The following is a 72,089-nucleotide window of genomic DNA, read 5'->3' on the forward strand; positions in this document are numbered from 1 at the left end:
TAACCAAGTCACAGAGCAACCTCAGAGAAGTGCTCAAGACCCCAAATTTCTCTCTGACCTGGACTTCCGAATACAGCATTATTCTACCCTGCGGAAAACATAAAGTCCTTCCCAGGACCTCAGCACCCCTGGACGGTATATGAAGGTATTTGGCAAAATCTCCCTTTTGGCAGTAGAGGGTTTGGGTTGTGGCCAGTTTGGGCATGATAATGCTGTTGAGTCACCCTGCCAGGGGATCAAAGGAGAGAAGCCCAAGAAGTATGCCCTCCCTGTACTCAGCTAACAGCTGGAGGAGTAAGAGCAAGAGTGGGCGGTTAAGTCTGCCGTTTTTCCATAGACCCACACAAGCTTGTCTTCCCTGTTGTTGTCTGTTGGCATCTCCTTTCTGAGATGGTGGCCGTGGCATGGACACATAGAACTTGCGTTATAACTTGGGGGTGCAGTTGCTGCTTCTACTTTTGTCCCCAACCTTCCAGATGCATATCTAAGTCTCTAGTTTGGAACAGGGAGGCCAGAAGAGTCAGGATAACAGGACCTGAGTGAAAAGAACAGGAAGGCCCCACATTACACCTCCATTTCCACTCTTCTCCATCTGCAGTCCTCTGGTGTTAGAATTGAGGTGTGGAATTCCAGGCACCTAGTCAGCTGGCAGCTTTCTGAAACCCAAAGTTCTCACCTCTTCTCCTGCTCCTTCTTCACATCTCTCCCCTTCTTCCCCCATTTAAAAGTGGTTCATAGAAACTCTTCCAGATCTAAGGAACTAATTGTGAAATACCTTTGTGATTACAGTTTATACATTTAATTAGAAGCTGGGAATTAAGCTCCCAAATACCACAAAATGAAAGCTTGAGATTCTCCCAACAAAACCCCAGCTTTCCATGAATGTGGGCTGACTCATCCATCTGTCTTCCACTGCCCCCACCCGCCTTCTCCCCAGCCCTTGCCTTTCATGCTGAAGTCATCCACTTTCTTCACCTGGATTTGGAAAACTGCTGAGGTCTGGTTCGGCCTCATTCCAAAGTTGTCCATCAAAAGCGAGGGCGTGGAAAGTAACTGCCTGTTGCAGGGAACACAGGAGAAGGGCACACCCATTGAGTTTAGGAACCTCAGAAAGACTGTGAATAATTCATTTCTACTAACGAGAACAGACTAAAAATGCACAATTAAATATGGAGCAGAAGGAGTATCTTTTCTTGTGATTTGATTTTAAACGTATCTGGATGGCTGGGTGATATTGAAATACGTGACTTATTTCCTTCCATGGGTTGGGATAAAATGGTTCTAATTTTCTTGCTGTTTTCTGGCGTTAGAGCCCTGTGAAAAAATGTTTCTTCTCTTGCTTTTGGTGGGAATTGGATGTTTGTTGATGTAGCATATATTTAAAATATTTTGGCTTTGGAAAACTGCACTGATAGCCTTTTCCCTCTAGGCAAAATTAATCTTATCTTCCTCTAGCTCGTACAGCATGGGGCTCTAATATAGCACTCTCATATCCTACTTTTTCTATAGTGACATGTTTCTGTTTGTCTCCTACATCAGATCTACAGATCTGTGTGGGGAAAAGTATGTCTTATGCATCTTTGTGTTTACCTGAGTCTAGTCTAGTACCTGACATATGATAGGCATTCCATACATGTTAAGTTGAATTAAATTCTGAAAGATCATGGGGAGAGGGAAGACTGTGAGTGATAGCAGATGCCCCAAGGTTCAACTGAAGACAGTTGCTGTACAAATGGACAACCTCCTGCCTCTCTCTGCCTGAGGGCGTTCTCTCGCCATGGATGTGAGCTTGGGAGCACACAGGTTAGGCTGCAAGTGCCAGGGATTTATTGCCGGAGGAACAACTCTTGGCCAAGGAAGGACAGGCCTGGCTGCGTAAATACCCCAGCTTCCTTGCCCTCATTCTGAGGAACGTTCTACACAGTCTCTTAGAGGGTTCCTGCAGCAGGAAGCCCTAGTCGCCCACAGCTTCTTAACACACTCTTTATTGTCTTTCCTCCTTTCCCTGATTCACGTTCCTTCACTGGGATCAACAGCCAAAGAAGCTACTTCACCCAAATCCTTGTCTTAGAGAAGTGCTACAGGGGAACCCAAATAAAGACCCTCAAAGATTTTAAAAAAGCATTAGGAATGATGACTAGGCTGTCAGTGAGAACAAGGATCAATAAATAGAGCCTGTCTGTCATCTCTGCTCTTCTAATAAAGGACCTGGAGAGGTGTGTAAGCAAGGAAACAGCATTCTGTGCATGAGCCTGAGGCACTGTGAGACTTTTGAATAGGGGGAGAGTGAAATTCTACTTCTGGCCAGGAAATAGAGCTGACGCCTTATAGAAAGGTTCAAAGTGGAGAAGTCAAAGTGCAAACTTAGATCAATTGGTGAAGGAACTCACTGAGGACCAGAACCAGCCTATGTTTCAGACAGACCAAATGACCAGATGTCCTGGAAGAAAGGTCTTCCAGACCCACAGTCACAGCAATCTTCAGGAGAGGGGTAAGGAAGAGGCATGGAGCCCTCGTACAGGAATATCTAAAACCTGGGTTGGTGGGGGCGCAGTTGGGCCATATCTGGGTAGGATCCAAGAGTGGAGGGCAGAGCGCTGGAGAGGAGCTGGGCTCTACTGCCAAGGCAGTCAATTAGGAACATGGGCTTGGGTCTCAAGCCCCAGTGATCTAGAACATGTCTGGTCTTAGCCGTTTTATATTCATTTCTTAATAAAAGTGTGTTTATGTGTGTGTTACTTGTCTCAACTGAAACACAGGGAAAAATGCTAGATGAAACTAGTCCTCTTCTACATGTCTGTCAACACAAATAAAGTCTTAGCACATCCTTAGTCTTAGTGACTGGGCATGGCAGTCTCCCAGAGCCAGGCGGCCTGTGATAAAGGGAGAGGAGAAGACCAGCAGGCAGATGCAAGGATCTGCTATGTGCATACGTGTCCCTTCCTGAACTGGCTTTATTTGGCTAGGAGATCTATTCCTGGGATCAATTTTAAGGTATTCTGTGTTAGGTGCTGTAACGAAAGCACTGTTTTGAAAACACAGATTTGAAAAATAATGGAAAATCCTTCCCTGGGTTTGACAACTACTGGCAAAGAGATTTCTTTTGAAAATGAAGTCAGGTCCCTCATAAGACAAAAATAAAAGAAAACAAATTATCCACCAATTTTAGCCTGCAGGAGTAGCTGGAAGGTATTGGAAAATCTCAGCTCTAACTCACCAGCTCTGGGACCTTGGGGAAGTTGCTTCACCATTTGCCTGTTTCCTCCCCATGAAACAGTGGGGTCGCCAAGCTATCTTGAATGGTGCCTACAGTTCTGTGATCGAAGGTGAGATGGTGGGGTCCAGAGAGGCTGGATTCAGGGGCTGGCCAGGCTGGGGCCTGCTGGTGTGCTCAGGTTCTGCAGGCTGGGGCTTGGATTCAGCACATTTGGTTGACTTGGCCTCCATGGAGATGAAGGTGTGAAAACCTTTCTGAAAATCCTTTTAATTGAAACTATTTGGGGTCCTTTTCTCTAATCTGACTGTGGAGCCACAAGACAATTCCATTTTTTCAACATTTTTTGAGCACCTGTTGTGCTCTTGGCACTAGGGCCACACAAATATTTATAATACACACCTGCCTTTGAAGGAAAGCAGACATTTTTCTCGTGCTGATTTTTAGGGGATTTAAAAAAATGGGAGTTGCTGGATAGGGCTGTTGTTTATGTAGCAAATGGCATTGTTTTAGGAATCTAATAGCTCTTTCACTGTGACCCATAATTATAGTAAGGCTTACATTTGCATAATGCTTTGAAACTTGTAAAGAGATTTTGCGTGTTTAATTGCATTTGATCTCCACAACAATCCTGTGAGGTACATTGCCAGAGTATTGTTATCCTTACTTAATAGAGGAAGGAACTGAGGCACGGAGAGGTCAGTGACTTGCCCAAGGTCAATAACTAGCAAGTGGTGAAACCAAATTTGCAACTCTGATCTTGTGACTCTTCTAATTCAGAAGTCTCGTTACCATTCTGCCTCCTTTAGAAAAGAATGAGGAGTTGCACTGTGACGCACTGAGTAGAGCTTGTCTTGATTACCTCAGATTCCTCCCTGTACCCCAGGCCCCCATCCCCCAGCACAATGTCTGGTACACATCAGGCAATACTGTATGCTTATTGGTTGAAATTAAAGCCCTTCAATGAGAGAGAATAAAGAAATGACCACCTTCACACCTTCTCACCTTCACATTACCAGACTTTAAAGATTCTGATAACTCATTCTACTTTCTTGCTCACCACCCTGCACAGAATTGCCCATGAATATTTGTATGAAACACTTCATTTCCCAGCAGTCTAGGGCATTCCTGGGTAGATGGTAGCCTGAAAGAACATACTAATGCATTCACAGAGCTCTTCATTCACATTGTAGCTTAGCTTATCTTCAGTCCTATGACAACTTTGAGGAGTCCCATAGAGAATTTGGACTTTGTGCCCATTCCAGAGACCAGCCAAGTAGACAATTTTAACAACCTCCCTGTCAATGTCATAAAGGCAGGGAATGGGGTAGGGGTTGCTGTTAAGACTGTCTTTTCACAATTACCACTATGAAGAGAAGCCAGGTACTTGTCCTAAAGTTCAGGGCTCCAGAAAATGCTTCTCTTGTTCCTGTCTTCTGGAATTATCATCCTCAGCAGAGGAGAATTTATTTTAGGCTAAAATAAGCACCTATTTCAGTCTGAAACCACAGTCACTCAACTTCAGGAAATCTGGATAACTTCAGGCAGGTGACAGTTGATGGTGTTTTCCCTTTTGTATAAGATGAATTTTAATTTTTCTCTAAGGTCAACAGGCATGACGCTGAAATCCTTCAGTGGGTGCCCACTGACCTGAGCTGTCCAACTTGTATTCAGCAAGTACAAAATCTATTTCAGATGAGTTTCTGTTCCCATTCTGTCCTGTCAGCAGGGAAGAAAGGGGACAATTATTTGGTGATAATTACTCTGATGGCAGTAATCTCTGGCAGCTGCTAGAGAAGAGACATAATTGCCTCCTACCACCCCCTAACCTTTTAGAATAGAACTCTGAAAGCTTGATAAGAGGGGCTGAAGATGTGTGAACAACCTCGAAATAACTTTCTATCCACTTCCATCACCCAGGCTTTAATTAAGCACAATTCATACCTCTTCAGAAGCTGGAGATGATGCATGTTAAAGAGCTCTGTAAAGGGGAAGGGCATACAAATGGCGTACGTTACTATATATTGTTCACTTCCTCTTATCCAAGTCAGGAGCCTTTCAGGGCTGCTGCCTGGGAGCCTGCTTTTTCTTCCTATGGGGAGAGGGAGGAATTGGAGAAGAACTGAATTTTCTTTGGGAAATTTTGGGAGAAGATTTTGAAGTGGAAGATAAGTGAGTACATATGGAGGATAAAATTTGGGTAATGACCATGACTTTCAATCTTATGCCTTAAAGTTCTTTTGTTCCTCATGTAAATGAACGCCTCAAAAAGTAAGAAGCCAACTTTGGCCTTTCTGAAAGGGAATTTTCAGTCTTTTTCCAGTTTTCTGTGAAGCTGAGCTGTCTTTCTCACTGGAGGATTTGGAAGTAGAAAGATGCTAATTTTATTGTAATTTGTCTGGCTGTTCTCAGAGAGGCGGGGCAAAATGGGGCAAAGAAGCGCAGTTGGAGGCGGGCTGTTCGTGACATAGATTTAGCTGGTCTCCTTTCACATTATAAATATATATGCCTATTTTTATATGTTGCACACACTTTGGGTATATTTTAAAAATCTGATAGAAATCTTTTGGTGTGGCCATTCTTCTGCTCAGTTTAAACTATTTCATCGAATACTCTAATCATAAATTGTCTGAAATTTTCAGAAGCTCACAGGGCCTTAAGAACACATTTGAATTTGTTCAGTAAAAGCCAGAGACTGGTGTCCGTTGTTAACCCCTCTCTACTTTTCCTCATCCCCACCTCAGGCCTGAACCTGCACACATCACACTAGTCACAGTTCCTGTAGAAGTAGTAAAATACCCCTCCCTTTCCCTCCTCTTCCTTCATCCCATGCTTCCATTTCACTGTGTTGCACCATCTCTTATCATTGCACTTTCCAGCACATCCATGTTATGAAATGGCTGCTGGTTGAAGGTTAATGAGTGTGGCCATAAAGAGTAAGGACAAGACAAGCTTACCTCCCAGGCCTTGTGAGCCCTACAACACAATTGTAGGCTTCTCATAGGGGCCATGTGGATCCATGGGTACGTTGACGTGTGAATTGATTGTTCCTGCCTCAAGAGTCCACAAATGAGTTGGGACCATTAATTTATCTGAGTAGGAGTATTGTCAGGGGATCTCTGAACAAAGCTGCCATTCCCCTGCCCTGGTGAGTAATGCCACAAAAAGCACTATCCCTTTATTGTTGTTTCATGACTGTGACAGAATGAATCTGCCTCCCTCTGATTACCCTCAGAAGGAACCTGTGAATAACCCCTTGAGTTTCTGGTGTTCTAAAATAGCCCTTCGCAAAATCTAGTGAGTGCCTGGATCCCCTGCAGACCTTGTTAAAATGCAGATCTTGTTAAAATGAGAGTTCTGATTCTCTAGCTCTGGGGTGGGACCTGAGACTCTGCATTTCTAACAAGCTCCCAGTGATGTCAACCTTTCTGGTCCATGGGCCACACTTTGAGTAGCTCTGTGAAATGAGATGCAGCTTTGGGTGGGTCCCCTGTCTGGGACCTACATTAAATCCTTTGGTGGCCCACCCTTAGCCCTGGATGTAGAAATTGGGCCTCCTTCAAATACTTCAGGAAACTGAGAACTGTTGTTGAATTTTAAAAATCATTTTGTTGACTATTTAAAATACAGTTATTTGTAGACCATATTTCAGAAAAGTGTCTTATTGTGTATTTTTGCTAGTCAGTACATTTAAGCATATGATTTGCTGTTAATAACACTGATCATCTTCACCTTGTTAGTGTTGCTAATATGTGTGCTCTCAGTCCACAGAACAAGTTGTCTTATCTGGAAAACATATCTGGGATGATTAACAATTATGTTCCTTTGGTACTGACAATGAGCCCACAAGTGGGTCTGGAGCAAGCATCAGTCTGTGGCCTGTGGTCTTTTTCAGCTTCAATCCACATGTCACTTGGGGTCTGATTATCCAACGGTCATATCTCTGTCTCTTCCCTCTAAGGGATGGGTGACTTACAAGTAATTTTCCTCCCTCCCCCCAAATGATTCCAATTTCCAATGTGTGTGTGTGTGTGTGTCTGGGTCTGGGTCTGTGTATGTGTGAGGGTGGGGTTTCCACACCACTAAGCAATTCTTAGACACCAGCAGGGTGTCCTACAATTCAATTCAATTATGACACTATCTACTTGAAGATAGATAGCATCAGACCCCAGAGGTTAAGGTCTCAGTACCACAAGACTGCCCCCACCGGCTTCGGACACCAGTTGCAAGCTTTCACCAGCTATAGATTGGGGGTTCCAGTGACCCCCACTGAGGTTTGATTAATTTCCTGGAGCAGCTCAGAAAACTCAGAGGAACATGCAGATGGAAGAGATGCATAGGGCAAGGTATGAGGAAGGGCACGGAACTTCCATGTTCTCTAAGCTCTCTACTTTCTCCAAATCTTCACCTGTTCACCAGCCTGGAAGCTCTCTGCACAACAGGCTTTTGGGTTTTTATGGAGGCTTCATTACATAGGCGTGATTGATTAAATCATTGGCCATTGATGATTGAACTCAATCTCCAGTCCTTCTCCTTTCTCTGGAGGTCAGGGGGGTGGGACTGAAAGTTCCAACCCTCTAATCACATGGTTAGTCTTCCTAGCAACCAGCCCCCATCCTTAGGTGAGGTCTAAAAAGTCATGTCATTAACATGAAAAGAGATGTCTTTATAGCTCTCCTCACTTAGGAAATTCCAAGGGTTTTAGGAGCTCTGTGCCAGGAACAATGGAAGAAGACTAAATATGTATTTCTTTACAATATCACACGTCCATAGATTGAATCTGTACCCATGTGTGAGGATCACCTTCTACCAGCTTCAATTTTAAGTAGAAGAAAGCAGGTTCATTATTTACCTTATTCCCATAGCTTAAGAGGAAAACATGGTGAATTTTCCTTTTCCTTCCTTCTTTCTCAGAATCAGGGAGGATAGACCCCAGAGTGTAGGTCTCTGGAGGAAGGACTCCCCCAACCCTTCCTCTACCCATTTCCTCCCCAGCTCTCTTCCTTTGCCTCCTTTCCCAAGCCCTTCGCAGGTCAAGAGAGGTCCCGCGGGGCTGCTGGGGAGGTGGAGAAAAAAATTGCCAAAACTCCAGGCAGCCTCTGGAGCTTGTGGTCTGTGGTAAGTAGGAGGGTAAAGGCGAGGTGGTTGGGGAGTGAGGGAGGATCCAGGCTGTCATTTCCACAGCTTTCTAGGAGGGTGGTCACCTCAGGCTGGAGGTCTGTGGGCAGGGAAGTCCTGAGCTGACACTCCATGAGTGGGCTTGGAAAGAAGGTATATGAGGGTCTAATGTGGTGGGAGCTCTTGACACGAGTGAGGCACTGCTGCCACCCTTCACACTTACCTGTTGGAGTCCTCATTACAACAGCTCTGAGAAGCTGGTCCTCATAGCTCCATTTTATAGGGAGGAATCCACAGCCAAGAGAACAGTTGGTGCCACTGAACTGGTAAGTAGCAGAGCCAGTATTTGAACCGAGGTCCGTCTCACTCCAAATCCCTTGAAATCCCACCCTGCAAAGCAGGGCATTATGGGAACTAGTAAGACCTTTTGTAAAGTAAGGCAGATGAATGGGGTGGCAGGCAGGCTGAGGCTGAGATGCCAAAATTGGTTTTGTTTACAGTTTACATTTTTTTAAAATCCACCATATCTTAACACACATGTTGGTGGTTGAGAGATTAGTTTTTGCAGAAAACTTAAGTGCCGTTTTAGAATTCTTTTTCTACTCTGCAGAATTGGATTTCTAAATGCTACCTTTTCTGCAGCTGGTTTCAGTAGTACCTTCTGGGTGTGCAAGGGGACAATGGTGTGAATCGCACATCCCTCAGTGCTGGGGGCCAGGGGCTCCCATAGGATATTTTAAAGAAGATCATAGAAGTCAGCTCAGCTTCTCTGTGGCCAAACCACAAAATTTTAAGGTTTCCTTAAAGTCCCAGAATCCCAAAGGGTGTGGGCCCTCCCTGTGAAAGAATGCTGAGCTGTGTAAAATCCTAGAGGGAGGAACCAAATACCTTGCGGGTATAGACACATTTATCTACTTAAGGAAGTTTGGACGTGAGTTGAATTCCTTTAATGTTCATATGGAATTGGAGTTTGTAGGTGTAGAAGTTATCTATGCCAGTTTGGGTCGGACTTCACTGTGCTTAGGTATCACCTCGGAATCTTGTTAAAATGCAGATACTCGTTTCTGGGGGTGGAGTCTGGGGTGGGGCCAATATCCTCCATTTCCCAAGCTCCCTGGTGAAGCTGAGACTGCTGGTCCATGGACTACACTTTGAATAGCAAGGATCTAATGCTATGCCTCCCCTCATTGTCCTTGTTCCCCTTTTCTAAGCCCAGTGCCGGATCACTTCCTTGGTGATAATTTTATTTAGGGAGGCAGGGGAGACACGAAGAAGGGAGCATGAGGAATCTTCTGTGTAGATCTGGAAGAATCTCTGCTGCAGCATATTTTAGATGTGAAAAGCTGTCAGGACAACATAACAATGTGGCAGTGGTTTGTAGTCAAATAAGCCTCGGAAGCTTGGGTTGAAAAATTCAACAGGTTTCTTTACTTCATGATTTCTCAGAGCCTTTAATCGACTAATGTGTATTATGACTCTCATAGGGGAATTTTTCTCAAATTCATTTGGCCAAAGAATACTTTTTTTGAGAACTGTCTTAAGAGCGTAATGTTCACTGAGACCAGCTGTTTCAGACATTGACACAGGTGGCCATATGAGAGAAGGTGCTCTTCCCTGAAATACTATGTAAATTCGAAATTCCTCTCATTCTCCATAGGGTAAGAGTAACTGTAAACTAAATCGAACTTTAGAAATCAGAATGACTTGAGCTGTGGGATGGATTGACTGTGTTCCATGCGTGTAGAGTGCTGGGCAAATGACTTTGGAGGAGGAGAACTGATATAAATGGATGAGGAAGGTATTAGGAAAATGGAAATATTTTAGACTTACAGGGATATAGGGCAGGAAGGAGTCACCTAGAAAATGCTTGTAGGTGGGGAGCAGTTAGTTAGAGTGCTCAGTCCATGAGGCTAGCAAGTGTTGAGTGTGGAGAAACCCAGGAAGCAGGAGGTGGGCAAATTCAGGCAATTGTCATTCCTTTTGGATGCCCTGTGACTGATCACCTCTCTTTTTTGGGGGAAATTGCCAACCTGATCAGGCAGAGCCTTCTTTCCTGGAGAAGCTGAACATGTCAGACCCAGGTTTTCTCAGCCTACTTTGGAACTAGGTTCTGGGCATGTTGACCTGGCTCCGTCAATCAGAAGTGGCGTCCTAGACTTTGACTCAGAGCAAAAACAGGCACCTGGTGGACCCCATTCTGGTGAGGGTGGGACATCAATGACACTATGTTTAGTTTCTAGAGGCAACATGGGCTGTGGTTCCATAGCCAGCATCCAGTGTCCAGTGCTGGCTATGTACATAGTACCAGTCACAGTGTCTGTGCCCAGTAGTGATGGGAGCAGTGCCTCACTGGACCAGCCCTGTAGCCTGATTTGGAGCATTGTTCTTGGTAGAAAGCCTGTGACCTTGTTCCTATTTGCTTTTTGTAACTGCTTTTTCTGCTTAAATGAACAAGAGTTGGTTTCTGTTGCCTGCAGCTTTGAATCCTGACAGACACAGGATGAATAAAACCTCTCAACTCAGCTTCAGATAGCCCCAGGGAACATTTTCAGTCTTGAATTGTAGGGTGGACTCTAGGGTTTAGAAGGAAGGTCTGTGTGGCCTGAAGGTCAAGGTCAAGGGCACCCTTGGGAGCCATGGCGAGCCACCTCAGGTGACAAGGGAAGTGAAGAAATTAGTATTACTGAGTTAGCACTCACAAAGTGCCAGCTAGATGCTCTTATCTATATTTTTCTTATAATCTTGTGAAATCGATATTGTTATCCTCATTTTGCAGAAGGGGAAGCTGAGACATAGGAAGCATAATTAATTGTCCAAACGGTAAGTGTTTGGAGGCAACATTCCTGCCAACGTCTGTCTGGGTCCAATTATTGCTACATCAGGCTGCCTCTCAGTGGTCTGGTCCATAGTTATTTGCAGAGTGCCCTCCATGTGTCAGACACGGTGATACTCCCAGGTGATCCTTTCTTCGTGGAGGTTAAGATGTGGTGGAGGAGATACACAATAACACATAACTACAAACCAGGGAGGTGAGCTACATGAGAATATGTCATGGGGAAACCTGACCTAGATGTAGATGTGTGGAGGGGAATGGTTCCCTGAAGGGTTCCCTTTGAGCGGGGCTTCAAGGGCTGAGTAGGAGGGAACCAGGCTGAATGGGGAAAGGGAGCGGGGCTTTCCTGGCGGGGGGAACTAAGTACAAACCAGACATATCCCATGCTCTGTTCCTACCTGAGATGTCGCCTGCTGTAGCAAACTGGTTTTGCAGAGCAAACGGTCATCTGATCTATTAAAGAGAGATACAAGAGAGCAATGAAAGAAAAAGGGTCAGAGTTTCAAAGTCCTAGTAGAAGATGGAAGAACAGCCTTGTTCTTGGGGAAAATGGTCCTGGAACCACCTGTCTGTACAAGGCCTGTCTTGTTCTAGCTTGGAAATGAGCACCCACCTGATTTCCGAACAGAGAATATAAAGCAGAGCAGAACTCAGCCCCCCACAACAGTGCCAAGCTTTTTGCTGGCTGCTGCAGGCAGGCAGGCACCAGACAGTGAGGGAAGAGAGGGTGGCATGGCTTTCTACATGGGCTTAGGACAGATAGAGTCAGACGAACCGGGCTGCTGCCTTTTATTTCTCTGGACACTCTCCTTTTTCTCTCCTGGTTTCCTTGGAGATGCTCCTTGTCAAGGGAGCAGAATGATATCAGAAATATTATTCCCACTTTTATTTATTTCAAAAATTTTTTGAGTAAAATTCTAAGTATAAGGTACAAATGGACTTTTTTTTTTCTTTTTGCTGAGGAAGATTGGCCCTGAGCTAACCTCTGTGCCTGTCTTCCTCTATTGTATATGTGGGACGCCTGCCACAGTGTGGCTTGATAAGTGGTGTGTAGGTCTGTGCCCAGGATCCGGACCCACAAACTCTGGGCTGCTGAAGTGGAGTGCACAAACTTAACCACTATGCTACCGGATTGGCTCCCAAATGGATGTTTTTTAAAAGCCCAAATCCTCAATCTCCGTCTATTAAAATCCTGTGTTAAGCCCCAGCTTCAAAATCACCCATCTAGGAAGATTTCCTTGATTCTGCCAAACAGAAGTGATGTCTCACCCTTGGAACCTCCCAGTGCCCTGCAGGGCACCATTCTTGGGGCACAGACCATGTCTGCTTTGTATGGTAGTTAGTTGGGTCCACGTCTTATCTTCCCAGCGCCGTTGCAAGTTTGATGAGTAGAGGAACTATGTATCATCTAGCATTGTAATGACCAAAGTGTTTTGTGCATAGGAGATACTCTCTCTGAAAAAATTTGCAAGCAGAAAGGAAACTGAAAGTCAGTTTTCAGTGAGAGCTCTCTTTTATTTTGTCACCCATCTGAGTGTCTATTAAAGTACAGAGTACATTATAGAGAGAGCTAAAAAAAGAAATGAAAAGATAGGGCTTGGTACATATGCCTTGCTTTTCAGTGTGCAATAATCAAAGAATGGAGCCCCTTATTTAGGCCTTTCAATACGCCGCTGGAGTACAATGTGGAATAGGAAATCTGGATTCAAGTTCTGGTCCTGCTACTTGCTTGCTATTTGAGCTCAGGCAAGTCATTTAACCTCTGTGAACTTTAATTTTCTCATTTCTAGTGTATGGGAAATGCTATATCTAACTTGTGGGATTTTAGAGAGAACTAAAGAAATAGCGTAGCGGTGCTCTCCGCCCTCACCCTCAGGATAATTCCGGTGGTGGAGCCTAACAGAATGGATGGAAGGACCCTGGCATCCTCTCTCCTCTTCTCGCAGCCTGAGAGAGGAAACAGGAGTCAGCCAAGTGCTTGGTACGCTGCAGTTTCCAGTCTGGAGCTCTATACTTTGCTTCAAAGCAAGTGTGTCTCTCGTTCATGATGTGCATTTGTGAATTAAAGGGCAGGACAAATTGTCTGTTTTCCAGTCATTTTCACAGCAATTGGTTGGTGTCATAAATTACTGTAAATCACTTGTCCTCTCAACATGGGACCTTCCTTGTGTGGGAGGAGGACACTAATCCCCCTTGGAAAGGGCTGGCCCTAGAGGCCCAGCGCCTCTCAGGAGATGGGATTTGTTAATAAGGGCAGTACCCAGACCCACAAGTGTTGGGGGACAAACTCAGGCCATGGCCTCACCGTGGGAAACTGCCCACTTGACTTGGATTTGGAGTAAAGGAGCTTGTGCAGCAGGTCCAAGGAGGGGCCGCCAGGGTGCTCTCCCCTAGACGGACGTTCTGCTCCATGCATGGATCCAGGCTTCCCACCCTCTCCCTGGGGCGCTGGGGATCAGAGAATTCCAGGCATGCTGGGAAGAGCTCAGTGATCCAGCTTTGAGAACAGTTTCAGCTCAGTCTGAGGATTGGGTAAGTTCTTGGTTTTGGAGCAGATGCTTTTAGGTGGGTGGGAGAAAAGCGAAGCAACCAAGATGCAAAGTCTGGCTTCCATTGGTCAGGGTCAGCCTGGGCTGTGGTGTTAAGGGGGTTTCACAGTCACTGTTGTTTCCGTTGCTCTGGCAACCAGAGGAGAAATACACTACGCCCAGTGCAGGTGCACTGGGGTCGAGTGGGCCGTTTCCTCCAAGCAGTTCTGGACAGCCTAGAGTCAGTGAACTTGGGCTTCTCCCAGGATGGCTAGCTGAAAGTTTGGGGTGTGGAGACCAAAGTATGGAAACGCAGAATTCAGGGGGCTTTGACTATAGGGGCTGTGGGCAGTGCACAGTGGTGCCCTCCCTCTCAGCACAGGACAGCTGGACCCGGGGCTTGAAAGTGTTGCCAGGACCTCTTGCCTCTCCCTGCTTAGCCTTCCTGGCTCTGGCAGCTGCAGCCCCAGCAGTTGCGTTCTGGATCCCACTGAGGAAGCTCAGTGCTGGGTCAGACCCAGGACTTGCAGCTCCGCCCTGGAGCTCTGATGAGAAGCCAAGGAGGGTGTCAGAGCTCTCTCACTCTGGTGCCCACCCTTGCTGAGCCTGTGGAACCTCACAGAGCCACCATGCTATGCACACCTCCAGGGGCTGTCCCTCCGTAAGGGGCTCAGGGTGACAGGCTCTGGGGTCAAGCAGACACAGGTTCAGGTCTCTATCCCTTTCCTTATCTTTGAAGTGGAAATAGTCAAACCTACTGCAAGGACTTGTGAGGAGGAAGTTTCTGTGAGAGTACCCAAGGACACACCTGGCACATAGTTGGTGCTCAGTAAACGGGGCCTTTCCCCTTGCCTAATGGCCAGAATTCAAGAAACCGCCATTTCGGATGCATTTGTACCTCCCTGAACTCACTGCTAGGTCTACTCTTTTACCACAAGTTTCAGGACCAAAGGCCTCCAGGCAACCAATCCATCAGCAAATCCTGCAGCTGTCTCCTCTCGACATACCCAGAAACTCTTCTCTCCTACCACCTCCGCTGTTTCTACCTCGTCCCAGCACCATCACCTCTTGCCTGGATTGCTGTAGTTGCCTCTGAACTGGGCTCCCCTCTTCTGTCCCTGACCACTCAATCTCTTCCCACCCGGCAGCCCAAGTGATCTTTCTACACCGTTAGATGGCACCTCTCCTCTGTTCAGAATTCAGAACTTGCCAGAGTCTGCCAATCTCATTCTGAGCCTACCCCATCAGGGCCCCCTCCTCAAGGACCTTGCTTCCTGCTCCTCCCTCCTTGTTCCTTCTACTCCAGCCACATTGGCCTTCTTGCTGCTCCTGCTAGCATGCTCCCACCCCAGGACATTTGCACTTGCTTTCCCCTCTGCCTAGTGTATTCTTCCCTCAGATATCCTTATGGCTCATGCCTTGCTTCCCTCAGCTCTCTGCTCGCCTGTCTCCTCCTCAATGAGGGCTTTCATAATGGCCTAAACATCATTCCTAATCTCCATCACTTTCTATCTCCCTGCTTACTTTTTCTTTGTATCTCTTGTCATAACTTGAAATATACACTTATGTGTTTATTTTTTTGTCTCCTCCTACCAGAATGTCAGCTCCACAGGGCGGGGAATTTCGTTCCTTCCCTCCTGAATCTCTAGTGCCTAGAACAGTGCTTGGCATATAGTATGCTCTAAATGGATATAAATTAAATGGATGAATGTATGAATGAATGGGATGGAGGAAAGGATATATACATATATATTTAAATAATCTGCATGAAGTGGAAGTTTTCATATATTTAGTGATCTTTTTCTTTAAAATCTTTCTATAGGGATATTTTCTTTGGAGAGATTTTTTTTTTTTTTTTGGCACCACCAATGTGGGAGCACATGCCAGTACAGCCCTGCTATATTTGAGGTCCCCATTGTCGCCCCACCTCAGATGATGATGAGAACACTCTCAGAGTGGTGGCCTGGGTGCAGGGTTCGTGTGGGGTCCCTGCAGACTGTTTCTGGGGCACTGGTATTTTACATGCGGGAGCCCTATTCAGAGCTGTAGTTATATTTGCTGATGATGGGTGACCGAGGCGGGGCTGTGGGGGGAAGGGATGGGGACATAGAGGATATTGGAACAGGCAGGAAGATGGAAGGGAAGTAATTGAAATAATTTCCTCCAACAAGCCCCCCCATGGGTATGAAAATTAGTATCTGCCCGTAGCGAGGTAAATTAGAGGCCCCTACTGGGGCGAGGGAAATGTCTCCAATTAGGACACACTCACGTGGTTTGGCAGCTTCCAGCTAGATGCCAATGGCCCCTGGCCACCCTCTGGTTCTTCCTACACTCCCTCATATTTTTCATTAAGACTTGAGGTAGAGAGAAGGGTGAGAATCGCTTAACTTGAGAACACTGTGAGGAAAGGAGCAAAATGAAAACCCTGCCAATGGCAGGAGAGCTGCAAACTTTAATCTTCTCAAACAAAATAGACTCAGAGTTGCATCTGGAATTGTGTGTGCCTGGCAAACCTAAGGTGGAACCCCTTCGAAAAACATCGGACAGGAATCGCTTCCCCATGAAATGTGAAAAGAAGCTCCCACCCAATTATTAAGCGGCTGCATAAGAGGAAAGGAAAAGTTTGTGCAGCTAACACAACATGAGGCTTGCCAAAATCATCCTGCCCTAATTCTCTTGTCAGCAGAGCCGCTTTTCCGAAGAGCAAGTAACTCGTGATTTGGTTGCTTGATTCTGCCTGCCACTCCTGCTGTACACCCCCTACCCTGCCTAGGACCCCTGCCCAGAGCTCACCCTCTCTCCGTATTTTCACTGGTAGGGTATTCTTTGGGGCTGGAAACCTCAGAAATTCCGTTGAGAGCACAATGATCTACACTCAGGATATGAATGGCCACGAATGTCATCTTGCTTATCTCGCTCTATGCAACACCCAGCAGCTGCTGGCGCTTAACGAGGAGGCGGCACAGGGCTCTGAGAATCGTCCTGTGTGTGCTTTGTTCGTGCATTTTGCAGCTGATTTAAGAGCAAGAAAGGAACAAAACCGATCTGATGTCTTTACTCCAGAGATCATCCACATCCTTCCGAGGGCAGGAAGAGCAGGTGACTGGGACACTGGACATTTGGCAAGCTGGTGGCTTTCCTGCGTTGGCATGCTTTACTGGGGTTTTCATGAAAAGATAATGACCTTTACAGAAAACAATGACCTTTGCGGAGATCTCTAAACCCTGGCAACTCAGCAGCAAGCTCAATTCCAAAAGCATTCCTCTTGTCTTTCCCAACAGAGTTGAACAACTGGAAAGAAAGGAAGGAACTTTTTAAAAAAATCACCCAGGTTTTTGGCAAACCTTAGGCGCTCTTTCCCCCACCCTGTAATTAAGGCAGAAGTAAACAGTAAGAGAATATCAAATTGCAGCTTGCTTCAGTAATAGGTGCCCAGGTGGAGCTGCAGCTTGTGCAGACCTGTGCCTTGAGACAGAAGGGCAGCCTCTCTGGGGAGCACTCTAACAGGTCCCCAGATCTGACACATCAAGATTAAGTCCTGAAGATTTGGAGCTGAGTGACAAGAAAGGGTGAGTCATCTGGGGCATTGTTTGAAAAAAGAAAAAGTTTCTTCTCCTTCAAAGATGCCCTCTCCCCACCAGCTCTGAACTCCATCTCATTTTGGGAGGTCATCTCCTGGATGGTACTGCCTCACCTTGAAGAGGCTGGTGGGTCCAAGGAACCCAAAGGACTCCCTGCTGGTCAAAGTGTGTGTGAGGACTCTCCATCAGCCTGGCATGGTCTGTGTCCTGCTTCTGCCGCTCACCAGCTGAGTGACCCCAGACAAGTTGCTCGCCTTCTCTAAGTTTCAGTTTCCTCAGCTCTAAAAAGAAAATAATACTTACCTTATAGGGTGCCTGTGAGGCTAAAATGAAACCGTGTGAAGTTCCTGGCCTGTAAGAACCACCCAACCATTGACTTTGCATGTATCAATAGTTCATTTCTTTTTATCGTTGAGTGGTACTCCATTGTATGGCTTTACCATAATTTGTTTACCCATTCATCTATTGATTCGACCTTTGGTAGCTCCCAGTTTTTCGCTATTTGCAAATAAAGCTGCTACTTTTTGCGTACAAGTCTTGTATGGACATAGTTTCCCTTTTCTGTTGGGTGAATACTTAGGAGTAGAGTGCTAGATCATATGGTAGGTGTATGTATAATTTTTTAAGAACCTGTCACACTATTTTCTGAAGTGATTGCACCATTTTATATTCCCAACAGCAGTGTACGAGAGTTGCAGTTGCTCCATATTTTTGTCAACACTTAGTATGGTCAGTCTTTCTAATTTTATCGATTCTAATAGGTGTGTAGTGGTAAGTGATTCACATTTACTTTGGGTTGTAGTGAAGATATTTAGGTGAGTGTTCTGGGCAGCTATATCATTCATTCATTGCCTTGTGCACAGGCCTCAAAGCTTGAATATTATCTAAAGACAAACCATCATGAAATTTAATCCTTGGTGCACAGTTGATTGCATCTGACTCAGAAGATTAAGTGAATTTCAAGCAGCAGCAGCCTAATGATTCAGCACTGTAGACCCCTTAATTTTCTTCCCATCTTTCCTACTAAAGCCAAATAATTGCCATCATTTCATTACTTCACTTATGAAGCCCACGATGATCCCTGATCCATATCACCTTTAGCTCTTATTACTAATACTAACAAATATCGTAAGATTGGCAGCTCTATGAATTTTGCCCCTGTCTTTACAATAATGAGGTTAGTGAGGATGTTCACTCCTTTTTTGGATCCAAAAGAGAGGACCCACAAGGAGAAATTTAATTCTAACCTTAGTTCTAGGAATAGCTTTGTTTTTCCTGAACAAATTGTTTGTGTTCACCTGATGGATGCTGTGAATCGTGGGTGTTCCTTTCTTTATACTGGTAGCCAGAGACTCGGAGCCAAATCTTCCTTCTGCTCCATAGCGAGGAGGTGAGACTGTGTGTTGTACATTTTGCAAACTAAGCCATGCCCAGCTCCAGCTTATTTTCCTATTTGGTTTTCTATTTGCTTTACTTTCCTTACTAGTTAAAAGATTTTAAATTTAGATGATTATATATTTTAAAAATATATGTTTATAATCAGAATTCAAAAGGCATAAATTGTCTTCTCTCACTCCTGCCCCAAAGCCACCTGGTTCCCTTCCCCAGGGGCAACTGCTGTTACCGATGTGTTGCGTGTCTCTGCAGAGATAATCCCTGTGAATCTCAGCATCTTTGTGGGGTGTGCAGCACGTATCTGTCAGCAGTTTGTTGAACAAGTTGGAGTCCAACTTGGTGCACACAGAAAGGAACTTTGTTTCTGCTCATCACCAACTCTTGAAATTCACTATATTCTTTACCTGTTTGCCCACAGACAATTCTCTGGTAGATCCCTTAGTTTTACCAGTCACTTTCAGGTATTAACAGGTAGCCTCCTCTTCATTTAAAAAGTCTGGACTAATATAGAATCCAAACCTCAATCTCTCCTCCCAGTGAACACATCTCCCCTTCTCTCACTGGGGCCTGGCTCAGCTCAGATGTGCTTGGGGGCGCAGGCCACCTCCCACCTTCTCCAGCCTTGCTCTTCTGCCACTCCTCCACACTCAGTTATCTCTGGCTCTCCCAGGGTTGTGGGCCGGGTGGCTTGTAACTGCAACTTTGTTTAAGAAAATGCCCTTGGGCTACTGCAGTCTCTTCACCTATAGGTGCAGAGATCTGGGCGTGCCTGGGAGTCTGGGAGTTTGTCTCCCCATTTCCCTCACAGCCAATGACTGATGGAACAGCACAAGGCAAGCCTAGCTGCCTTGCTGTAAAACAGGACCAACTCGGAGATGTAATTTACTCTCTAGAGCTCTCTGTGGGATCAGCCCGAGGCTGGGACTGTGCTGGAAATCTCATCCTCCCTTAGCTTCTTCTCCTCCTCTGTCTTCTTTCCCCACCCTCGTACCAGATTTTCTGAACACTCTTCCTTATAAATCACTGGCTTGCACATGAAGCCTCATTTCAGGGTCTGCTTCTCAGGAACGCAACCTAAGACAGCAGATGTCTGACAGTCTGACGCTGTTGAAAGTCCCTTGAGTTCGCTCACTAAGGCCCTTACCCATAGTTTTCTTGTCGTGGCTGAGGCCTCTCTGGAGAGGGCTACTTACAACTCTCCCCTCACATCCTGGCTTTCAGGGTCCACCCCTTTGACTCTTGATTGGGGTCTTTAACTCTGACTATTCAAGGGCACAGCTCAGTGTACTTCAGTCATCGCACGTCGTCCCTTCTTCGTCTAAAAATGTTGTTAATTATTTCATACATACATGCTCAGGATTTAGAACATTTACCTTCTGTTGTGTAAATAAAATACTCACATTTGTCTAGCTGTTCTCCCTCAGTTAATTGGATGAAATACACATAATAACCAGCAGTTCTTTTAGTGAGGCCTATCTGTTCTCTTCGTTGGGTAATATTTGGTTCTAGTAACGTCCTCAAATGAAAAACTTCAGTCACTGAGCTCTTGCATTTTCAGAAATGTTTACCTATTGTCTTTATACTTCTATTGATGGATAATAAAATTCTTGAGTCACACTTTCTTTCCTGGAGGACTTTGTTGGCATAGCTTCACTGTTTCTAGCACTGATTTTTTTCACTTTCTATGAGTGACTCCGTATTTTTTTCAGGATACTAAAAGAATTCTTTTTATCTTTGAAGTTGAACAATTGTTCTGTGATATTTTTTCCTAGGGACAAGATGTATCTTTCAATTTGTAGATTTAAATCTTTCCTTTTTTATTGGAAAAATTATATGGCTTTTATACCTGAAGGATCAATTTTATTATTCAAAATGTTGCGCTCGCTCCTGAGATTGGCTGATGGAGCTGGATTTGAAGAAGAGCTAGATTTGATTTAACATTTTAGAGAAGGCAGACCACGCTGCAAGGACAGCCTTGTCCTGGGGGAATGCCACCTGTGATACAAGCAGAAGTCACTTTGAATTGTATCTTGAAATATGTTACTGTTCCATTGTTTAGGTTTTCTTTTTCAGGGATGTGAATTTTGCTCATATTTTCTCACTTAATCTCTTCCATATTTATCATCTTTTTCTCTGAACTTTTTTTGGTAGCCATTTGTTTGCTTCCTTTTTGTTTTACTCACTTTTCTCACCACATCCTCCATGTCTTTTACTATATTTGCAGCAGGGTCTAGTCTCCTTAGTGCCACATTCAATGTGAACTTCATTTTTGTGATGCTATAGTTTTTTCTTCCGCTTCTTTTTAGATACTACCAGTTCCTGTTTCATCTACTTCTGTCTTTTTGTATTTTCCCTCAGTGCTTATATGTCTACTCTGTGTTCTTTGTTTACAGTGGCAACTCTGGGTATTTTCTCTTTGCTAAGGAACACATCACTGTATTGTCTCTCCTCTCTACCACTTCCCCGGAACTCCCATGGTAATGGAGCTTTCCAAGGATGTTGGATTCCAGTTCTACTTGGGAGGCAACAAGGACTAGTGGGCTTGAGAGTTGGACAGAATTTTGTTCAAATTTTGACTCTGCTACTTAAAAGTTGGGTTATCTTGAGGAGATTGGTCTCTCTGAGCCTCAGTTACCTCATTTGTAAAACAGATAGGACATTACTTCATAGTGTTGTTGTGAGGATTGGATGAAATAAATAAGGCAAAGGGTCTTGCTCAGAGTCTGGATTACTCAAAGTGCTTAATAAATGTTCCCTTTCTGTTTTGTTTTTTCCTAATTAAACTGATAGATAGATGTAAGCAATTTTACCATAACAAGAAGAGACTTTGTCTTAAATGCTCTTTAATTTAACCACTACCCTAAAGCACCCATCATAATAATAATATTAGAAAATATTTATTAAAGGTTTACTATAGTCTAGGAATTTTCCTAACTTTCTTGCATATATTAGTCATTTAATTGTTCATCATCTCTATGAGGTATGTCATATCATTACATCCATTTTACAGTTGAGGACACTGAGCCTTGAGTAACTTCTTGCTCAAGGTAGTAAGTGACAGATCCATAAATTGGTCCAAACTCTAACTTCAGTGGCCATGTCTTAATCACTAAAAAATATTGTTTATGCAATGGGATCCTTCCCTGTGCTGGGAGCTATAGCAGAAGCAAAAAAGTGTGAGTTATCATGCCTGATCTTAGGAAACTCACAGCACACATGTATATACACATTGCATAAACAGTTTTATAAAAACACAGTTGGTTCACATGCCTAGTACTTGAAGTAAGGACTCTCATTCCCAATTAGATAGAATGAGCTTTGAGATAGTACTTAGACGATGCTTTCTTCCCTGGGGATGAGAGCCTTGAACTACAATTTCTCATCCTTGTCCCTCTATTTTTAGGTGGCCTACTAAAAGTGAGTGACTTCCAAATCATTTAGATTATTGGGTTTTCTCAGCATGTGGATGTGTTAAAAATGTACCCAGGATTTGTTCTAATCAGGTGTGGTAAGACAAACAGACACAGAAATGATTGTCATGAAGGAAGAATTTTGTGCTCACAGATCCCTAGAAACATGAGGCACAACACACCAGGCCATGCAGGCAATATAGGGAAGCAACAGAATTGATCAGGGGTCAGAGAGAGAGCGAGCAGAGGATGGCCCAGAGCCTTTACTAGGGTTTTCCTGGGAAGGAGTGGGTGGGGCAGGGAAGGTACACTGAGTAAGTTTAGAATTGAATAATTTTGGCAGGCTCTGAGCTATAGGGGTGGTCCCTAGTTGTCTGGTTCCTGGCCCTGGGGTGATTTAGGGTAGTGGGGATATTGGTGTGGTGTGTGAGAATTTGATAAAGGAGATGGAGTTGGGAGTGTGGACCCTGCATTGGTTGGTTTGTTTATTAAAGGCTCCCTCCCAGGGGACTCATTTGCTATCTAGGAATTAGCTAGCTCTGAAAGGGGCAATCTCTCTAGGATCAACGCCTCAAATGCCAGAGCATCAAGAATATAGGAAATAAGAAAATGTAGTCAAGACAGTATCCATGATTGTGTGTGTGTATATGAATGCTGTAAAGAAATGATTGGTGTTTAATGCCCTTCTTGGGAGGGGACAGGAGGGGAAGTTGAGGGGAAAATTGAGCAGGTAATGAGGACTCCATCAAAAGAAATAGGCTATGCTCTACCGTTTATCAAAATATTTTTTCATTTGGAAAATGGAGGAAGTATTATCTGACCGAATTGTTAAGGAAATTCCTATAAAAACCCAGAGACTTAATGCTGTGCTTGAAAGGAACTACGGAAAAGCAACACAGTATTTAAATTCATTGTTTAGCATGCGCCGACTTTAAATTGCTCTAGAAATGAGTTTGTGCTTTGACAGTTTTTTGGTGCACATAGCATACACAAAGCCAAAGTGAAAAAGTACAGAATCTTAAGAACTGTATCGTTTGGGTTTCTCCAGACTAAACAAAAATTTCCAAGTAGGGCCAGATAAAAAGATGTTTCTGAACCTCCCATTAGGGAACTGAACTTGCATACAGTGCAAGAGTGTTGGATAAAGGGCCTTGCCCTGTTTCTATTCATGGTACGTCTCTTGCCTTTGGGCAGAGTGTGAGAACTCAGCCATATCAGGGAACAGGTTTGTTGGAATTCAGACAGTGAGTGTTTCCTCTAGATTACAATTGATTCTTTCCATAAAAAATATTTTTCTAGGCAAGTAGTTCCATAATTTATTAGCTTCAAGGACTGACAAAGTCAAATGGAGATAAACTTTGGGAGAAAATGAATAGGAGTTTTTAGAAGATGCAGACCACAGCCCTTTGGAGACCTATCATTTGCTGTCATTGTGGGGAACCCACCATCAGTGTGATATGAATGCCCTGTGAACCAGCGCCATTCTGCCCTCTTTTTGCCACCTGACAGTCTTATCTCCTACAAGCCAGTGCACCAGTGTGAACTGATAATCATAGACATTTATTTAGCTGCTACCAAGTCTTTTGTGCCTTCCTTTCAGTATTTGGCCAACTGAGTTTCCAGGATCCGTTTTACTGCTTTCTCTTAAAGCAGCCCAAAAAACCAGTGAAGATATCCTCACTTCAGAAGCCTTGACTTTACTGACGTTTCCATTGTTTTCTCTTTTAGATCTAGAAACGCTGGGTACTCTCTGAGTGGGAGCAGGGCTCCTCATCTCTGCTCTGGAGGCTGGTTCCCAGGAGCTGACCCTGAGTTCCCCCAGCAGTAGATTCTGCTGCACGTGCATTCAAACACTCTATATCCAGCCTTCTGGCCATGTCTCTTCTGGTTCAGAGCTTGACTTGGTCACCAAATTCTAAGTTAATAACAAGTAGGCTGGACAAGGAATACTTGTGGAAATATTATCTCTTTGGCTGGTTACTTCCTTCCTGTTTTCCTAGTTCCCACTCCATCTTTTCCAATTTTTCCTTCTTCTCTACTTCTACCCTCTCGTCTTTCCTCTTCTCCTCTCTCTCCTATAGATATCAATTAAGCACCTGCTGGATGCTAAGGAAGACCTAAAGATAAATAAGACTAAGTTCCTGCCATTGAGATGCTCATTATAAGGAGAGCTTTATAGCAAATAATGATAAGATAGTATGCATTCAAAAATGGGTTTCATTGTGCATGCCCCTGTTCCTTGTCCCCTACATTCTGTCGGTCACTGGGTCCTACCAGACTTGAAGCTTCCTCAGATCTCCAATTTGATCCTTTCCTCTTCATTCTCTACCTGCTCTTCCTTGGAGACACGACCCAGTCCTATTACTTCAGCCTTCACTATATGCTAGTATCTTCTAAGTCTACCTGTCCAACCCAGAGTGGTTCCTACTCGGTTCCAGGTCCATAGAGTCAGCATCCAGCTCAGTGACTGAGACAGAAGGGAGGGGCATTAGCATGGCCAAAGGAATACAGGAAGATGGTAAAGAGGAAGTACCCTTTCAGCTGGTTTTATATGGATTTCTGCTAACATAGCTGGCGGAATTCAGATGCCGTGTACCTTTGTTGGCGCACAAGTACAGTGATTAATGAGTAAACTTAGATTTAGACTTCAGGACTCTGGAAGGTATTTGTCAAGAATGCTTTCTTCCTTACCTCAGCCCTCAGAGGTAGACTTCAGGGCCCTTGGGAAGAGTGGAGCCTTTCTTTTTCTGGACATAGGTGCTGGCAGGATTGATTGGATTGGACAGTGGCAAGTGGATGAAAGGTTGCAGTGGCTCCCATTCTGTAGTCCAGAGGGGGAAGTTAATAGCACCTCCTGTTTTGTTTTACTCAGGCCAACTTGCCTGGAAAGACAGACAACGCTTGGCTTGCTCCGATCTGTGGGACTTAGCTTTCTGAGCTGGGAAAGGCACTGCTTTTCAGATTGAAGAATCCCTAGTGCCAAAGGCACTCATATGTTTGGCGTTGATTACTTGAGGTCTGACCTGTAGACGGAATGCTGTGACTTGATCCTCCCCACAGTAGTCAGTTTCTACAGGATAAATACTAGTTTTCTGAATGTTAGTTCTCAACCGGCTGGGCCATCTCAGCTTCATCCTAATCCTTTTTAAGGTCATATACAAAACTCACCTTTAAAACGATTAATCTCTTGAGGTGGGATAATAGGTGATTATACTTTCTTTATACTCTTCTGTGTTTTCTGAACTCCAGTTAATTTATATTAATTTATTAACAGGAAAATTTACAAATTACCTTTTATTTTTTTGTTTTTGAGGAAGATTAGCCCTCAGCTCACTACTGCCAGTCCTCCTCTTTTTGCTGAGGAAGCCTGGCTCTGAGCTAATATCCATGCCCATCTTCCTCTACTTTATAGGTGGTACGCCTACCACAGCATGGCTGCCAAGCAGTGCCATGTCCGCACCCGGGATCCGAACCGGCGAACCCTGGGCCGCCGAGAAGCGGAACGTGAGAACTTAACCACTGCACCACCGGGCCGGCCCCTACAAATTACCTTTTAAAAAATAAAAAGAGATCATTCAAAGGGTGGTGACATGATACACGGTATAGATGTGCGCATGTACTCAACTGAAAGAGGAATGTTAACAATATAATGAAATTAGGTGGGTTTCCGTTTTTTTACAATTTCACAGAAAGGTCTTACAAAAAATGACTACTGTTTCCTTTAAAGCATTGCTTGGGAGGCTTGTCACCTATTTTTGTAATACTGCTACTGCTTACTGTACTTTTTTTTAAATCACACTTTTGAATTGTGGATATTTTTTAATTGTCTCATTTATAGCTTATCATCCCTTATTTATTTATTTTTTTGTTGAAGATTTGCCCTGGGCTAACATCTGTTTCCAATCTTCCCCCCCCCCCTTTTTTTTTTCTTTTAGTGTGAGCTGCCGTCACAGCATGGCCACTGACAGACAAGTGGTGTGCTTCTGCACCTGGGAACCAAACACTGGGCTGCTGAAGTGGAGCACATTGAACTTTAACCACTGGGCCATTGGGGCTGGCCCCATATGATCCTTTTTAAGAATGATTTTGATTATGATTGTAAGCTGGACCAACATCTGTCTTAATTAAAGAAAGCTGTAATTATAAAATAATGAGTTTCATTTTATCTGTCATTCTGTTATTTGCTGCTCATGAACTAGCTCTAGGGACAATTTCAAAGAGGAGGTTTTTGTTGGAATAAGTATCTTCCTAGGTATTATTATTATTATTATTATTATTATTATATTTTTTGGTGAGGAAGATTGTTGCTGAGCTAACATCTATGCCAGTCTTCCTCTATTTTGTATGTGGGACACTGCCACAGCATGGCTTGATGAGTGGTATGTAGGTCCGCACCCAGGATCCAAACCCACAGACCTCTGGCTGCCAAAGTGGAGCATGTGAACTCAACCACTATGCCACCAGGCTGGCCCTCCCTAGGTATTATTCCAAAGGAATCAATATTTATAATGGGTATGTTTAATTTAATCTCACTTGGTTTTTTTTTTTTTTTAAATTCTAGAGTATTCTATGTACATTCTTTTAAGGGATTGTACTATAAGCTGATTAAAACAATTATTTGTGTGTGGTTTGCTCCTAAAAGTCTTAAATAGCAAAGTGTGTAATTATAAAAATGCCACAAATACATAATATTTTAATGTTGTTGATACTTCTTGGTATAAGGTTATAAATATTTAAGGTAAGAGAAGGTACCAGCATTCTTAGGAGTTAAGGATAGAGACTGAACAAAGAAGGATAGAATGGGATTTACCGAAGTTTTATACATAACATTGCTTCTCTACATTGAAGCCTAGGATTCTTGAAAAAAGAACCTTGGTTGCTGGCTTATTCAGAGACAGTGAGTACAATCCTTGATGAACACCAATGATATGCTGATTATGCCTTTAGCAACAGAGCCTGGATCTAATTCTGGTTCACAGAATAGGAAAGTTGGAAAATATTTAGGAGGATTTCCCTGGAGACTATGGTACCAGATACCCTCAGCCAGCACATACCCTGGGAACACACTAGGTCCCCTCCCCACCCCATGTAACCCTGTGCTTGGAAAACATGTTTTACTAACCTCCTTCCCTTTATCTACAAGGCTGGCTCTGACCTCGCCCTCAACTAGAAAACCACCCTAGATGCCATCAGTTCCTTGGCACTCCACAGGGAAGAAATGATTCCTATTGAATTATCTCAACTCCTTTGAAGGTGGTTTGGCAACCTTTTGTTTGTCAAGATGAGCCCCCTTCTTCACTCCCCCACCACACGTTCTGTCAAGCAAGCCCATGAGAGAAAGGACAAGGGATTAAATGGAGGCAAGGAGCTCCCATCTACCTACTCATTCTGCTGTCTGTTTGTGAGGCACCTGCCCCTGGATTTCTAGTTAAACCAGAAGTTTGCATTCATAACTGAGAGTTGGCTCTCTTCCTGGGTTCTACTCAGGAGCCTAGGCTGCCAGCCCTGAGCCAATCACGGGGCCAGTGTACTCTAGGATTAAGTGGTGCTTCCCCCATCTCTGCTCTTTGGAGGATATAGTGAATGCTCCATAAATAGCAGTTGAATAAGTGAATTACTCAGTAATTCTCTACAGGGAGAGATGGGAGGATATACTTCTCCAAACAGGACATGGTAGAATGTTGAAGTTTTTCTGGGGGTTCCATGGATGTGGAGTGGGAGATTCTAACTTAGAAAAAGCATTTTCAATATTATTTTAATTTTTTCAGTGTTTATTGAGATGTAATTTCCATATTATAAAATGCAGGCATCTTAAGTGTGTACCTCAAAGACTTTTTACCTATTTATATACCCATGTGGCCGTCACCTAGATCAAGATCTAAAACATTTCCATCACTCCAGAAAGGTACCTCATGCCCCCTCCACTCAATAGCACTCAACCGCCTCAGCTCAGGGTAACGTTTATTCTTATTTCTAGCTTCATGGACCGATTTTGCCTATTCTTGAAAGTCATATAGAATTCTGAAGTTGTACTCTTTAGTGGCTGACTTCTTTGAGTCAACATAGTTTTTTGGAAAATTTTCTATGTTGTTGCAGGCCACCAAGTTCATTTCTTTTTATTGCCATATAGTGTTCCACACATGGAAGGTAGTCGCCTTGTATATTTATAACAATTTCTTTATCCATTCTTCTCTTGATAGACGTTTGTATTATTTCTAGTTTTCTACTATTATGAATAAAACGTCCATGAGCATTCTTATACAAGTCTTTTGTGTGCATATACACTCATTTCTCATTGGTATAAACCTAACAGTCGAATTGCTAAGTCGCAGGGTAGATGATGTTTATCTTGATTAGAAATCACCAAACATTTTTCTAAGACACTTATAACATTTCATTCCCATCAGCAATGTATGACATTTCCAGTTACTTTACATCTTTGACAACGCCTAGTATTGCCAGTCTGTTTTCCCCCTACCATTCTGATGGGTATATTGTAGTATATCATTGTGATTTTAATTTGTATTTCACTGATGACTAAGGATTTTTAGAATGTTTTCACTCTCTTATTGGCCATATAGATGCTACTTTTTGTGAAGCACTTATTCAGATATGTTGCCTATTTTTAAGTTGGATTGTCTTTTTATTATTGATTTTTTTTATATATTCTAGATATGAGTCCTTTGATAGGTATCATATTGTACATATTTTCTTAGAGTATGGCTTATCTTTTCACTTAACGGTGTCTTTTGATAAGTAGAAGTTGTTAATTTGGATGAAATACTATTTATTACTTTTTCTTTTATAATTAATGCTTTTAGTGTCTAAGAACTTTTTGCCCATTCCAAGTTACTGAAGATATTCTCATGTTTTCTTTTAGAAGCTTTATCATTTATCATTTTTAGCTTTCGTTTTAAGGTCCATCTCAAATTACTTTTTGGTATGGTGTGAAGTAGAGGTCAAAGTTGATAGTTTTTCATTTGATATCCAATTGTTCCCACAACCATTTATAAGAACCTTCTTTCCACATTGATCTTCATTGGTGCCTTTGTTGAAAATCAAGCATCTGTATATATGTGTTTCTATTTCTGATCTCTCTCTTCTCTTCCACAGCTCTCTTAATATCTCTTAGTGACACCACCACACCATTTTACGTACTGTGGATTAGCCTACAGTAAGTCCTGAAATCCGGTGGTCTAAGTTCTCCAAATTTTTGTTTCTTCTTTAACTATTATCTTGGCTATTCTAGTTTTTGTATTTTCTTATTTTTATTTAGAATCATCTCTTCAATTTCTCCTTTAAAAGAGCATGTTGGAATTTTTTGTTGGCATTGCATTGACTCTAAGAAATCAATGGAGGGAGAAATTAACTTTTCCCGAGAGATTTCTGTTTATTTAGGTCATTGTAAAAGGAAGAATAATATTTAATGTTAAAAGATAATTTGTGAGGATGGAGTTCCTTTCAAGGAGTGGATTGCTTTTTTTTTTTTGTAACATAAGGCATGATCTGGAAAGAGAATTGGAAGACCCAGGAAGAACTGAATTGCTCTCTGAAATCAAGTGACAGAAAGTCTCTGTGGTGCTTTGAGGAGTGAAGAAAAATGGGGGTACTCACAACCTGGGGTGAATTGTGAAGATAAAACAATAGCCCTCGAACCGTTAGAAACCAGAAGACAGTAAGAGGTAAACTATAACTTAGATGGACTCTGAATGTGGGGCCACCTTTCTTTACTCTAAATAGAAGGTGACCCTAAGAGCTGAGATGGTGTCTAATTCTTTTAAAAGTTTTATAAGTTAAGGAATATCTTAGAGAGCAGAGAGTTGGGTTATTTTTGGAAAACAAACAGAAACAAATGTTATTGTTTTTGAAACATAAATACCAGAGAGGACCTCTGTAGCACCCACTTTTTCCCTTAGGTGGGAGCTCTCTGTGAACTACCCCATCACCATATGAACATAGATAGTAATTCAGACAGAATGACCTATTAACTTCAATTGGACACTTTGCAATTTGTCTGAGTTTACAGAAGTGTACAAAACCCATGCGATATAGTTCTCAAAGGTTAGTATTGTCTTGGAAAAGCTTGCGTCATGATGGGGATGCTGTTTCTAAAATGGCCCCAATGGTCCTACCTCCTTGTATGTGCTCCCTTGTGTAACCACTTTGTTTGCGTGTAGGCTGGGCCTGGAGACTTATTTCTAAGGAGTCGAATACAGCAAAAGAGAAGGGCTGAACATCTAAGACTGGGTTATCAAAGACTGATTTCTGCCTTGTTTGCTCTCTCCCTCGTGCAGGCACTCCCTCTCGCCCTCTCACTTGCTCACTCTGATGAAGCGAGCTGAGCTGCCCTCTTCTGAGCTGCCCTTCTAAGAGGCCCATGTGGCAAAGGACTGAGGGCCACCTCACTGAGAGACCAAAGCCCTCAGTCCAACAGCCCTTGAGGAACTGAATCTTGCCAATTCGGTAACTTGACTGAGTTTGGAAGTGGATCCTTCCCCCGTTTATCCAAGAGATGGCTGCAGTCTCCGCTGACACCTTGATTGCAGCCTTGTGAGAGACCCAAAGCTGGAGGACCCAGCTAAGCCACCGCCAGATTCCTGACCTACCGGAACTGGAATAATTACACAACAACAGATAATTAAGACAAATGATAATGTTCATAACTAGCATTCTTGAGTGTTAGCTGTATGTCAGGCACTGTGCTAAGTGATTTACGTGTGATTTCTCTTTTCATCTTCACAGCAGTCCCATGAAGAAGATAGTAGTAATCTCATTTTATAGATGGGGAAACTGAGGCTTAGAGGAATTCGCCAAAGTTACAGAGCTAGTGAGTAAACTCAGAGTGTAAACCTGTGTAGTCTTGCTCTAGAGCCTGGGTGCTTAAACAGGGTGTTCTGTTTGCTCTGCTACATCAACTAATCCCTCTCATCCTGAATACACTTTTTGCTGAACTGGCTGGTTTTTTAAATGGAACTACATTGCTGTTTTTGAATAAAGTAATCCCAGGCCTGGGCCCTTGGTCACCTCAGAGATGGGCAGGCAAAAGCCAGAGACGGGACCAGCAGCCTTGTGTGAAAAACATATTCCGAGCACTTGTGTTCTTTGATTTGGAGCTGACATTTGTCCTAGCCGTAGTAACGGAGGAGAGGGAAGGATGAGAGTGGGGAAGGGTGATTCATTATTTCAGCTCTTGTGTCAGCATATCAGACTGTGAGGATGAAAACAAATCAAGAGAGAATGTTGTTGGGATGGTTCGGATATGTTTCAGTTGGGACCTACCAAGAAAAAAGGAAATAATACGTAAAGTGTTGTGATGTAAAACAATTATTGTGAGAATAGTTATATTGCTTTTAAAAAAAAACTATTTTGGAAATAGCTTTTATCTCTTTTAATGTAACAGTAGTTATTATTACATGCTTGATATAATAAAAACATGAATAGAACAACTGAGAAAATTATAAGAGTGGATATCACCCCCAGTCCCACCCAATAGCATTAAACAGATGGATAGTTTTTACTGTTTCATAATATGTTTGCCTCTTATTACGGCTATCTTTTCATGTCAATAACTAGGTCGACATCATTGTTTGCAGTGTTCTGCTGTTAAGTATGTTAAATCATTTATCCAAAATAATTTCCTGGATATTTAAGTTGCTTCCAGTTTTCTGTAATAAACAACTCCATGAAAGGTCACTTTGTACAGACATTTTGTGCGTTTGTCTCATGATTTCTTTAGAATAAATTTCTAGATGTGGAAGAGTTAGGTCAAAGGGTTTGCATATTTTAGATTTTTGTAGGTCTTGCCAAATTGCCCTCCAGAAAGGTTGTACCAAAATTAAATTCCCACCAGCAGTTAATGAGAGTGCCGACTTCCTATACCCTCACCAACAATGGGTATTAGCATCTTTTAAACCTTTGCCCATCTGATAAGTGAAAAGTAGCATCTTGTTGCTTTAGTTTGTATTCCTTTAATTACCAGAAAGATTAGGAATTCTTTCTTATTGGTCATTTGTGTTTCTTCTCATATGAATTATCTTTATATGCCATTTTACCATTTTTCCATTGCATTGTTTATAAACTTTTTATTAAAAAGTTTATAAATGCAGGAATTTAACACTTTTTCTTTTCCGTATGCTACATTTTACCCCGGTTTGTAATCTTTCAACTGTACTTTAATTTATTTGTTTAGTTTCTTGCTCTGTTGACATTTAGAATTTTTATGTCATCAGTTCTATCCATCTTTATATTTATAGTTTCTGACTTTGTTATGCCTAGAAAAGCCTTTTTTTCTGGCCAGATAATTTTTTGGTCTGGATGGCTATAAGGAACCAACATTTTGAGGCAGATTTGGAAAGCAAAATGTGGAAGACAATAAATTACAAAAGCACTCTTCACCCTTATAGGCTTCATGTTTCCCCTGGGACTTCTGCATTTGCCATTACTCTGATTAATGACAGTAAAGAAAACACCTCAGGAATTTTCATATATGTTGATTTGAATACACATACCTGCATAAAGTTCAGTGTTTCTCCTTGGGCTACATTCTTCGGTAATAACAAAGAAAAAGTTGTAAATATATTGGTTTATCCCATTATAATTCTAACAACAGAACTATATTATAAAATGACTAACACTCATAGCATGTTCTATACTTCCACAAAGTTATTTCACATACATGATTCATTTAATCTTATGACAACACTGCAAGTTAACTGTTATTATTTTCCTTTTACAGATGAGGATATTGAATTTGCCAGTGGTTAAATGACTTGGCCACTGTCACATGATCAAATGCTGGCAGAGTCAGGACTCAAACTCATGTCTTTTAAATAAAAATCCAGTGTTCCTCCCAGTTATCAAAATAGTAATTATGATTTTTTCAGCTGCTGAATGTAGCCAATGGGAAGTTCAGAATTTTCGTTGCTTTTAGCAACTTTGATCTTACACAAGGAGCTTCTTGGGTTTTCCCCTCAATTTGGTCGTGAGAAGCAGTGGATTGCCACTTGTTAAGCTATGATTGCTGTCTCCTTCCTAACACTGTCCACAACTCAGGGCAGCTCCTTTATTTAACATATCTCATTCAATGGAAGCACACATTCTTTAGTGGATGACTATCCACTGGTAAACTGTGGAGCTGTTGCTACTCTGGTAGAACAGATTGGCAAGGATTTCCTCTATTAATGATGTAGAAAGACCTACCCTGGAAAGATCAAAGTTGGTATGTGGTTTTATAGATGAAACACCTGCCTTTGGAGACTCAAGAAAGTGTTGGAAAGCACATGGCTCTGGTCTGAACACATGCCTTCTCACATGACTGATTCTGCCTGGCTTTCTCCCTCTTCCCCTCCCCTCCTTCATCTCCCTTTCTCTTCCTCATTCATTCACTCATCTATTTGTTCAGTGCACATCTATTGAGCATCTGCTATGTGCCAGGCACGTTGACTGTTGCAGGAGAAAAGGGATAGATAACATGCTTCCCCTGTTTTTGAAGAATGAGGCAGAGAAACCATAACTTACATAAGCTGTGAGTCCAGCCTTGCAGGTGTTGGGTGCTGTTGATGTTACCCACATCAATGGCCTAAACTTGGACAACCCTAAACCTCCATTTGTCCTTCAGAGTGGGAAGTCCAGCTTTCCCCAGGGTTTCCTTCCCCTGAAATGCCCAAGAATCTCCAGGGTATTTATTTGTATCAAAAGGATTAGATAGTACTGAAAGTTCTCATGCCTCTATAATAAATCTAGAACTTAGTTTTCCTACACACAAGAAATCTGTAGGTGTTGGATTGGAAGCTACATACCAAGAAATAGGCCACTTTCTGTGCATTGTTGTTGCTGTTGCCCAACAAAACAAAACACAAAGCTGGAACAGACAGCCGTCTACTTCTGCTTTCCCTGTGTCTTCTCTTTGATAGAGCAGCCCTCCTCACGATCAACGCTTCAGGGGAGCAGAAACTTCATTCCTTTCACCAGGTCACGCTAGCAGGGACAGAACTGACACACAAACCTAGATGCACATTTGCTTCCCAGCTCAGCTCCCTGCCCAACCCCAATGGCCGTGGTCAGCTCACGCCCATCTACTGGAACCAGTTCAGACCTCTCCATGCCGGCGTGTCTAACCTAATTTCTCCAGTCCTTTCCCCCTCTGCTTTGCCTCTTCCTACCCCAGAAGTTACCTATTGCCTGATGAAAGGCGCTAGGAGCATATATACCTTTCAGAGTCACCTACCTCTTCCAGCACAGGGGTGTGGTATCTCCCCCACCCCAACAAACAAGAACAGCATCTTTTGAAATTGATACATTTCCCCCCCAAGTCTGGATTATTTATTCTTATCCATGGTCACCTGTTTATACTCCAATACAGTGTGATCCATGTTAACAGGAACATGGTATTTCCTTCACAGAGGAGATAGTACTTAGGCTGGCTCATAAAGGATGAGTGGGTGTTTCCTCAGGCATACAGGCAGAGAATGTCACTTGTGGCAGAATTATAAGGACATTCCAGGCATAGAGGAAGAACACAGTGGAGGAGGACACATAATTCACTGTGATAGGAGCCTTGGGTGCATGTAGGAATAGCAGGCTATGGAAGAGGAGAGATAGGCATAGGCCACATGTGCATGCCACGGAGGGACCTGTAGCCACTCAGGGTACAGATATAGTGGACCCAGCATCTTTCCATAGCCCAGCAGTAGTAGCTGGGCCCTTCTAAACAGAGGGGGCAGAGGACAGGAAATTGTATCAAAGAATCCTCCTGGTCTTGCTGTGGCAGCTGAACTTTGATCCGTTGGAGCTGCTGTGGCCATTATCTTGTCCTACTCCTTGTTGGCTGGATATTCTCCAGCTAGAACTCTCAGTCTTACTCTGTGATTGAGTGGGGCCACTGAGAGTCACAGAGTTTTTAGCAATACAGATTGTATCTCAGCCATGCTCAAGTGGCTTCCCATCTCCCTAGAATAAAATGTAAAGTCTTTATCAGAGTCTTGCGTGATTAGGCACTTACCTTTCTCTCTGATATCATCGTTTATTAATTTTCTCTCTTGCTGCTTGTATTCTAGCCACACTGGTCTCCTTGCTGTTCCTCCTGCACCCTGAGCAGGTTCTAACCTTCTTGCTTTTGCACTTTCTATTCCTACTGCCGTTCTATTCCTGGGCCATTTTTCTCTTAGGTGTCCACATGGCTTGCTAATGTCATTAAGTCTCAGCTCAAATGCTGTCTCCTGAGAGGGACTTTTTCTGATCACGCTAACTACAATATCTCTCTGTCCCTTTAGCTTGCTTTATTCTACTGCCTGCCGCTTACCACTGCCTGATCCTAAATGATGCATTTACTTACTTGTCTTTTGTCTTTCTCCTTCATTAGAATATAAGCTCCATGAAGGGAGCGACTTTGTCTATCTTGTGCTTTGCCAGATCCTCAGCACCTAGAACAGTGCCCGAGACATAGTAGGTGCTCGATAAATATTTGCTAAGTAGATGAATGAATGAATGAGTGAATGGAAGAGTCTAGCCTCCAACCCCTTGAAGAAAAGAGCATGGTACAGGGCAGAGAGATCTTGGCCATAGGAGGAGAAAACCAAGAGGACACTCCTTTACAGCACCATCTCTCAGCTACAGAGGCAGAAATGATCATTTGCTGGCTCTGGGAACTTGCTGACTAATACTGTAAGGGCTCCAGGGAGCAGATCATTGCATAGACCTGTGCTTTCTGGAAAGTAGCCTTGGTGTGCTCCACATAATCTAAAGATGAAGGGTCAGTTTTTGACCCGAGTGGGAAGATTACCAGGTCCCACTGTATTGAAGACGAGATCAATGCAAGGAAAGGTTGGAAGCGATGGATATAGATGTCCAAACCTTTTCGGTTTGGAAGTATAGTTTTTCTCTTGCTCTGACTTGTCATTGAGTCAGAACTTCCTGAGCTGTGTAGAATTCCTTGCTTAAGCCTGGCTGCTCCTCACTAGCTCTGCAAAGCTCCCGGGAGTCTGCCTATGGCTCATTTACAGGAAAGAACCTGGGGCCACTCTTTCAGTTCACTGCACACGAGCTGCCCTCTCTGGACTTGGGTTTCCCTACAAGCCCTCTGTACAGCCCCAATCAGCTTTCTGTGGTTGGAAGTCCTGTTTACTGCTTCCTTCCATTCGCTGTTTACAATAAATAGACTGGGGCCCTCAGGGCCAGTCATGCTCAATTTGACGCAAGGATGGGTGAGACTGGCTGAATAGCACGGAGTTGGGTAACAGGAGATAATGCATCCCTTCTCCTCCCCTGAGATGCAATTTCAGTTGTTCCCACAGTATGTTTTCATTGTACAGTAGATGCAAGAGCTCCAGCTAGTGTGAGAACCGAGCCCGGATAAGAAAAACACAGTGATGGCACAGTTCCTGCAGGGCTCCCATGCTCTTTTCTCAGCATTAAGAAAACCCAGCAATGTCTGAACAGCTGACCTTGTGGTGTGTTGGTAGGTTTGCACAATTCCCGAGGGTCATGTTAGCATATGCATTTCAAGGGGGAGATCAAGCTGACTTTGGAAAAAGCAAGATTTAGGTGCAATTGAGACTCGACTTTCATCTACATTCTCCCTGAGCCAGAGGAAAACAGTTGCCGAAGTCTCCCCAGGCACACAGACATGCCTGGGTCACAGTGATAGAAGCAGCTCAACTCTCAGTTGCACATGGAAGCTGCTTTTTTTTTTTTTTTTTTTACTATAATTTGTCCCTTTGCTTGTGGATATCCCTGAATGTTTGTTGGAAATACCCCTGGACTCTTCACTGTCTTGCAGCAGCCTCTTTCTTGCTCTGGAAAATATCAGTGAGAGTTGCTCAGTTGCTTGTCGGTAGTGATTAATCCTTCCTCATCAGCTGTGTGGAGTTCCCTGATGGCCTTCTTTTTTCCTGTCCACACAATATTCCCACATCTCCCATCTCATGTTGTAATCTCTCTGGTTACGTTAAGTCTTCAGACTTTTCTTAAGTTGTTGCTTATTAAGGCATTATTTAGAAATTGTTTATAAAGTTATTTTTAGTCAGAAGCCATGCAATGAGCTCTGATTGTCACCTTTCCAAAATTCCAGGAGGCTCGAAGGGCATTGTGCAAAAATTCTAGGGACCAAAGCCAGGGCAACTCTTCTCTGGGGTGCTAGACCACCCTCAGTACTGCCACTGAGCCTGTCAGCCACCACCAAGGCAACTGAGTGAGCCTCCTCCGCTCTAGGCCAACTCTTGGTTGATGAGCTGGACCAAGGACTAAATGCTCTATGAGGCAGGAGCCCTGTCTGTTTTGATCGATGTTGAATACCCAGTGCTTAGCACAGTGCTTGCTGTGTAGTCGGTGCTCAATAAATACATGCTGAGTGAATGAGTAGCTCTCCTACCCATGGATTGCCTGGTTTTACTACTGATGGATTTAAATCACCAAAAATCTGTTGCTCTTGCTGTGTGTGTGTATTTGTTTTTTTCTCTTGGTTTCAGGGATGTGATCTTCTAACACTGTCTTGAAGGATAAACAACACAGTGGTTGAAGTACAACCTCTGCTAATCTATGGTGTTAGAAATCAGCATAGTACATATCCTTAGTCAGGATGGGGTGAGCAGTGTCTGAATGGGGCCGTGATGCTGATAATGTTCTGGAAATGTTCTGGGTGTGTTCACCTTGTGAAAATTCATCCAGCGTACACTTTTTTTTTTTTAAAGATTTTATTTTTTCCTTTTTCTCCCCAAAGCCCCCCGGTACATAGTTGTGTATTCTTCGTTGCGGGTTCTTCTAGTTGTGGCATGTGGGACGCTGCCTCAGCGTGGTCTGATGAGCAGTGCCATGTCCGCGCCCAGGATTCGAACTAACGAAACCCTGGGCCGCCTGCAGCGGAGCGCGCGAACTTAACCGCTCGGCCACGGGGCCAGCCCCCCAGCGTACACTTTTGACTCGAGCACTATTCTGTATGTGTTATTCTTCATTAAGAAGTTTGTTTGTTTTTTCACAAAGACAGATTCTGGAGCTAATTGTCTAGATTCATATTCTGGCTCATTTATTCATTTTCTGGCTGGATGATCTGAGGACAAGTTTCTTAACATTTCTGTGCCTCACTTTCTTCATCTATAAATCAGGAAGGATGATATATCTGTCTCACAGGGTTGTGAATTAAATGACTTAATCCATAGTAAGTACTCAATAAATGTCAATTATTATTGGCTGTTGTTTTTCAGAAGGTGAGAGTTTCAAACCTGGTACAATCAAACACTTGGAAAATATTGTTGGGGGTCATTAGAGTATTCCCCTCGCTCTAGTCAGGGCCACTCTTAATTCCTCAAGTTCTCTCTTCGTCTTAAAGGTCTCTTTTTATGTGCTGTTTTAGTCATTTTCCAAAATAAACAGACCCTGGAGACTGAATAAGCTTTAAGATCCACTATAATACTTGTTTTCCACATTTTTACCTAGAGAAGCTCTATGAATCACAGAATGCTAGAACCAGAAAAGCTGTTAGAAAATGCTCTCTCTGTGGTGGTCAGTATGGTAGCCACAAGCCATGTGTGGTTCTGTAAAATTAAATCTAAATTGATTTGAAATAAATAAAATGAAAATGAAAAATGTAGCTCCTCAGTTGTGCTCGCTACACTTTAAGTGCCCGGTAGCCACATGTGGCTAGTGGCTACCATAACTGACAGTGCAGATATAGAACATTTCCATCAGAGCAGAAAGATCTGTTGGATAACACTGCTAGATCAATCTTCTCATTATATGTATGGAAACACTGAAGTTGAGAGGTAACATGATCATACCAAAGTCACAAAGCTAGTTAAGGACAGAACTTTACTACAATTCATATTTCTTGATTTCTATGCCAAGGTATTTTCCATTTGTCCACAAAGACACCTGCAGATCCATAGGGCTTCCCCTCTCTTATTTCCAGGGACATAATGTTGATGGCTTCACATTATCCATGCTCTCATACTATCCATGTCCCTGAGTTTGAAGGGAGACTATGTCTCCATTTTACTAATTGGGAACTGCATTTCCATTCTAGAGTCTTTTCTTCTAGAAATCAGTGGGTCATGGGGTCACTCAGACACAAAGGGTAACAAGTTGTGGTTAGTTAATGATTATTGCCAACATTTGTTGAGCATTTATCATGGACCAGTCATTTCCTCTAAGTACTTTACATTTAGCTGAAGAATGTAAGATACGGAAAGGTTATGTGGTATGCCCAAGGTCACAGCTAGCAAGTGGTGGGCCTGGGATTTGAACCCCGGGCAGCCTGGCCCCTGTTCTTACCCACTACACTATACTGCACTTGCTGAACAGCAGCCCTGTGTAGAGCATTATGTAAAGTCTAGTTGAGAGCTGAGTGTGATGGCAAAGAATGAGAAAGCAATGTCCGAGCTCTCAAGAAATCAATAATCCAGTTATGGGGTGGGAGTAGAGGAAGAGAATAGCGTAACTACGCCCATGACTTATATATACTTTTTAGTAATTATGATCACAAGAATACTTATGGATTTGGCTTTCTGCACCTCTAAATCTACTTCCTTTCTTCTCTTCCTTCCTTTTTGTGGAAAAACCAAAATTCCCAAAGCAAATCTCTTCCATGATAAATGCCCATCAAACAGTTGACAATTGTTCCCAGGCAGTTCACCTGTACTTAGGTCACCTCTCAGAGCCTTGGATTTGTCTGATGTGCTCCTGAGAATCCATCTTGTTGACTTACCAGGGCTGTAGGTGAATGAAGGAAGGTAAGCGAAGAGATCACTTAATGCTTTGACTATAGTTCTAAGCTCCCACCAGGGGTTTCTCAGTAAGACCCTTGAGTTAAGTATGTTTGTGACAAGCAGGATTTTTGTACAGATTCACTAGGTATGAATAGACAATTTTTTTTACGAGTAGATAGAGTTAGCAGTTGATTTTAGGGTTTGGCAGCAATCATTTTTAATTTCCAAAAAATATCCCTGCCCACACTTTCTAGTGAAATCACATTGGTGCCCAGAGAGCAATGGTGGTGTTTAAACATGCTGTGGCTGGCATCATTGAAACAACAACAGAAAGGGGTTTAGACTCTCAAAGCCTGCTGACTGTGCTGTACAGGGTTTCTTCCAAGATTTCAAGTAGATGAACGAATAACGTACCAAGTTGCAATTAGCACTGTGAATTGGTCCAATCACATGATGCTATTATTGAGTTACTAGTAGAGTATGATTTTTATTATTCATCTTCCATCTGGTTTGAGATTTGAATTTGAATTGTTTGTGCTCAGCATCTTCTGCATTTGGCAAAAAGCCCCAGCCAAGTCTACTGATCATTTTTATAAGATGTTCTGGGTAATGGGTAAGTGGAACTGAGCTTTTAAATAAGCCGTTTCCCTGGACCTGTGCTCCATGGAGTGTCATAAGAATAACTTCATTGTTTAACATGAATTATGCTTTTTTTTTCTTTTCTATTTTTAGGCTAGAAGGTAAATCTTGATGAGTGTTATTTTAAAAACTGAGGATTAGAGTGAAGGCTTTATTAACTGACCTCTGCTTAACCAACTCGCCAGCTTAACTGACATTCGCCACTCCCTCTGTATAGGATACTATTTCCTACTTTTTAGTACCTAGAAGGCCGCTCTGTGGTGTGCTCATTACTTCTGCTCTCACTGAGATTTAACTAACTGACCAATTGCCTGATCCTAATTCTGCTAAATAAGAGAGCCCCAGCTATTTTTTTCATAAATTCATAATCTTTTTCTTTCGTATTCCAAGTTTCATTTACTAGGTCAGGGAGAAATCTGTTGGGCCTAGAAGGTGATACTGACCTCAGGAGGTCCCAAGCTATCAGGAGAAGCTTGGTATTATTCAAATAGTGTGGCTGAGGAAGAACCAGCCAATGTTGTAGCCAGGAAGATGGTACTATGCATCAATTCTAAAGGATAGACAGAGATGGGAATGAAAGCCTGGGTAGAAAGGATGGAGGTTGTAAGAATCCAGAGACAGAATGGAGTGCCCAAATTGAGTCAGGGCAACTGATCTGGAACTAAGCTTGTAACTAGAGTGTCTAGGTTGGAATGCCCTTTGTAGGGAATGCTTCGCATGGGAAAGGCTGAGCAGTGTGAGCTAGCACATTGCCTGAAGGACCCAAGTTAGGCTGCCGTTTAGGGTGTGCCAGTCAGGATTCTCCATTATGCATGTAAGTTGGCCTGAGGTAGCAGGCTGAAGGTTTGGGGTTGTGTTCACTGTTTTTGGATTTAGGCCAGAATACCGTGGTGGGGTACGGTGTTCAGTCCTACACATGTTCAGAGGAGAGAGAATCTTCAAGAACTTGGAGAACAGGAGTCATTGTTTCCAGGGAAGGAAATAGAGGGCAGGGAAAATGATGAGGCAGAGATAAAGGAAGCAGAGTTTGGTCCTTCATCTTTGTTAAGGTTTAGAGTTTATAATAAATCAGGAAGCCAAACACATAACTGAGAAATTGTCTCAGAAAGAAAATCTGCCCAAGGGTCTTGAAAAGACTTGAGTTAAAAGTCCCACAGATGAGTCTCCAGAGAGACAAAAGAGCCAGGAGTGTCTTAGAGAGAGCATCAAGCAGCGGCCAGGAGGAACCCAGCCCAAGAATATTTCCTTCCTCTCCCCATGTGAGGTAAAGGGCAATTAAAAGATTGGAACTGCGAGGTAATTAAGGCTTCCTTATAATCAAAATCCTTAGGTAGGAGTACTAACTAAAAGTCGGGATGGCCATATCAGTTCCACACTATTGTGGTTCCTCATAGTTCTGAAGTAGGGGACTATGCTAGAAAAATCACTGTTCCTTAGAACTAAATATTAAGGGAATATATAGAAGAAAGAAGAGGCACCAATATACGTCTGATCAAATTCTGCACTAGCCACTAGGAAACCAACAAATCAGTCTCGTTTGTATTTCTCTAGCTGAAGTGAAGCATTACATAAACAAGTTTTATCAAAATCACTAGTTTCTCAAATAAATGGTAGGGTGTAAATTTCTACCTACATCTGAATTGTACCTTTTAGCTTTTAACACAGCTCCTTGAATATGAGAAAAGTTGGGTGAAATTTTACTGATGATAATTTCACACTAGATAATTTCCCAGGCTCAAACAATGCTTTTTCCCTATTGACACCTATAATACAGTATAATTTAAGTCATATTAGCTTTTTCAATAGAAGTAGGAACAAAGTTACTTATTTTCTCTTTTATTAACTGTTCTTTCCTTTGGGTGTTAATGAGTTCTAATGGTTTTACTGGGGGCATAGAAAATCTGAAAAACTCACTTTAGACTTATCTGTTAAAAACATAGTTAAAAATTTTTGAAGACCCATGTCTACAGGTGACTCTGGCTCTCTGCTCTTAGTCTGTTAGCAGCAGATGGTTTTGCAATCTGTGTGCTTCTACTTGCAGATCACCTTATCTCATATCCTACCAAAGGGTAACCCGTGGGGCTGTTAGGGATTCATGTTTTACCTTCCAGTCCTTGGATTCTTCTAGGGGAGGGAACCACAAAGGAAAGCACCTATCTTTCTCAAGAGAATGGAAAGGCTTCGGGTCTGCAAGGGTTACTCATTATAGAAAAGAGCAGTCTTAACTGGAATGAGAATGGGAAACTGGAAGGAAAGGCCTGGAGGAGAAATGGACATGGTTTCCTTGCCCAGCTGGAGGGTGCGATGAGGAAGAATTGTGGAGATGTAAGTGAAGAAAGAAGATACTGAAATGGGATTCTGGGCTGAAAATGACTTTCAGAAATAAAGCAGTTGCAGAGACTGATGCTGATGCTGTTGCCTTGGCAGGATGGGAAAATCCTTGGCCCTCTCTGGTCTGGAGTGATGCTCAAGGCAAGGGTGACTGTTTTTTTATGCACAGTACATGGTTATTGCTTGCTCACTGGGTTTTGTGTTCATTAAACCTCCTTCCACGATGCTCTGTGGGCTCCTGGGCTGACCAGGTAGCCTAGGTGGGTGAAGCTCCACTCATGGTTTTGAGGGAGGAGGGAGTGGGTTTCAGTTCCTTGGCTTAATGGCTTTCTGAGAACTGGGGCTTCATCAAACACTCCACTGGTTTCTTCTGAGTCTTTCACATGACCTTTCCAAGGGCATGATTTTAACCAAACATGAGACTAAAGCTAATTGGACTGTTTTAAAGTAATTACTCTGCAGTATCACTAAGGTTTATCTGGCCATTATGTCATTCATACAACATGGCTGATGAACAACTGCTCAGAGCCCTGAGAAACGGAAGAGGCACTGTGTCTTCACTGTGGCCACTTTACTAGCTCAGACCACCCAGACGCTCAAGTACACAGAGAATTAAAATATTTAGGGCAGATTTTGACATAGTGAACCATGTTCAAGCATCACAATCTTATTTGTGTTTATACTGACCAAAGACCTCCTTTTTACTCTATTTTTCCCCTGTTTCCTAAAATGCATCATTAAAATGACAGAACTTGGCTTAGCTTGAAACCAAGGCTAGACCTTTAGAATCTTTGATTTTGAATCAAAGTTCAATACAGCATTTTTAACTTCCACTTAATATAAACATGATGTTTTGCCTCTGCTCAAACCCAGATCTTTCCTCCCTTTCAAAAGCCTTTATGGACTAACTCTCACCAGCCCTGTCCATAAATAGTGAATACATGGGTGTCTCAGGACGCTGTGTCCTGTTGTACTTGTGGATGCAGATTTATGAGGCCTCATTACACAAACTGAGATTTGTCTTATTAGAATGTCAGCTCCTTATGGGACTGGAGTCTTTCCTTTCGTTTGTGTCTACACCAAAAGTTATCTTAAGGAGGAAGGAGGGGAAAGTGGGAAAAGAAGAAGGCAACTCAGTGTGATGCTCCCGGTCTTTGACAGCTTTTGTTGCTTTTCTGCTCCCCAGACAGATAAAGATCACCTTTCCCAAGATCCCTCTCTTACTTGCTCTCCAAGGCTGGAGCCTGTCAGGGAACAGACGGAGTTGGAGTGTCGAGATGGGGGATGTGAGTTGGTTAGAATAGCCTTCTGGTTCCTCCCCACTGACCCCAACCCCCGCTTTCTTTTTTTTAATCAAAAGTCAAAAGTTGCTTTATAGATTTTGTAGACTAATTGCCCCAGTAGAAAATTTCATTGAATAAAAAGTGTTCAGATAAACTTGGGCTCCCATCCTGCCTCAGAGACTGTTGCTGTCTCCACTCTCCAGACAGTCACACAGCAATGAGAAGGAAAATGACTCAATAGAAGCCTTGATCTTAGTCTTCTTGTTCTTGTTCTCAACTGGTAATGATAGGACAGGTTTCCACTCTTATTAAAAGGGATCTGTTGAGGATATTTGTGAATATTTAGGTAAAGTAAGTCCTTTTAGAACCTAGAAAGATGTTATAAAAATATCACAGAACACTGTAGAAGCAAAATATTCTCATGGCTGCAGAATATTACAGTTTCCATAGATTGGACTGGTTTTGATCTAGGTATTTAGGCATGAACAAGAAGCACTTCTATCTGAGTGTCTGAATTCATTTCTTTCTTCTCTGCATTCCCATATCATTTTCCCAGTTATTACCTCCAGAGTAACTTAGCATACCTGTGTTGAGTTACAGTTACCCATGTAGGTCTGTCACACCTACGTAATATTGAGGGCTAGAACCATGTCTACTCACTCCTACAGTCTCAGTAGCAGCTAGTCTAGTCTAACTTATGCATAGTAGATGCTCATCAAAGTTTACTGAACTGAAGCAATAGCTTCTCTGTTGATACTGTGGCTCGTTAGCTCAGGTGGACAGCATGGTCTGCTTCCAATGCCAGACAATCAGATTAGTTTTTCTAAGCATGTTGGTAATTGTGATCACTGTATATGAAAGATACCACATTCACTAACATCTTCTGTAATCCCCTGGGGATAGTTTCAAGTGGACTCTGAAAATCAAGTACAGATATTCATATTTTTATTTATCCGTTCAATAAAATAAGTACAGATTCAAGAAGAAGCAATAGCTGTGACTCACCTTGGCATAGTTTTATCATTTGTTTACTCTTTAATTTTGAAAATTAAGATTATTTTTTACTTATAAGAATGTCATATTCTGATGGTAGAATATTTAGCAAACATAGACATGGATGAAGAAAATAAAGATGAAAGGAATCTCACCAAAGATAAATATTGTGTATACTTTGTTGTATTTTCTTCAAGTCTCTTTATATGCTTGGACAATACACACACACACAAACACAGGTATGTATACATATATATTTTTTGCTTGATGCTCTTCTTACTTAACTTTTCATCATAAACATTTTAACACGTCATTCAAAATCTTATAAACATCACCTGTAATGAGGACCATTGAGTGCTTGTACATAATTTACTGCTATTCCTCTACTAGTGGACATTTAGATTGTTTTGGATTTTTGGCTCTTATAAATAATGCTGTCATGAAAAACTTTGTGCTTAAAATTTTGTTTATATTTTACTTAATTTCCTAAGGATGGATTCCCGGAAGTAGAATTGCTGAGTCAGGTTACATGAATATTTTTAGGTTCTTGATATGTATTTCCAAATTGCTGTCCGAAATGTTTGTGCCAGTTTATACTGCTGCTAACCAGAATGTATTCTAAAACTACCATTATAGTTAGAGGTTTAAAAAACACCCTTCCAGTAAGGGTCTGGTCCTGGAGCCCATTAGTTAGCTATTTAGTTAATTAATCCATCTACTTTTTTCATCTATTGCATTGAATAAAAAAGGGAGGGAGCAATTTCTATGTTGGTTAATAGGTTTATCAAATATTAGAGTTTATAAGAAAAAGGACTTTTTAGTGAAGCTATTTGGTCTACTGTAGATCCTAGGCACATTGCAGGCATATTTGTTTCTTCCCCTCTGATTATTGTAGAGATGCTGTTAGCTCCCAAATTAAAAGTCTAGAAAAAGAATTCTCCCATAATAACATACCATTTTGAGATCCGTGGAAGAACAATCCATCCATACAAATAATGTTTGTTACTTATTGTTGTTATGATCCAATGAAGTCTTGAAACTATCCCTCAGGGCATGGAAAAAGGCTGCGAATTATTTTCATCCCCACATTTTTGCCAAGGTAGTTAAGTCAACCAAAGATGAATAGCCATTTCCAAGCACTCTCACTGGAGATTTTATTTAAGTTCCTTTCAGGAAGACTTCAGTGTCTTCAGCTATAAGATGAGGTTGATGGACCAGATGAATATTTAAGTTCCTCCCAACTGTAATAATATTCTAAGTCTTTGATCAGTTTTCTGAAAGGGATGTTTCAGGAAGTTTCAGATTTGAGATTTAGACATGATGTTTGAGAGAGGACAATGCAATCCAAGTCTGGAAAACACTTGCTTTAACTAGCGTCTTGACCATGAAGCACAGTGACATCTGGGCTCTGAGTGAGGGACCAAGCATACAAAGAGGTAGAAGAACTGGACTGTCTTCTCTGAAGTTGGGGAGATTGGTTTATCTCCCCGATCTAGTTGGATGGAGAACATCCACGCAAAAAATCAATGACAGTACAAGGCGTCACGTGATCAATAGTGGTTCGGATAGGACTGCAAAATCTGTGTTTCTTTGCACAGTAAGGAGGCAGGTAAGGTCCCATGGAGGAGCTCAGTGTCAATGGCATCACCAAGGTTATTGAATAAAACTCAGACTTTAATCCCCAGATGTCATTTGGAGAGAAGAGCATACTCTGGGATATCTGGTGAAAGAACCGTCTGTAACATCAAATGGGATTGAATAGTTTGTACACAGACAACTTCACCAAAGCACTCTTTTGAAGCTTGAAAGGGGATAGGCTTTGGACAATTAAAGAAAGTGATGCTTTATCTGTGAAACCCCCCAATTGCTGAGGTGCAACAGCGTAAAATTACTAGATTCAAAATAGGACAATAGAAGCAGAGGGTACTCTAAAGGGAAATAAAGACACTGAGTTTACAGGTCTTTTTCTGAGAACAATATCTCTAAGGTCATCCCTGTGCTACCTCCCTTCCCTCAGCTCTGCTCTTCCCCACTTAGGCTCTTTGTCCCTTTGGTGGTACCACTGGAGACTGAGCACTTGCTTAGAAAGACCAAGAGTCTGATCCCAAAAGATAAACTTTTGCTTTTAAAACTCTAAGCAAAAGGCCTCACACATAGTAAGTGCCTAATATTGATGTAATCTGGGAAAAGAAAACATAAAGAGAGTCATTTATCATGGCTTAAATTCAAAACACAACAAAACTGCCTGTCAAAAATGAACATAAGTAAAAGTACTAGAACTTAAAGTATGCTATTAGAAACTTTAAAGAGTTTTGTCTCAGATCCAAAGCAATCTGCCTTCTCTTGAGGTTATGAAAATTCCATTGGCTAAAAGAGCTAGCTCCTTTCATTCCAGATGTGGCTTTTTATTTTGAGGAAGATTAGCCCTGAGCTAACTACTGCCAATCCTCCTCTTTTTGCTGAGGAAGACTGGCCCTGAGCTAACATCCATGCCCATCTTCGTCTACTTTATATGTGGGATGCCTGCCATGGCGTGGCTTGCCAAGTGATGCCATGTCAGCACCCAGGATCCGAACCAGCAAACCTGGGCCTCCGAGAAGCGGAACGTGCGCACTTAACTGCTATGCCACCAGGCTGGCCCCAAGATGTGGCTTTCTTATCTACCAAAGAACACCAATGTGAACATGATTTGAGAGAGAATCTCACCTTCCCATTCTGGTAGAAATGGTCTGAGTGGGCTAGGTAAAGGCCCACTTTAGGGTCTTGTGACCACTGCACAAGTTGACTTTTCACTGAGTGACTCTGGATAGACCCCAAAAGGATATGATTTGAGTGAGTGTGCTGTAAGTGGATGCTAAGGCATAAAGTTCACATGTGATGGATTGGTTCAGGGGTCAATGGCAACTTCATTGGGTGTGTTGTGGATTTTGAAACATGAATGGATTCATGCTGCGAAGTTTGACAGCTGTGGCACAAGAAGATAAACAAAATTATAAAATCATTTATGAAACCTGGTCATGCTGGAAAAACAGGAGAACAAGATCTTTCAAGATTGGGCAGGTACTGACCATGGCTTCATCTATCTTGGATGTTCATGGCCCTCCAAAACAGCAGCAGTCAGGCGCAATCATAGCAGCAGATCGGGCCAACCAGCTCTGGCTGAAGGCTTGGTTTTCAGGTGCTTAACTCATGGGAAGTCTGATGGCTCATCAGCACGGTAGCACACCCATGATAAACAGACACCATGAGGAGGGTAAGGACCTACTATCCACTCTGTGAGAGAGGGGAGTGTTGGCAATGAACTAGCTTCAGAAATATGTTAGCTAATCGGAGGAAATTTGTTAGAGTAAGACTCATCCAAGATTGGCATGGGTTACTAAGGAATGCTATTCTGGGACAACCTGAGAAAGATTTAAACTGGACAGAATTTCATATGGGAAAGATTTAAGTATTTTAAGCTTAAGGAAAGAAACCTTTCTTTCTTATGGATAATCTCTGCAGCTATTACTTTTTCAAGTTGATGAAGCTATTAATTTCACATTTACACATGAGTTATTTGGTCCTTTTTTTTTTCTTGTTAGGCTGTAAAGAAGACTAATTATATCTGTGTGTTGGCATTGTAAATGTCTTTTTCTGATTAATTTGAGAAGGCTAGAATTTGAAAACCATTATTTTCTATCTAGATTTGATTATATGGAAATAGAGCTCCAATTTCTGAAAACTTGGATTCTTAGGTTTTCTTGACCATGGTTGGTCAGTTTACCGCATCTTTGCAGTAGCTGATAAAGCCAATGTCACGTGGTCAGAACCACCTCTTCCTGAAATCCCAGTGACCAGCTGAATAGCCTTTGATCTGACTTTGTGTGTGGAGGGGATATCATGGCCCCAGGTGGGCCAGACTGGACCAACTTATGGAGCATCTTAGGCAAGCCTGCGCTTGGCTTCCTTGTCTTCTCTGCTCTCACCACCCTACTCCTGGGCAGCCTCTTGACTTTTCCCAGGCAGTCTATAGGCTCTTCCCTTACTCACTTTGAAAAGAGGCAGCCTAGGGAAGTCAAAAGAGCAGAAGATTGTGAGCCAGGAGCCAGGGCTCAAGTTCTAGCCTCCTCACTAGTTGGTCATGTGACCATCAATTCTTGACTTGGAGTCTTAGTTCACTTGTCTGTGAAATTGGGCGGCTTGGCTATGTACTTTCTAAGGAGCTTCAAGTATAAATTTCCTCTGATCCAATACTTCCATGTTTGCCTGTGTTCATGAACTATAGCGTATTTCCTCTTTCTGCCCCTCTCACTATTGTAGAACTGGCTTAACCTCAAAGATGAAATTTTGGAGGCACTAAAAGAGAAGGCAGGGGGCCTACGGGATGTGCTAGAGATGACTGGACGTTTGGACATGGAATTGATTAAAATTTCTACCATCAGCGCAGCTCAGAGGCTGAGAGGGCTACTCTGTCCTTTTATATCCATTCCTCATGCTGCCATTTATGACTTCTTCTCCCCTTCTAGCCTGCCCTGAATGCTCATTCTAATTTGACTCCACCTGGATAAAAATTGAGAGAAGGCCACGTTCATGACAGGATTTTAGCCAGTCCTTGTACCTTTCCCAAGGATGACACATATTTCTATTTACGTTTGTGGGATAATGCAAGATGTGTTATGCATAATTCTATTTTCAGGGGCTTACAATCAAGTTGGGAAGATAAGACAGATGCATCTGTGTTAGTTTTACCTTTATGTTTCAAATAAAATTATGCATCACTAAGAATATTTTTTTCAGGTTGATGAAAGAAAAATCCGTGGCAACCTTGGGGAGTCCCCTGCTGCTCCTTAGGTGGATTCCTGACTGTGGTTCAGATGAAATTGGTAAGGGCTGGTCGAGATGTTAAGAATGATAGAGATGCTGTCTTTCAGTTCTTTTGCTTTTTTTCTGGAAAAAACAACTTCCTTCATTCATCAAATATTAGGACGTATTATATACCAGGCATTTTTAGTCCTGAGATATAAGATCTTTAGAGCCAGACATAGACCTGGGTTCAAATCTGGCCGTTCTCATGATTTATGTGAACTCGGGCAAATTATTCATCTTCCTAAGCCTTTGGTTTCTCCTCTTTACATTGGGGGATAGCAGTGCCTCCCTCTAATGTTATGAATATCAAAGGAGATAAATTATATATATGCCTAGTACTTGGAAAGCATTCAATAAATGGTAGCTATTATTAAGAAGATACAGTCCTCAGCTCCCAGGGACCCTAAGTATAGTGGTGGAGACAGACATCCAAAGTTATAATCTCATGGAAATCCTGGCTTGTTGGCAATGGCGCCTCATTGGCAGTGCTTGATGCCACGTGAGCATTGGTCTTTCTTGCTTTTCTGTGTGTTTCATGTCAGGGGTCAACACTATGGTTTTTACTGCCTGTGGACGTTTGTGACAGATTGGCCAATGTCCACAGCAGGGCATGGAAGCCCATTCATCTTCCTGTATGACTGCCAGTAGGGAGAAGGGATGGAGATGGATTTTTTGCCTCAATGTGGAATCCTTTCCACTCATTTTAAGTGGCTATTTCAGGACACTTGCTTTCTTCTAGGAATTCTCAAAGTTCAGTTGATGGGCAAGATAAGAGAAAGCGACACTTTCTTTTCCCAAGGAACTTCCCCAGCTCTTTGCTGTTTCTTTCTGCCAGTACAAACCTCACTCTGTAGGGGAATGCAGTGACAGTCCCGTAGAGAGAGGAGGGACCTGACAAGACCTATGAAGTTTTATGCTAAGTACTTTACATGCATTATTTAATCTGTTACACTCTTGTAATCCCCACTTTACAGGCAAGGAAACTGAAGCATAGACCTCAGATAAATGAGGACCATGTGTCCATGGTCACCCAGTTTAGAATCTGGGGAGCCAGAATTTAACTCTGGGTCGAACTCAGTAAATTCTCACCCCTGGGCTCAGTTGGGAAGCTTAGAAAACTCATAGACACTTGCATAAATACCTACCTACTCATGTAGGCCTAGATCCCAGTTCCAGAGATTCGGGGTTAACTGGTAGCCTGGGATAGGGTCCTAGTGTCGGCATTTTAAACAAAGCTTCTTCTGTGATTCTAAAGTACAGCTGTGGTGAGAACCTTTGGCGTAACTCCAAAGTCACACTATACGTTTCCACCCAAATAACATGTTTCCTCCATTAAAGTACCAGGAAGTGCTTCCCAAACCACATGTTAGAAGCAGGAAGTTTCTGGACAGATTTGAACTTTTGGGAAATTTTTAATCACTTCCCTTACTCCTGTCAGTAGACAAGCATGTCTATGCTTCTGTGGCCCAGAAGAGTCGAACAGAATGGTTGTTATTAGAAATTTCAAGGGAAGAAAGAGATCTGTAAAGATCTTCCCTGATCCTCACTTTTTGAATCTCATTCATCAGTCAGACATGCTCCCTGACTGCCCATCATTTCTGGAGGAAATTTTGGCTGATGATCAGCTTCCTCTCCTTCCCTCCTTGCTTGGTGATTTCCTCTTGGGTCACCTGAACTTTGGTTGAATTTCTGTGGCCCACTTGGTTACCACAGGGAACAGTTCATGGCCCTTAGAGGGCAAGAGCTGTAGCCTGTGTCCTAATGGTCATTTGACTTAGGGTGACATGCCCTTGGAAACAGATCAAGTCATTGCCATAGTCCCATATAGTAACTGCCACTCTGGTTCCACAGATACTGTAAAATTTATGTCCAACAAAAATCCCCCATTAAGGTAGTCAGGCCCTGGCTCTCTTAGCAACTGGCCCTTACTGTGCAGGTTATGCTGTCCATGCCGGTTATTTATGTCCTTTGACATTTCCTGCATTTAAAAGGAGGATTTTGAAAACCAAATATTTTCAGCTAGAAGGCAATATTTCCAAATCTTTGGAAGATTATTAAGCGAAACACACTCTTGGGAATTAGAGGTAATTTCCAACTGTGTTGGCAAGTTACCGTGGGCATCAACATATCTATTAGGAAATCTCTTGGAATTGAAAAACAATATGTACAGTATTTTATTTTTGTTTTTTAAAAATTGATATAAGGATGCACAAGAAATTATTAACAAATTTTTTTTCACTAGAGAATGGGATGAGGAAGTATGGGAGACCTTTATTTTCACTTTATATTCTCCTATAATAATAATAACTGCAACCATATTGACAGCTGATATTTATTACTTTCTACTTTGTGCTTGATCATATACAATTTCCCTTACTGCATTTATCATTTAATATTTACAATAACCTTATATGATAAGTACTGCTGTTCTGTTTGAATGCATTCAGCTATAAGTAACTTGACTGGCTTAAACAACAAAGAAGTTTATTACCTTATGTTATAAGAAATTCCATGGTAGAGTGGCTCCAGGGGTGGTAAATTCGGACTCATCAGGATCTGATATTTGTCTCTTTTTGCTCTGCCATTGTCAACATGGCAGGTGGTCCTTAAGCAAGCTCACCTTGTGGACCCGAGATGGCTGCTGCATCACATCCATACCTAGCAACATCCACTGTCTTCCCCAATGCATATCTTGCTGTAAACCTTTCCCAGAAGCTCCTGCTCCCCAAGACAGCGCACACATTTGCTTCACATGCCCATGTGTAAACTAACCGTCCATTGCAAGGAGAAAGGGAGCACCACAATTGGCTTCCAGGCTATTCAAGCTTCATTACCTTCCTGAGGCATATGGAGAAAGAAGGTAGAGAACTGAAAAAAAATCAGTTAGAGCCGTGACAGCAGGTTTGAACCAGAGGAAGAACGTGTTCAAGTCCCCATCTAGACAGGTCTATCAACTAAAAGTGTTTATAAGGAAGTTACATTGATAAACATCAAAATTGCCCCAGGCTCCCTTAAGGGCCATAGGTGGGAAACTGTCCCCTCACCCATGCCACCAGGATCAGAGTTCTATTACAGATAAGGAAGGGGTGGATTAGATTACTGTCGGCTACGCTATTGTTATCCAAATGTTTACAGACGAGAAAAGTGAGGCTGTGGTAGGTTTGACAAATTCCCCAAGGATGCATGGTTAATGCATAGTAGAACTGAGCCCTGAAATTAGGTCTGCTTACCCCAGAGCCTATCTGTGCTTCAACCACTGTTAAAAAACAAAATTCAACTGAGTAAATTTTAAAGATCTTATTGGCTTTCTTGCTTGATTCATAAATTGGGCAGCATCGAGTCTAACAGATAGAAAGGAGCTCTGAGGAACTGTACAAAATGAAAGACTTTTATCGGTAGAAAGGAGCAGGAACAAGGAAGTTATAGTAGGCAAAAAAGCCTGTTGGTTATTGCAAGGTTACCTTCCTTTAGATGATGGCAGCAGTCTATCAGGCAGCTTACCTAACTAGTGCTGATCAGGAGATTCCTGATTGACTGGTTTAAGATTCCATTTCTGGGAGAGTGGAAACCTTAATTAAGTGTTGGTTTGGTGATTTAGCATAAGCATAAGGGTAAGTGACTTAGCATAAGTGACTCCTTTTGGGGGCTCTTGTCTTGTTTTTAACACCACTATGATAGACTGCCTCTATTGTATGCTATCGTATACTGCCTCTCTCGCAACGTGTATTGCTTTACCAGTAATTTAAAAAGTGTTTCTGTTTTTTTAAAGGATTGTGCTTTCAGGGTTCAGTTAATTCTAATCACTGCTCCTCTAGTCTGGGAACTTGGAAAAACCACTTAACCTTTTTGGACTTAGTTTTCCTTATCATCAAAATGAGAGGGCTCAGCTAGATGAGAGCTAAGATCTTTTCTAGCCCTAAATTCCATAAGTGTATGGTTCTCATGTGAAAAATCATTTAGAGTAGAGATTTTGTTTGAAAAAAAGCTTCAGTCATACAAATAACGTCGTCTATGAAAAATCGGGTAGAATTTTTAAAAACAAATGTTACTCTTTCTATAAAATGCACCTGCTTATTTTGCCACCAGTGCAGATGGTGGTATGTAACCCTTCATCACTGGGGGTTTGGCCCGGATGTCCTAGGCTGGGTTTTCTTCTCTCTCTCGGTACTGTCTCTTCCAAAGACTAAGCTCCCCACAGATGAGCATGCCAGGAAGCCCATCTGCTAGTGGCTGTGAGCTGACAGCTGCTCCACAATCCCCACCAGAACCCTTGGTTTCCATGCTGTGTAAGGAAGCCAATCTAAGTGAGCAGATGAGGGTCCTTGTATCTAGGAAATCTGCCCTCTGGAGCAAACGTACGCTGCTCACCTCTTGAGACCTCCAGCTGAGATCAACCTTCTCAAACCACCTTCCAAGACTTGGAGTAAGGTGAGAATAAAGACAACTTGCCCACCCAGTGTTAATGGGTGATGTAAGGGCCTAGGCAGTAGGAGAGACAAAGGGAAGAGGCGCAAGAGGTGTGTGTGTGTTTGCGTGTTTTATTTTTTTCTCATTTCTAAGAAACAAGGAGGAATATTTAGGAAAGAAGAGAGAAAGTTTCCACAGCGTTATTCAGCTCATTATGAGGAATTGAAGTTGAAATGCTAGGAAATATTCACATTTACTGAGGAACTTTTGATGTTGAAACGTGTACAAACTTTACCCTTAGACAAATATAATATTGTCCAACGTCTCTCCTCAAGTCCTGGAAAAGCTGAAGCATGTTAATTGATAGCAAAGATGTCTTCAGAATTGCCATTTATCCAAGAGCTAGATACACGTTGCTTCTATACCAAAAATAGTCATAAAATTCAATAGTTGATAGCAGATAACAAGCAAGACTTGTTGTAAACTTTATTGAATTTATTTGCCTCCCTCATATTAGAGCCAATAGGAGTCAGGCACATATACCAAGAATTAAAGGAGAAAATTATCCATGTTTGTTCATTCTGCCAGCTGTTATTGTGGAGGAGGAGACCCTGTGCATGGGAAGAAAAATTTAAAAAAACATATAAACAACAGCAGCCCATAATAAAATCAATATTCCAAATGCAATTTAGAGAGATAGTTCTTTCTCTTTCTGTCTCTGACAAAGAGGGGGTTTGGCGGCCCTTTGCTCGGGGCGACTGGGAAGGTTCTGGTCACTTTGGATGAGAGATGCAGGTAGGTGTCCAAACTGGTACCCCATTCAGGCACAGCTCCCAAGAGATTTATTTCAAATCAACAGATAACATTTGCACCTGAATTGATTCATGAGTGTCATTTCAGGAGACTAAAGCAAGCATTTGGATTAAATTATCCAGGTAGTTGCTTTGATTTTCATTTTTCTTCCCCATATGAATTAAAGACAAAATTCTTTAGGTGATGGAAGAAATAAGATACATACCACATTGTCACCAAATCCTGTCTAAGATTTGGCCACATTCTCATGGACCAGTCAAGACTTTGGCTTCTGGCCTTCTTTGAAAGTCATGCCCCATGACACATGCAAAGTCCTCCTTCACTCAAACCAGGGTGCTCCTTCAAAGACTCTCAGAAGGCAGCTGCCACCCAGAAGGCCCTTATGAATTGCAGAATTCCATGCGCTCACACCTCTTAATACAGCACCAAAGACAGCTTGGCTGCTGGATGTGCTGGTACAGCTGTGAAGGAGCTAACTTTGGCAGCCATAGATCATGGAGGCTTTGTCTTGGCTTCTCTCAGAATAGCTTTGCATCAGGAGACTCTTCACATCGCTCCAAACAAATGCAGGAAGAAAGGGGGCAAACATAAATGGATGCTTTAAAGAAAGATATTTTGGATCTTTGGGTTTTGATATGTGGCTACAGTCTGTGGAATCAAGCATTTCTGGTTTATGAACAGTTCAATAGAAGGAGCAGTGGATTTGGAGTCCGAACAGTTTGGATTCTCGGTCCAGGCTTGTCTACAGCTCATGCGTCACTTAGTTAGCTTCTTTGACCTTGGTTTCCTCATCTGTAAAACGAGAAGGTTTGGCCAGATGATCTTTGACCTAATGATTCTATGAAAAGTGAATGTTGGAAGCACATGTTCACCATCTCCAGTTACCAGCTGTGAATATGTGACTGGACCAAATGGCACTAACTGTCGAAATGTTTTAGGCTGAAGGGGAAGCATTCTGAAATGGGACAAGGGCACCTCGTGTTGAAACCTGGAGCCGGTCAACTCTCTAAGGCCTGGGCCAACTGTTGCTTCTGCCTTCTACTCCCACTGGTTTTAGCTGGACTGGGAAGGACTCACCTAAGGATAAAAAAAAAAATCTGAATCAATAAGTTTCAATGGGTTGCTTTATGAACAACTATAAATCAGATCCCTGCCAAAAAAATGTTAACTTTATTTCTTGTAACTAATCTAAAATTGCTGTCTGGCTCACGGTCTCACAGATAACCCAATCTCTTCCAGTTTACAACTGTCTCCTTTGGGCAAATATTGGGTCATATCAGAGTTCAAAACCCTCTTTCAGGACCATATCTGACATCTCAAGGAAACCCCTTTCTGATTTTCATTCCCCAAAATGGTTTCTTTAGGGAGAAGCTTACTTTCCTTGAAGGTGGCAGTTGGGAGAGGAGTCCTTGGTCTGAGCAGTCCTCTAGGTCCTCTCTGACCTCTAGTGAGATTTACTTTGTTTTACCTGGCCAATGGGTGACCAGTGTTGGTTTCTACCAGATCTGGTTGATCCCACCTGGACTTTTGAGATCTCATGTTAATGTCTGGCACTTTGCCATTAATTCTGAAGTTGAGATCCTGGCACTTTGTGAATTTGTTTATTCGAACACCAGGCCTTGTTTGACCCACCAGTCTTTCAGTACGTGTTCCCCAGCTTGGGAAATAGGAAATTCTGAATCTCCTACCTGCAACCCAAGACCTTGGGGAAATCACTGACACTATATTGGGTTGTTGCTTTCTGCCAAATTCTTCCATGTTACAATTTCTAGTCTACTTCATCCTCCCTCACTCAATCCCACATTCATGCAGAGCACCCAGTGAAGGTGTCTCCTCTCAGACTTCTAAATAGGAAGACTGACCCACGACCCCTGCCACCCTGGCTCATAGTGAAAGGATGCAGTGATTGATTGGTGGTGCCTAGCATGGATGGGGAAGATGGGAATGGTTGCACTTCTGCTCCGTATTTACCATTGTAACTTCTGCCTTCACAATAAAGTAGCTCTTGTCTTTGAATTGACATCATTTTCCCAGTGAGGCTGGTAAGACTATAAAGGACATGACCTAGAGCAGTGGTTTTCAAACATAAGCATGCAAATAATCACCTAGAGTGCTTATTAAAACAGATTGCTGGGTCAACCCTTGGATTCTGATTCTGTAAATCTAGGCTGGAGCCTGAGGATTTGTATTACTAACAAGTTGTCAGGTGATACCAATGCCGCTGGTCCTAGGACCACATGTACCTATAATCTTCAGGTTTTGGTGCTATGTACAGATGGTGGTAAAAGCAATGCAATTTCTGTGTGTAATTTTGTGCTTGGAAACATGAAGATATACAGTTTTTCAATCTGAGAGATGTTACTGGGGTCTGAATAGAGAACATTAAAAACTTAGTAGATGAGCCGTCTAGTTATATTATTACATCATATATTTTTCAATGATTTCTGTCTTTCCCTTGATGCATTTCCAGATTGCTAACCTGGCCAACCCTGCAGTGAAGGTCATTATAACCAAGGTGTGATGTGGGGTCACTAAAATGGCTTTCTCTAGCTAGGTATGTATCTAAAATACCTAGGTTAGCTCTGAGCTCAGATCCAAGCTCCTCCAGGCTTGCTGCTTTGAGGAGGAAGCAGCAGGGGAGAGCAAGGACCAGCCTATCTGTGGCACAGGCTTAACATATTAGTTTTTTCTCATGTTGTTTCCTGTCTGTTATCTCCTATGTTTCAAATACAAGCTTGTTTTTTTTTTTAATTAATAGCCTTATTTACATACCATAAAATTCACCTACTTTAAGTCATAATTCAATTCTTTTTAGTATATTTACAAAGTTGTGCAGCCATCACTACTATCTAATTTTAGAACATTTTTATCACTCCCTAAAAAACCTCGTGCCCATGTACAGCCACTTCTCTTCCACTCACTGTTCTAGGTAACCTCTAATCTAGTCTCTGTCTCTATCTATACCTTTGCCTTTACTGGACATTTCACGTACAATCATACAATATGTGTTCTTTCGTGTCTGGCTTCTTTCACTGAGCACAATGGTTTGGAGATTCATCCATGTTGTAGCGTGTATCAGGACTTCATCAAACGCTAACTTCTATCGGATCTTCTTTTAATGCGTATGCTTCTTTCTGTTTCTTCTCTGACCCTTTTAGTCTAGGTCCTGGTTACTCAAAGTGTAGTCCCTGGGCCACTTGCATCAGCGTCACCTGGGAGATACTGCATGAGACAATCAGGATCTGCATTTTAACAAGATCCCAGGGGGTTCCAGTACACGTTGCAGTTTGAGAATTGCTGCCCTAGAGAAGTTCTTCACCTCTCTCAGGTGTGAGAGCAGCCTCCTGCTACCTCCTTGCCTCCAGTCTTCCCGCCAGAGCCTGCACACTGCTGATGAGTCCTGAGATTAGTCATCAAATGCCAATCCCTGCCTGCCACGTCCATTTCGTATGCAACATAAATAAACGGCTTCCTATTAACTGTTTGAGTGCTAAGGCCCCATCTCTTGACTGTGATACTCAAAGTTTCCTAAAACAGCCTCTCTTCTACCTGCAGAAGCTTCTCACCTTCAATGCTCCACCACAAACTTTCAGTTCCTGACATGCCAGACCTCACTCACCTTGATCACACTACGATCAGCCTCAACTTCAAGTGTCTTATTAACATGTTCTTCCCTCCATCTATCCAATTCTACTCACCCTCCAAGGAGTGATTTAGGCACCATCCCTGCCTGCCCACCCTACACAGGATCTTTCCCAACCTGTAGGTAAACATCAAACTTTACCTGTTCTAAGCTCTAAGAATACTTATTAAACATCAAATCCTATGGTTACTGTGCAGCCGCTCATGGTATTAACAATGATAATAGCAGTAATGATGATAATGGCAAAGATTCCCACAGCAGTTTATGGTTTATTAGGGACTTTAACTTATCCTGTTTTGCTTATGTAATTTGTATATCTTTTAATATAAAAATATAAGCTCCTAGAGAGTAGGGGTTATTTCTTGTAGGTCATTGACATTGGTTACTAGGAGATCCCTGGCCATATTGTAGGCAGTCCATAAATTCTGGAGGACTGAGTACCAGGCCAGAAGGCAGGATGACAAAGTTTCCCCAGAAGGGAAGAAGTGATTCCAGTAGAGCTTACATATGGAAACTGTTAAAGAACAAAAGATAGTAAGAGTATAACTACCACTATTAGTTGACATTTATTGAATACGGTATGAGATCTTTATGTATGTTGTGCTATTTTCCAATAGAACTCTATGAAGTTCTATATTAGGGAGGCATTCTTATTCATCCCTGTGGATGAAGAAACTGAGGCTCAAAGAAGTTGTGCAACTTATCCAAGACACAGCTGGTAAGAGCAGAGCTAAGACCAAAACCGAAGTTTCTGCCTCTAATTTTTATGCCGTCTCTCCATCCTGAAAAAGGAATTACACCAAGGGAGTATTGGGACATGATGGGGATAACTAGGGTCTTAGAGGTTATAACTATTTTTCCAACTCAGGAAGTGTTTCCACAGGCAATATTCCTGTTTTCATTGGAACACTGGTGAGATTTAAAGTCCTTCATGAATTTCCTCCTTTGCGTCAGAGAGCATTCAAAAGGAACAACCCAACGGATACAGATGGACTCCACCAGCTTCCTAGGCCAAGTTCTTCTCATTCTTTATGTGTTGTGAGAGGCCTAGGTGGGCTGAATGCTCTTTCTTAATGTAACACCTTCACTGTAATTTCATCACGGGGTGACCAGGAGAACAAAGGAGACATTCTCAGATTAGAGCTTTAGTTAAAAGGTAAACTACCTCATCTGGTCAGCTGCCTGCCCAGGGGTCATATGTAATTTGTTCTGCTCAGTACCAGTAAGTTTTTAATATTGTCAGATGGCCCAATCTTGAAAAACATTTATTTCCCTGCTCCATGTTTATACACTTATTGCTTAGCAATTCCCTCTTCTTTCTGATGGTTCCCAGGTCACTAGCCCAAAAAACATGAAGACATCCTATAGCTCACAGCTTCAAATATGATTTCCATAGCGCTACCTTCAGAATGAAGTAGAATGCGGGAATGTAGAAACTTGGAACCAGGAAAGATGGCAGGCACAATCCAGCTTAGAGGTCTCCAAACGGGTCCTCAGAGGGTGGTGCTCTGTGGAGGTTTTTGCCAGCTACCACAGGATGAGGGGAGAGTAATAGTATTGCTGTGCAACAAATCACCATAGACTTAGCAGCTTAAAACAATATCCATTTAGTAGCTCACATTTCCGTAGGTCAGAAGCCTGGCATGGCACGGCGTGGCTGAGTTCTCTGCTCAGGGTGTCTCAAGGATGAAATCAGGGTGTTGACTGGGCTGAGTTCTCATCTAGAGCCTTTGGGAAAAGTCCACTTCCAAGCTCATTCTTGTTGCAGTCATAGGCCTGAGGTCCCTCTTTCCTTGCTGGCTGTCAGAGGGGCTGCTCCCAGCTCCTAGAGACCACCTACAGTCCTTGCCTCCTGGTCCCCTCCATCTTCAAGTATGTGTGAATCCTTCTCGTGATTCAAATCTCTGTCTTCCTCTTTGGCCATCAGCCAGAACAAACTCACTCTTAAAGGGCTCATGTGGTTAGGTCAGGCCTACGCAGATAATCTTCCTATCCTAAATTTACTGGACTTGGAATCTTAAATACGTCTCCAAAATTCCTTAACAACAGTTCTCAGATTAGTGTTTGATTGAATAACTAGGAGAAAGTGTGTCTACACTGGGGCTGGGAATCTTGGAGGCTGTCTTAGAATTCTGCCTACCATAAGAGGAATCTGGGTGGGACTAGACTCCCCCATTTTGCCCTGTCAGAATTGCCTCATTTGATGGGTTTTCTATTTTGTGCCTTCTTGTAACTTTTTCAATGAATAAACAGTTATTTGGTTTAAATAATGATTTGGCCATACCTTCTTCCCCGTCTGCCCCATGATCTACACTAACTCCTTCATTTCAGAGGAGGAAGCTGAAATCCAGAGAGGCTATGGCATGTCAAGGAGGCCCAGTTGGTTAGTGGTAGAGTTAGGACTGTACACCAGGCCTTCTGACTCCTGGGCCATTGATCTTTCCACAGTGCGACACCGCCTTACCCTGAGAAGACTGCCTTCATTTTTCATGATCAGAATACTCTGAAATTCACACTGATTTAATTAGTCCTCTTTACAATCTCTGAAAGGTGGGTATTACTATTATTCCCTCAGGTTGTATCTAATGCAAACCAGTATTAGTACTTGTCTCTGACTTGGAGTACTGTGCAGAATAACTATTGATGTTACTAGGAGCATGCATTAATTTCCTGCAAAGGGATGGGTAATCGCAGGATGCTTGCATACTTCTTTGCTCTCCCACGGGGTTTCTTTTCTTGCTCTGAGTCTTTCCTTGTGCCAAGTAAGCACTCCCACACAGCTCAGGAAATGCCAGGAGCTGAGTTGAAGATGTGGTTTGCTGGGCAAGAAATAAAAGAGAACATTGTGTTCTGTGATCTTTCTCTGAAGTCCAACCTGTGCCATACACGGGCAGAGGCAGTGCCAGCAAGCAGCCATTGACATACCCCCACTGATCGGAACTCCCCAGGCATCAATCACTCATTGGATCCACTGGTTAAAGTGTACCATTAGCTCTGCTCCCTGGACAGGAGATGGGGAGATCTAGCATGTAGCTTAAGAACGCAAGTCTTCCCCAAAGTCTGGGTTTTCACATTCACTCTCAGCTGTTTCCTTCTGTCAAAATACACAACCTGAAAAAGTCATGAAAATAAACAATCAACAGTAACTATTGCTGTATGTAAATTGGGCAAATGCCCATACCAAAAACAATGTCTCTCAAAGTTTTAGGATTGCAACACACAGTAGCAACTATATGGCATTAGATTCAGTATGCTATACTCATGCGTATATATAAAAACACGTAAATGAATATGTATAAATAAAAGGAAACGAAAGTGTAGTGAAATAATGCCCTTAGTACTAGTATTTTCTATTCAAAATTATTTTTTTAAATGGCTGAGACCTAGTTGCTGGCTGTAACCTGGTTAGGAAAAGCTTAGTGAGTTGTTCCTGATAATCCATGTCCCGCTACGGAGCAGCATTATACACAGGTCCTGAATATTGAAGTTCTCTCTGAGAAGGGAGAGTGGAATGCCAGTCTTTGCATTCTAGAGCTCTGATTCATGTGTGCAATGTGGATGCAATGATATATCCTGACTTTATGTATCATTCATTCAATTATTGAACAAATACCTAGTGAGCATTACTATATTCAAGATGGTGGGCATGGTGAACTCAGTGATAACTCTTGTATTGAGAAACTACTCTGAATTACACATTATCTTAATCTTCTTTATGATCCCTGAAACATGGGTATTATTATTATTCCAATTGTACGGATGAGAAAACTAAGGCTCAGAAAGTTTTTGACCTGTCCAAGATGGTGTGGGGGTCAGAGAGCAGAGTCCATGCTCCCCTCTACAATCTGGTCATTGGAAACAAGCAAACAACAGAAACAGAAACAGAAAACAGCATTTGGCTACTGGACCGAATTTAAAAGTTTACATTCTGGCACCCCTCAAATGTTTTAGGAAGGCTCATCCCATTGAAAACCCTGAAAGAAGAATCTTTGTTCCTGCCCTCCAGCTTCTGGCATTCCAGAGACTCCCCGGGCAAGGTCAATCAATTACCTGCAGAAGGGCTGTGAGGACTGGGTGGGGCATGAAGAGGAGGTGGTTTCTTGAACCCTTCTGCTCTTCCCATCTCCCAGTGGCCTCAGCTGCTGCCTCCTGACCCTTGGGCCAGAGAGTGGAGTTGGAGGGGGAAACAGGTAAATTGCCAGGAAAAGGATGAAGGGTGCAGGGCACATATGTAGTTTGGGGTTGTAGTCAAGTAGGCTGGGGTCCCCTTGAAAGTTCTTACCCTCTGATTTTTACCTCCCTCAGCCAAACCAAACCTCACAGAGATCTTTTTTTTTTTATTGTATCAAGTTAGCAATTATTGTATCAAGTAGCCAATTTATGCTGCTTGTCATTTAACAAATCTCTGTGTTTGCTTTCTTCCTTTACAAGGTACCTTATCAATTTATCTCCAAACCCCTAAGACTCAGCTCATAGAGGGAGGAGTCATCTACTCTGAGTCAGAAAGACTGGGTTCTGTCTTGGGACTGTCATTTAAAAGGCGTTTGACTTTCTTTTTTGAGATTGTGTCTCCATCTATAAGGTGAAGATTGTATTAACCATCCTCTGACCACATAGTTTTTTGGATAATGGTGCAAAAGCAAATTTTGCAAAATATATATTAGTCTTTGAAGGAAGAAGCCATTCTAATAGTCTCCAACTGCAACTTGAGTGACCTAAAGGTATTAGTTTAGTTTCATATCCTTATTTTTAATTCTGTTAGGGTCCTGGTTGCTAAGATAAGCTTTCCGTTTTCAGAGAAAGCCTATACATTGTAGAAACCACAACTCAAACATAAGTTGACTAATTGAGCCACTGCAGACATGTCTTATCATCAAGCAGTACCAGAAAAAAGGGCAGTGGCTGGTTTTGCAAAAATCATGAGCCTTCCCTTTTGTCAACCATGCCACTGTGGCTGGAACACAGTTAATGAGGAAGGGTGTGACATGAATTGAGGCGGGAAATGTGGGCAGGAGTTTCATCTTGCAGGACTTTGTGTAGATCATGGGAGAAAACTGGATACTGTCCAACTGCAATGGGACACTAAGTAGTTAAAGCAAGTAGGTGCTGTTTTTCCTGGCAAGAGTGTGAGGGTGGGGGAAGTTTGGAGGGAGTAAGGGTCTCTTCCATGTGAGAAATTTTGCCAGGTTGACAAAGCTAATATATCAACCCTCAGCTTCTTGATGACACTGACCTCTCACTCTCCTGCCACCATCCCTACAGGGGGAGTGCGGTGCACAGGGACAAGGAGAGACCACAAGGAATGAGCCCAGAGCCTCTATGCCAGGGTCCTCTCTTACTCCCTCATCACCCCTGGGATCTCTGCAGACCTGCTTCCCACCCAAGGGGAGGAAAAAAGGGCTGAGCAGAGGTGAAGGAGGGGACCCCAAAGTACTTGCTACAACTATTCCTAGTTCTTAAAGTAAATAAAAAATCCTCTGTAGTAGTGAATAAATGCCCCCCAAAGATATCTACCTCCTGATCCTTGGAACCTGTGAATATGTTCCCTTTTCTGGCAAAAGAGACTTTGGAGATGTGATTAAGTTAAGGACCTTGAGAGGGGGAGATTATCTTGGGTTATCTGAGGGACACTTAAATGTAATCACAAGGGTCCTTGTAAAAAGGTCAAAGGAGGAAGTAGGAGATGTTGAGGACTGAAGCAAGAGGTTGGAGTGACGTGAGGAAGGAATGCAAGTGGTCTTTAGGAGCTAGAAAAGGCAAAGAAATGGATTCTCCCCTAGAACCTCCAGAAGGAACCAGCTGTCGACACCTTGACTTTAACCCAGTGAAATTGACTTCAGACCTCTGGCTTCCAAAACTCTAAGGGAATAAATTTGTGTTGTTTTAAGCCACTAAGTTTATGTAATTTCTAAGAGCGGCAATAGGAAACTAATACGTTCCATTTCCTGTGGTTATCCTCAAACTTGCCAATGGATGGACCTTAAACTCATTCATTCTTAGGAGGACTCTGGTCTTTTGGGAACCAGAGCATGAGTATTGAAGCCTCCCAGAATTGGTTTTAGTCCTAGCTCAGTCACTTGTTTGCTTGGGTAGCCTTGGGTCAGTCATTGACCCTCACTTTTTTTTTTCCCCCTGAGGAAGATTTGTCCTGATCTAATACCTGTTGCCAATCTTCCTCTTTTTCCTTGAGGAAAATTTTCCCTGAGCTGCTATCTGTGCCAATCTTCCTCTATTTTGCATGTGGGTCACTGCCACAGCATGGCTGTCAACGAGTGGTGTAGGTCCACGCTTCAGAAATGAACCAGGGCCACCAAAGTAGAGCATGCTGAACTTGACCACTAGGCCACAGGCTGGCCCCAACCCTCACTCTCTTCATCTATAAAATAGGGAAGATAATTCAGTAGTCTCCCTTATCCTTGGGAGCTATGTTCCAAGACCCCCAGTGGATGCCTGAAACCATGGATAGTACTGAACCCTATTTATATTATGTTTTTTCCTATATATACATATTTGAGATGTGACATCAAAACTAGCATGAATTTCTTTTTCCTTCTTCACAATTTCATGCATAGAAGATTCATTCTTAATGTAAGAGCTTAGCAACCCTAATGTATGATTTTTTCCTTTTCGTTATTGAGTGAAGAACTTTCACCTTTTCGCTTAAGGAAGCACTTTATGGCTTCTCTTTGGCATATCTGAATTGCCAGCATCACTACTCTTATGCTTTGGGTCCATTGTTAAGTAAAATAAGGGTTACTTGAACACAAGCACTGTGATGCTGTGGCAGTCTATCTGATAACCGAGACGGCTCGTAAATGACTAACGAGCAGGTAGCGTGTACAGTGTGGACACGCTGGACAAAGGGATGATTCACGTCCCAAATAGGATGGAGCAGGATGGCTTGAGATCTCATCACGCTACTCAGAACAAAGTGCAATTTAAAACACATAAAAAATAAATAAAAATTATGAACTGTTTATTTCTGGAATTTTCCATTTAATATTTTTGGACTATGGTTGACCAGCAGTAACTGAAACCATGAAAAGCGAAACCGCAGATGAGGGGGACTACTGTAATACCTACCTTGCAGGGCAGTTGTAAGGCTTGGAGATGATGTGGTAAGGCTCATAATGGCCCTGACACGTAACTGGCCCTCACACATGGTAGTAGGAAACTCCAGGATCAGGCAGGCAGGGTTAACAGTCTTTATTGCCAGGGCCTGGAGTGTCTGGCTTCAGTTGAGATACGTTGGTATCCTCTGGTGGAGGGCATGCAGGGAGAAGGCCCCGTCTGTGATTTGGGAGCAGAATGAACTACCCTCACAATACAGGTGCTCACCCCAGTTTCCCTACCAGGATGTGACAGTCCCATCATTGTCCTTGCTCAGCCAGCGTGGACCTGCCAAGTCTTTCTGCGAGGCAGCAGTCCACGTGCCATGAGAAGAGAGAAGTGAGTGTGGGAAGGCCACGTGGAGTCTCTGTACCCACACAGCCCTAGTATGAGTGGAATGCAAAGCCACTGGCTGCAGTAGGGCCTTAGTTGTCTACATTTCCACCCTCATGATGCCATTTTCACAGAGAACATGGGACTGTTTGTGGGAGGGGAAAGGGAACCCTACAACCCTAATTTTGGACCCTGAATCTGAGTGACTTCTGCAGTACTGGCAGCTGTGGCAAGTGGACGTGTCCAGAAAGAAACTTCCCGGTGAAAAGGCTGTTACCCTTGAGACAATATTTAGTGAAACAAAACAAAACAAAAATTCTCTGAATGTTACCTGAAGAACTCCCTTAAAATAAGTTTCATGTCCGGAAACATATCACCTGTCAGAAAAACAAGTGCCATATAAGGAATTCCTCTAGCCAGACATGGCAGGCAGGCAGCCGACACACCTTTTCCGCTGTGTGACTCATCACTAGGCGGGAGCTCAATCATAAACAAGGGCAGACTGTTCTGTTCTACCTAGGCTGAGGCTTCTCGAAGGGAGGGGAATGCCCCTCTTAGGTAAGACACTCCCCATCTCTCCAGGGACAATCTAGCTAATCCTTTCAAAGGTCAATGCAAACTTCTCCTTCTTCTACCTTCAAAATACAACTTTCTCACAGGCCTGTTGTTGGTTTGGAAGCCTAATGCTATAATCTAGAATCTTGGAATTGGGAATGTCCTTGGAGTCCCTAGACTTACGTAGTGTTACACATGAGGGAATTGTGCCCCATCAGGTGACTTGCCCAAGGTTACACAGCCCAGCAGTGACAGATCAAAGGCTAGCTGTGAGTTCTGCTCAATCCTGCATTGTGCTCTTGCCCTGCAGCACGCTGAGCCATGACTTTGGACCCTTCAGGCATCGATGCTAAAATGCAGTGGTATTTAGTTGACCAGATTGACCAACTGTTCCCTAGCAGAAAGCAGGTCCAAAGAGCTGAATATGTTTTTGAGGCTGGAGAAGGGTTTGAGCGGGGAGTGTAGCTACGGGGTGAGGGGCAGACATGGATTTAGCACAAGCAGAACCTGCGAGGCACTGTACCAAGGCCAACTTCTCCCCTTCCCCAAGTCTTGCCCTGAGCTTGTTGGGTGGTTAAACTTCTGTTGTCCTTATTCTCAAACAATTTTCTGTTCTAATCAGTAGTAAACAAGTCAAATTCTAGAGCTTCAAAGGAACAGGCATAGATTCTAGACTTTCCAAAATTTTTATAAGAGGAAAGCACGTTAGGTACATCCACCTAACTGACTTGCTGTCCACAAAGGAGCAAGTTGAGGCTCCAGAGAGGTTAAGTGATTTGTCTGTGGCAGTGCTGTTCAATAGAACTTTTAGCAGTGTCAGGAACATTCTATCTATGTGCTGTCCAATATAGAAATCACTAGCCTCATGTGGCTATTACCACCTACAATGTGGCTAGTGCTAATAAGGAACTAAATTTTTAATTTTATCTAATTTTAATTCTTAAGTAGCCACATGTGACTGGTGGCTGCCATATTGGAAAACATAGGTCTAAGGTGACAGAACTAAGATGCAACACTAGGTTTCTTTGGTTTTAAATCCTTTTCTTTCTTTACTACCCCACCACAGAACTCTAGATCAAGCTGGACTTTTTCTGTGGAGCAGGAGACTTATGATTCCAGATCCCTGGACAAAGCTTCCAGGTGAGCAATAGTGGTTGGAGGTGTCCTGTGAGATGTCACTAGTGGGGAAGAAGATGTCTTACTAGTATTAGAATATATGGGCTTCCCCATTCATTACTGTGGCATTTGCATAATGTAAACTTGCTCCATCCTTTCATGGGTGACAATGAATGCTCCATAGACTATCTTGAGAACAGTTATTGTTTATGGTCCTTATTAAGGGCTCTTAACATGCCTCTGTGTGTGTGGGGGGGAGAGTGTGTTCATGCACGCTCACGTGTACATATGCATTAGGGGAGTAATGATGGTTAAGACATAGATTTTTTTTTATCCTTATAGAACTTAAATATAGTCTGAAAGAGACACAGGTATACAAATAACTAAAATTAAAAGAAAAATAGGGGGCCGGCCCGGTGGTGAGTGATTAAGTTCACGCACTCTGCTTCAGCGGCCCCAGGTTTGCGGGTTCAGATCCTAGGCATGGACCTATGCACTGCTTATCAAACCATGCTGTGACAGGTGTCCCACATATAGAATAGAGGAAGGTGGGCACGGATGTTACCTCAGGGCCAATCTTCCTCAAAAAAAAAAAGAAAGAAAAGTGGTATAAAAGGTAGGCATACCATTCAGGATGAGGAAGCAGTCACTCTTGCTGAACAGAATCAGGAAAAAACAATAATTGGCAAGGTAGCTTTGGAGGTGACCCTTGATTAGTCTGTCAGATGAAGATGGAGGAGAGCATTTCAGGTGAAGATGACAGCAGAAGCGAAGAATCAGAGGCGGGAGAGCTCAGAGAGGGAACGAGGACTAAGAAGCTATACTATCTGATTAAAACATGAAAACTGCAGATGGGCCAATATAGAAAGCTAAGGAGAAAGGTGATAACCTGGGGCCTGATTGTCAGGCTAAGGAATTTGGACTTTACCCTGTGGTCAGTAGGGAGCCTTTGAAGGTGCTAGAGCCCTAAAGTAATATGATGAAGCTAAGTTGATGTCTGTTAGTTCAGTGACAAAAGGATGAGTCATGGTGGGGAGAAGCTGACACTGGGAATCAGTTAGTGGGGATTTCTGCAGTCCAGGGAAAAGGTTATGGGGGTTTGAACGAGAGCAGTGGCAGAGGGGAGTGGGTAGCTACTGTGTAGCTCTTTATCTGATTGAATGAAGGGAGAAGATCAGAGTGGAAAATGATGCTGAGATTCCAAGCCTAAATGACCAAAGAGATGGAGACAGCTTCAAGAAAAATTGAGAAGGCAGGAGAAAAGGCAGGAAAAAGGTAACCATTCTGATGGAAATGTTCAGCACAACAAAAGGGAGGCATTGAGGGCAATGGAGGCATTGATGTCAGGTGCTAGGAAATAGTGGGATGGAGATGTAGCTCTCAGAACTGAAGAGGAGGTTGTTCATGACCTAACCTGAGAAGAGATGGGGCCAAAGATAACTCTTAAGAAATTGCACAAGAGACAGAACAAAACACCTCAGAGCCAAGGGAGGAGAAGTAATACAGGGTGAGTTAGTCAAGAAGTCTATGTATTCAGCTCCTGTTGCTGGAGATTCATTGATGAACAAGACAGACGTGGTCCTTACGCTCATGGAGCTCACCAACCAAAGGAAAAGAGAGATGAAGCAAGTAAGCAAAGAAACTAGTCAATAATTACAAATAATACAAGTGATGAAGGATAAGCTAGATGCTGTGACAGAGGATGTTGAGTGGATGATGCATCCTTTTAGAGGGGTGGTTAGGGAAGATCTCTTTCAGCAAGTGTCCTTTCAGCTGAGATGAGCGGGTGAGAAGAACTTGGCCATGTCAGAGAAGGGCAAGCTTCCTAGCAGAGGGAAGAGCATGGCAAAGATGCTGAGACAGGAAAGAGCTTGGCAGGGCGGAGGTGCTGGCAGGTAGCTGAGATGACTGGAGCCTGGAGACTGAGGAGGAAGGGGACATGAGATAAAACCAGAAGGGTAGGGGGGCTGGCCCCGTGGCCGAGTGGTTAAGTTTGTGCGCTCCGCTGCAGGCGGCCCAGTGTTTCGTTAGTTCGAATCCTGGGCGCGGACATGGCACTGCTCATCAGACCACACTGAGGCAGCGTCCCACATGCCACAACTAGAAGGACCCACAACGAAGAATACACAGCTATGTACTGGGGGGCTTTGGGGAGAAAAAGGAAAAAAATAAAATCTTTAAAAAAAAAACAAAAAACAAAAAAAACCCAGAAGGGTAGGCAGGGGCCATGTGATGTAGGCTCTGGGAATGAAATTTGGACTTTATGGTAAAAGCAAAGGTCAATAGCATGAAACTGAAAACAAAACTTAAAGAGAGTGAGGATTGAGAGAAGATCATCAGATTCAGCCACAAGGATGGGATTGGTGATCTTTAAGGGAGCAGAGGAGAGAGATGGTGGCTGAAGTTAGTTTGCAATGTTGGGGGGTTTGAAGCATCTAGAGAGCCTTTCTCAGAGAAGTTAGGTGGTAAAGAGGGGCAAGGAGATAGGATATTCTCAAAGACACCAGCCAAGACCATACTTATCTTAGATACTTAGTCTTGTTGAGAATCGCAAACCAAGGCTTGTTTGTATCACTGGAACTGAAGTCATATAGGAAGAATGGAACACCTGGCCTCTGTTCAAAGCTGTTCCTAAAGTCCCCCAGGAAGGTGTAGTAGAAAGCCAGCATTCCTGTCAAATGTGAAGACTAGAGCAGAGGTCACTAGCAGGACCGCCCAGTTGCTGGTTGAGTGTCTGGCCTTTGCAGCTCATAGCTGATGTCAAGGCCCTCAGGCTTTGAGATGGATTAGGAAAGCCCCAGGCCTGGTTAGCCAGCTAGGGAACAGACTGTGCCATCCTGACTATCACTTCACACAAAGTGCTTGACTCATGGGTGTTGACAATTGCAGTCTGGTTTTAATTATACTGGGCGATGTTGCATAATACCTCTGTCAACCAATATTTTGTAAAAGGCCATGAAGTTTTAATAGTTGGCTTCTTCAACAGAGCTCTTAGCTTTTAAACTTTAGCTGAAGGAGGCTGAGTGAGATCTGGGTTATAATTATAAGGGTTGAGAAGTGGCTGGGAATACTACAAATGCCAAATTAAAAAGAAATTCACCAACATCCAAGGCCTGCTTGGGGAGAAGTGCTGAGTCAACCCTATGCCTGCTGCCCTGGGTCTTTGAACTTCCTAGGACAAAGGGCAGGAACCAGGTCTCTAGCTGTGAAGGCCTCCCGAGAAAGAGGAATGACCAAAATTTCCCTTCCTTGCATCTCTTGCAAGGCCCAGGTTTGTGTGCCAGGGTCTTTGATTGGAAATGCAGGGAGAAATCAGTGGAAAAGGGAGGTGGGAGGTCCAGCACCAGTGTGCCCTGGTCCGTCTGGAGTAACGTTTCTCAAGCCTCCCGCATGTCACTGTCATTACCAGGGAGCTTTTAATAACACCTATGCACTGGCCTTGTCCCTAGACCAAACATCAGAACCTTCACTGCCCAGGCTTTAGAATTAAAAAAAAAGAATTCTCTGTGGTAGGCTGAAGAATGCTTCCTGCCTCCAAAAGATGTCCGTGTACTAACGCCTGGAACCTGTGAATGTTATTTTTTATGGCGAAAAGAACTCTGCAGGTGTGATTAAATTAAGGATCTGGAGATGGGCAAATTATCCTGGATTATCTGACTTAATCACAAAGTTCTTTATAAGAGGAAGTGTCAGAGGCAGAGAGTGGGCCAGGTGACAATGAAAACAGAGATTGGAGTGAAGCACTTTGAAGACGGAGGAAGGGGCCACAAGCCAAGGAACACAGGCAGCCTCTAGAAGTGGAAAAGGCAAGTGAACAGATTTTCCCCTATAGCCTCCAGGAGGAACACAGCCCTGCAGACACTTTGATTTTGACTCAGTGAACTGACTTTGGACTCTGACCTCCAGAACCATGAGAGAATAAATTTGTGTTGTTTTAAGCCAACAAGTTTGTGGTAATTTGTTACAGCATATTGCTAGTTTCTCTAGGAAACTAATTCAAAATCTCCATAGATGATTCTAATGAACAGCCAAAGTGAAGAATCAATGATGGAGAACCTTGCCACTCAAAGTGTGGCCAAGGACCAGTGGAATCTGCATCACCAGGGACTTATAAATGCAGAGTCTCAGGCCCCACCCTAGAGCTGCTGTAGCAAAATCTGCATTTTAACAAGATTCCTAGGTGATTTGAATGCACACCTAAGTTTGGGAAGTGCTAAATTCTACACCAATGATTTTCTATCCTAGC

At 42.8% G+C, this 72,089-nt stretch overlaps 1 long non-coding RNA gene across 1 annotated transcript; it reads left to right on the forward strand.

Moving 5' to 3' along the window:
- The first annotated feature begins 17,120 nt into the window (after positions 1–17,120).
- LOC139077809 (uncharacterized) lies at positions 17,121–31,785 on the forward strand. The gene is made up of 4 exons (XR_011530325.1): positions 17,121–17,262; positions 25,492–25,738; positions 26,015–29,761; positions 30,374–31,785. It is a non-coding gene; the product is annotated as an uncharacterized lncRNA (long non-coding RNA).
- The last annotated feature ends 40,304 nt before the right edge of the window (positions 31,786–72,089 follow it).

The sequence above is a fragment of the Equus przewalskii genome, chromosome 20, assembly GCF_037783145.1.
Source record: "Equus przewalskii isolate Varuska chromosome 20, EquPr2, whole genome shotgun sequence".
Lineage (NCBI taxonomy): Eukaryota > Metazoa > Chordata > Mammalia > Perissodactyla > Equidae > Equus > Equus przewalskii.